This window comes from Dipodomys merriami, unplaced genomic scaffold (assembly GCF_024711535.1).
Source record: "Dipodomys merriami isolate MVZ:Mamm:240054 unplaced genomic scaffold, mDipMer1.0.p SCAF_11, whole genome shotgun sequence".
NCBI lineage: Eukaryota > Metazoa > Chordata > Mammalia > Rodentia > Heteromyidae > Dipodomys > Dipodomys merriami.
In genome coordinates, this window is record NW_027202382.1 from 32,872,925 (window position 1) to 32,945,013 (window position 72,089).

Here is a 72,089-nt window from a genome sequence, read left to right on the forward strand (position 1 = left end):
AAGTCCTCATTACGCATGTAACGGTAACCCTTCTGTACAGTATCTTTACAAATAAAATAAAAACAAATTTAAAAAAGGAAAAACTATGCATTGAACATATTAAAATCTGTCTCTCTATCATCTAATTTGTATCTATCTACCTTGTCCCTATTAATCATCTATTTTTAATCTATCTCTGTCTATCAATCATTTATCCATCTTTACACATGCTACTTTGTATCAGAGTAGAAAAGTAGAGTGGTGACAGAAGAGAAAAACAGGAATACAAGGACTATATAAATTAAAGAGGAGTCAAGTGAGGGACCTTGCATGGATCAGTGAAACCCATAAGCCATGAAATGAAAAGTATGATTAACTCAGACCTCTAAAGCAGGGGTTGGCAAACCACAGCTTTCTGGCTTACTTTGGTCTGCTGACTATTTTGTATACAACATTTTAATGGAACACAGCTACATTTGTTTGTTTGCATTTTATCTGTGGCAGCTTTTGTAATACATGGCTGAATTGAATAGTGGCTGCAGGGAAAACCTGCCAGGCAAAGCCAAAAATGTTTATTATTTGGTTATCTTTACAGAAAAAGAAAAGGCTTGCCCATTAGAGAATAGAGAAGAATGACCACGGTTTCTTCTTCTTCTTCTTTTTTAATCAACTAGCATTCTGTCAGGAAAACAGAAGCCATTCAGCATGCAGGTATAGTCTATGTACAAAGGATTTAATGTGGAAACTAAGGGCTCATCCAGCCAATGGAAGCTTTATGAAAAAAGTCTAGGAAGCTGTCCCCTAGATCTGATCCTGAAACACAGAGGTGGTCCTCAAGCATTGATCATAGCATTACTCACACTCACAAGAATCTCTGCGTAGCTCTCACCACCTCTCTCTGTGCAAAAGTGAGGGTTTGTAGTTATTAAAGGTGTTTCTGACAAGCACTATGAATCCTATGAATTCCCAGCAAGCTTTGATACAACCATAGTAGGTAATGGATTTCCCCCAAAACAGAATGTCCCACTGTCATACTCTAAACTAGAATTCCACTTCTTGCAAAAGTAGTTTGGCAGCTCCTTCATTATACAAAGCCATGCAAGAGTGCATGACCCTGAATTCAAGCCCCAGTACTAGTAAAGAACCCATATGATACCCTTGCAGTTAAAACGGAGATTGCATATCATCATTTAATACTTAAAAACAACTAGCTATTCAGTCAGAAATATATTCAAATCTTACGTCAGATCTTTCCCAAAGTATTGGGGCCAAATTTAGTACAGCTCCAGTTGCTGTAAAAAGATTAGAACTGTGTTAAAGTACCACAGATAAGTATCTCATTCCTGAGGAATCAGGAAGAAGAATCAGATCGAGCCGGTAAGAAAGGCTCTGGCCCTGTCCTCTGCACACCATTGTGTCTTTAGAGCTTCATGTGTCTTGATGACCTCTTCCTTCCTTTAGACTCATGGGTCCCTCTGATGATCCAATATGAAGGCAGTCCTAAAAACCTAATAATAGTGTCTGACTCATGATTTAATTAAGTTTCTTCATGTTGAGAGCCCTCATAGTATTACTGAATTCATCTTATATGAGTCCAAGCCCTAACATTACCTTCCTCTTTCTGTCAACCTCAGAGAATCCCTTGACATATCATGTGTTTGGATCTTCCAGTCTATAGCATGGATATACTAGTGAATGTTCTAGCAAATCCACAGAAAGGCACAAAAGTCATTCCACAGGGTATTACTCATCAATAACATGTGGGCTATGAATAAGAGTATTTGTTATGCTTACCAGAAAATTTCATTTGTCAGAACCTGGAAATTCTAATTCTTATCTTAAATAAATCAGCCAACAGCTAATTTGGGGAGAAGTAAAAAAGGTTAATGGTTACTGAGTAGTGAGCTATAATGGACATTTTCCCACAAACTGTAATTATGGCCAATGCATTTTTATGAGTTTAATAGCTTCTGATTAGCTTGCTTTCTCCCAGATTTTTTCCTATCCTATTTGCTGAGTTTATACAACTTCCTTTGCCAGCTAAATTAAATGCCTCCAACTCTGAACTAAATATGCCAGGTGCAATTCCAATGGATATATACAACCTCAGGATTTAGTTAGGGCAACTTGCGCCTGAGCTAAGTGTTTATCTGCTTTAAGATTCTAGGAAGGACCTAAACTTTCCTTGTTTCACACAATATTCTATCATCCTGTCACCTAGACATGCCATCATATCATTAGCAAAGGCCACAACTGTGTGCTGATAACCCACAATGTCAAGAGCTGATGTCTCTTTTTCCCTGCACAGCCATTTTAAGCAAATCTTTCTTTAGACTTCAGTTTCCTCATCTGTAAAATAAGGTAGTTTTCAACCTGCTTGTCTTGGAATTGTCAAGGCAGAATGAATAGGTGTTTTTCCCTTCTTTTTTCTATCAGGGAATATCTCTGTAGACCAGGCATTATTGGAATTTGAAGGATGAATAAAGAATAGTGAACCACAGGAAATGGCGAGCATAATATGGTAGGATTTTGATTTGGACATGAAACAAGTATCTTTCCCAGAGAAGGACCACAGAAGAAATTGAAGAAAAATTGGGTAACAATGGTTGAGACATGACTTTCCTGTTCTAACATAGAAAGCTTTGGATCACAAATAAATAAATAAAAATCAACAAAGAAAATAATATATAATGGAACCATAGTCTGCTTGGGTTAAAAGCCCTAAGGTTGGTGAGACTTAGAAACTTGGTTATCTTTTGTTTCAAGATGGTTAGCACTTCTTTATTCTTTTTCCTATCAACACATTGAAGTTATTTTTCTTGAGCAGATACTTCTCTTGTTCCAAGCTACTAGCTAAAATAATCCCTTTATTATGACATATGAAGTATATTCCATTGCAACCATTTATGCTGGTTATAGATACTATACAGCAATATATCCAAAGAGCACCTTTGAACACAGTGAAGAATCGTGGAACTCTGACAAATCAGAACATCAACAAGAATCACTGAGTACACACACACACACACACACACACAAACACACACACACACACACACACACACACACACACACACACACAGTTTATCTCCTTGTCAGAATCTTAATGATTGGAGCTTTTCTTCCAAAATGAATTCAATATTAGCCAAATATCCATGCACAAAGGAATTCTGATCCAAAGGAGAAGTGAGGGAGGTTCAGTTTGCACAGACTAGAGGAAATATTTTCCTGTCAGTTCTACTCAGAGGATAAGAGACTTTGGAAATATGGAACAATAATGTCCTCTGCTCAGGCACTAGTGTCTCTCAAGGGGCATGTCAGCTATGGCAGCTTCACAGATAACAGACATTGACAAGCAGGAAAGGAAAGACAAGTGAGACCCTTTGTGCTGAGGGTGGCTGTAAGCCTAGTTTGTGGACACCTGTGAAGCTGTCCAAGAATTCCCAGAGACCATTAAGAAGGGGAGAAGGGCAATCAGAGGGATGGCATGAGTCACAGTATATAAGAAGCTGAGCCACTGCAATTTGTCAAAGTGATCGGTTCTGCTTTTCTGGGTTAGGAAAGACTCTGGTTTATACATCAGTTGTTTGATGAAGGAATGAAGTCAACCCCCAAGCGCTTGTCTGTTCCTTACTCTACAGAGGCATGCTTTCCTATATCTTTTTTGATTTTGGTCAGTTGTGGGGCTTGAACTCAGGGCCTGGGCACTGACCCTTAGCTCTTTTGCTCAAGGCTAGTGTTCTACTACTGCTTCCGGTTTTTTTGGTGGTTAATTGGAGATAAGCATTTCATGGACTCTCTTGCCTGGGCTGACTTTGAACTGTGATCCTCAGACTTCAGCTTTCTAGGATTACAAGCATGTGTCACCAGTGCCCAGTGCATTCCCATACCTTACCTACTTAAGAGAAGCCATGGCTAATCATTCTTTCTCCTCACCATCATCAGACTCTTTTTCCTTTATACTGTTTCTGATTTAACTTCACATAGGTATAAGGTAGAGATACTCTAGATGGTACAGATGGAAGGTTAAGATATAGGTCAGCTGGTATGTTATTTATGAACTCTTAGGATAATAGGAAAAAGGCACCATTGGCAAGTCTTTGGCAAAGGCCTTAAGAGTAGATGTGAAGAAGGACAATCATTTTCTGTGAGATATTCACCTTTTAGGAATGGTGGGGAAGGGTCAAAGCCACTTTTCTGAGTTGCTGAAGTAAATCTTTATTTTTTCCTAAAACTCAACAGACAGCGTCTTCAGAACCTAATTTGATTTTGATTGATTTTTTGAAACTTGAAACACTTCTAAACTAATTTTCAGTATATTACTCTTGTCAACGCTTAAAGATTTTGTCAGGAGGAATTTGCTGAACAGACTCAGTAATTTTGTTTTTCATTTTGGCATATCACCCCTAAAGAGGAAGCCCAGGGAGGCGGGGGAGGACTCTGATACTACAGCAGCTGTTATTAGAATATACGTTGCAATTACTTTGCTGCTATTTTGGGGACCTGCTCAAGCACTTCATGCCTCAACCCAAAGGAACTGGAAGTCTTGAAATATGAATCACTGAGCTGTCAGCTTCTCTTGGGTCAGATCTTGAATATAGAGAGGAAACTGAAGACCCAGAAAGAAGTGTTTCACCCAAGGTCATATAGCAATTCAGCAGCACATCTGCAGAGTATTCTTTATCCCATTTTTCTCCCCAGTGTCTCAAGATACACTGAAACCAAATCTACTGTTCCTTGCTCATGGACCAAGTGGGGATGTCTTAATATATCACCTATAACTTAAATGGGACCAAAGGCTTCGAATTACAGTCGATATGCCAATCGATTGTCAGTAAAAGCTCCTCTGGAAGTCCAGCTCAGTGCTACCCTTTGCAAAATGCAGGGGCTGTGTTAACGCGAGTTTGCTTTGTACTGCCACAGTCAGCAGATCCACTGGGGGCCTTTGGAAATAACAGTGACATTACAAGATAATAACCACTGCTCACGCCGGCTTTATGCCGAGAGGGCTGTCAGAGAGTGCTTTCCTTTTATTGCTTTTTGGCCACCTAGGGTCTGTGGCATGTGGACAGATGGACAGGCTCATCTTAACAAATAAGCAATGGGGACAAACTGTGCTGGCTCAAACCTTGGTCTTGCTCAAGGCAGGGCCTTCCAAGCAAGGACCCAAGGGTGTCTGGGTTAACAACATCAGCAGATGCAAAGCACATAATTATTCAGGAGGGGAGCAGAATTGATAAAAGGCTGGCCCATTGTGTGGCCAAATAGGCTCAAGGACTTTCATCTGTTGCAAAAAGTACCTTGATACAGTGGGAGATGGCTGCCTTTAATGAGGAAAAGCTTTAGGAACAGAGGGAAGGCTGGAGAGTCTAAAGTCATGTTTGAGCTATTTAAATCTGTTTCTCCACACACAGCAGCCTACAGATGGATACTAAGAGGTTTAAATAATATGCATTTATGTACCTGTATTTATTTATTACTACATTTTCAATGCACTGTGCAGATAATAAGGTGAGCAAGGGTGAAATTGAACACCAGGGTTTTATCATTATTACTGTTATGATGATTAGTTTGCATTTTTATCCTAGGGTAAAGGATATTAGGAAAGGAATAACCAGGTTTCTTTTAAGACAAATGATAGCTTTTGAGATGGATACATTGTTACCCAGATTCATGTGGTATTAATAGATGCTTTAGTGCTCTCTCAATGTACAGCTACTATGACTGTCAGTGGAACCAGGGAGCCAGACCAGTTCTTTTGGGTACCATCAAAGCTGTGCTGAAGGGATCTGGCTGCTGCCATTTTCAAAGAATCCCAGGATGAGAATGAGAGAGAGAGTGAAGTAGAACAGATCAGAGTGAGGGGAGATGCTATTCATCCAGATGTAAGAGTCCAAGCTACATAGAAAACTGGATTATGTCCAGGGGCAGTACTTGCTCATGAAGAAGCTTACTGGCCAATACACACAGCAAGTAAGAGAGCAACTGTAGTTGGGGGTTCTGTGTTTTGGGGTTTGGGCTGTAATTACAAATTAGTCTTTGCAGTTAACTATTGTAGATATCGTAAGTCTATAAAAATACCTAATTTTAGTATATCCTAATCTCTGATGCTATATGAATTTAATTGGTTTTTTTTAGAAGGATGAACCTAAGTATGGAGATATCCAATCTCAAGAGAGAGCAAGTTTAGGGCAAGAGTCTTCTGCTAGGACCCGGGTGATGGCAGTGGACAGGAGTGAAGGACATCAGTGTCCAGTGGCAGGTGACCCTCTCTAGGGTGGTGATTCCACTTTTGGAAGCAGCCAAAGGCCATTTCTGAGTTTTTTCAGGAGATGTTGGAGGCCAGAAGCAATAAAGAAGATCAGCAAGCAGACCAGTGTCACCAGTGACACGACAGACACAAAATTAATAAAATTTAAGTCTCAAGGGGCTTTGCAGCCTAGGAAGGTGAGACAAATACAAATGAAAATTTTTAAAGAAACAGACACAAACACACTAAACCTCGGAGAAATGGTAGAAAACTATGGGGAGGTGGTGTGTGTGTGGGGGGGGGTTGTAACAGTCTTGGGAAATGAGAACTCTCTGGGGGTGAGTTCACTTCAGATGTGTCCTAAAAGAGATGGGAAAATGAACCAAATCTTACAGAATTTAGGTCACACAGAGATTCCCAGAGGATGGTCTCTGGTTCTGTAACCTCAGCTGTACCAGGCAATTATTAAGAATTGCAGCTTCTCAGGATCTACCTTGGTATTACTGATTAAATAGCTGAGGGTGTGGCCTAGTAATCCATGTTTTAACAAGTGTCTCTCCCCATTCTTTCCTCAGATGATTCTGTTGGCCTTGCCATTGGAGGCCAACCGACACAGGGAATGTGGCCTGCAGGAAGGTTATCAAAGCTCAGCCAAAGGTCTTCTTCCTGCCATCCTGCTGTGGCAGTGTCAGACATCCAGGTTCTGTGATGATCACAGTTTAATAGCAATAATAGGTCTTAGTGGTAACCACAGGCCTCCCCAAATAGTCTTCAACCATTGCATTTTTTGTTCCATCTCTTGCAAAAGCATTGGTGGAATAATTCAGCTAGACACATAAAGAGCCAAAGGAATGACTTCTATTTCTACTCTTAAACCACCAGCCTGGTCATCAAGAGATGAAATAGGGTTACCAGGAACTTCTCATGACTAATCCATGGCTCTTTTCATGGTACCTTCCTGTCTAGGTATCTTTGTCCTGTTGAGAACTATTCAGGAATTTCTTAAACTTACAGGTTTTCTGTAGCACATGGCTATCATCTTGCAAGCCCACCCTGACTACTGAGTGATGTTTGGAATGCTATATTGAGGAAGATGCTGATGCTGTTTTGGCAGTTAGTGGCCAAGTATTTGGCAATGGGTTCATGACCTCTGCTATGAGCATTAGCTGAAGAGCATCAGCTTATAGGTAGCTTATAGGTTTACACTTTGCCCTTGAAATAGGATCAAGGTCTGGTTTTGCTCCATTGTTTGGCTTGGTCCAGAGAAGTAGTAAAATGAATAGAACAACATCTTTTTAGAAGGATTATGAAGACATAGGATGATGAAAAGAGGAGGTATTTTATTCATCCGCCTTCATATAACTTCTGAAGCCATTACAGCTCATGATAATTCCAACCAAATTCTGTCAATTTGCAGAAAAAGCTACAGAAAAGAATCAATAAAAATACAGAGACTTTACCCCGACTTCATCCTAAATATACCCCATTGCCTTGAAATTCATCCCTCTAAAATGCTAGACATGTTATTTGTGATACATATTTTCATTCTGGCTTCATTTATGTATGTGTGTATAAGCAAGATCTTTGCATACTTTTGAATAACCTCAGTATTGTCCTTTGAAAGGAGAATGGAAATTCTTCCTATCCTGCTGGCTTGGCCTATCCAACTCTTTACAAAAAAGGCAAAGAAATCACAATAAATCAATGGACGATATCAAATATTTCTAAAGCATTGGTGATGGTGAATGTCTCATTGTTGTATTGTATGATAGTCATTTGCAAACAGTCTCAATTTTTAATAGTTCCCAATTGCCATTTTGTGAATTGGAGAACAGAACAAATCTTTTTCCAAATCATGTGTGAAAGAGCAATATATTTTTTTCCTATAAAGCTAGCAGCCTGCATTAGCTTTCTCTCTTGAGATTGCTAATTTCCAGGGATTTTGCTACAATTTGGAGAAAGATTTCCTTCCATGGAGATCATAGATTCCAGTCCCTGTTGGTTTCCTGGCTCTGCTTTCTGGTCATCTCCCTATGTGTAGCTATTATCATATCTGCAATCATTATTCCATTTTATTGTGATTTTAATTAGAGGACATGTGGTATCTTTTAATATTCTTCTGCACATTGAAGCTCCTGAGCACTTGTTACCAAATGATACCTCAATATAATTTAGAAGCTGTGGCTTCATAAGCAAGTCCTCCAATCTTTTGATATTAAATTTTCAAATTAATCTCTGTTGTATGCATCACTGGTGATTATCTTGGCCTAAATTATGTATCCTTCTTGACGTGGGAAAACAACAGCCATAGTATCTGTCAGTGATCTATACAGACACCCTTGTCTCTGGAAAGATGTTTGCTTTTAACTCTTTAAGGTTAGAATCAGATTTTCCCCATTTTTGTTCTTTTTTCTTTTTTTTTTGTGTTGGGCTTCTCTTGAGCTTAAGGCTTGGATGCTGTCCCTTAGCTTTTCTACTCTAGGCTGGCGCCTATCACAACAGCCTTAGCACCAATTCTGGCCTTTGGGTGGTTAGAGATAAGAGTCTCACAGACTTTTCTTCCCTGTTTGGTTTTGAACTACGATTCTCAGATCTCAGCCTCCTGAATACTTAGGCTAATGGGAGTTAGCCACAGGAGTCAACATAGGGATGTTTTGACTCCATTTTCATTTGCGGTCATAGCAGAAATTACTAAACAAGGATAAAGCTGGTCTAGGATGTCCCCTTACCCCTCTTACACCTTCCCATGGAAGAAAAATAAAAGGCCATTTATCCTTCAAAAGATGATTTAAAAATTGAATAAATGTGATAGAATAATAACTATAGTGTCAGAGAAAAAAATAAGCACATGAAGTTAATGGATAATTGCTTGTGGTGGTATTCCTCAAAGAGAGATGGTATGGTTTGTATTGTGTGTATCTCTATAGCGGGAAGAGCTCATATTCATACCCAGGGTTAGTATATATTTCATGATTCATTTGTATATCTTAAATTTCATTGTCAGAACTAACAGATGTGCTATGCTACCATACTAGTTTCTCAAAAGATAAACATCTTTTCCTCATAATTCTCTCCCTAGGTATTTACTTTTAAAAGCAACTTTCAAGGTTATTAATTTTAAATATCAACAATCAGGTAACATAAACTCTCTTGATTAGACACTGGTGGCTCACATTTGAAGTCCTTGCTACTTGGGAAGCTAAAAAATGGGAGACTCATAATTCAAGTTTAACCGAGGGAGAAAAGTACTTGAGACCTCTTCTCAGCTCCTAGCTGGACACAGTGAGAACTGTCTGTTTTCCTTGCTTAATAGGAATGTAGAATTGGAAGGATAGCAATACCAGCTGAGCTCTATGTGGAAAATTCCACAAAATTATCTCTCAAAAGAAGAAGCTGGAAGTGATGATACATGCCTAGCATCACAGCTAAGACATCTGAAACTGTCCTATTCTAGTCTAGCCATAAGTTTGGGAAGGAAACAAGATATTCTTTCAAAAGTAGCCAGTGTATCTTGCCATAATTCTAGCTACTCAGAAGGGTGAATCTTGGAGGATCAAAATTCAAAACTAGCCTGGGCAGAAAAGTCCATGGGTCTCTATCTCCAACCAAACAGCCAGACTACAGGTATAGATCATTTGCTTCAAATGATAGAGCACCAGACTTACAAACAAGCCAAGCAATCTTGAGGCCCTGAGTTCAAACCCTAGTACTAGCAAGAAAATAAATTAGCAGCCAATACATAAAAATGTTGGAGAGGTAACATTGGTAGAACAGCTGTCTCATGAACACGAGGTCTTGAATTAAAACTTAAGTCCCAATAAAAACAAAACAAAATATTAGCACGTTTATTTTAGTTTTATTTTTGGAGGTGGGTATTGAAGGAGTAAATTTTAAAAATTACATTATATACCTATGCTCCCTGTACACTGCTGTTGTGACTTCTTCCTCTTAGGAGGAACGATCGCTTGGTTTAATTTGATCCTCATGGCTCCTGGACTGAACAATCTCATTGTCATCTTTCTCCTAGCAGTTACTTTACAGTGCTCAAATGAAGCCACTTTCTCATCTGATGAGCTGACAATCTTCCAGGATGAAAGAACCAGGCAATTTTATGCTTTTTGTGGTCAGAACAATAACCATCAGAAACTCCAGAAGAGAACACAACTATCAAACAGCAGTGGAGATCTGGATGGCACACATCTCCCGACTAACATTGTTCTGAAGTTCAGGAGCAATGAGATTCTAAGAACTCATACTCAATGAATGTCCTGTTCTCCTATTTGACAGACGGGAGGAAACACATCCTTCATTCTCTGGATAGCCAAACCTAGCATGACTTATGCTTATCTCTTTCTTTGCTAAACAATGCGGAGAATAAATAAAAATAATTTAGTTGCTTCCTATAAGAAATACCTGCTCCTTGAAGATAAGACTGTGAAACAAATCAACTGCTTATATATCATGAATTGAGAATGACTTCAAGACTCTCTCCCCATTGGAACCATCAATCTAATGGTATCATGTCATAATCTCTGTACAGTTCCAACAAGTTTACATTTTGTTAGGCCCTTCTAAAATTCTGCCATTCCAGGTTCTATGTATTTAATTATATTCTTATTTTGAAACAGTAGTAATCTCATACTCTTTCCTAGCAACAACTCTAATAAACTTAGCCTGTCTTGTTCAATAGGTTTCCAAGTGTTTGGGTTATCAAGAGTTGCCTCTGAAAATAATTTTCTATAATACCAATTCTACTTCATTAAGAATTGCTTTCCTATTTCTTATCTTTTCCTTTGTTCCATACAAAATATTTATTGGATGCTAAGAACTATCCCAGACACCAAAAACAGACTGTCTTCATAGAATATATATTCTGGTAGGGAAAGAAATATTTTTTTTGGAGTTGATTCTGGTGCAGGGTGATATATAAGGATCTAGCTTTAGTTTTCTACATGTAGTTAACCAATTTTGCCAGCACCATTTACTGAAGAGGCTGTCTTTCTTCCATTCTATTGTTTTAGCTTCCTTATCGAAGATTAGATGGCTATAGGTCTGTAGGTTCATTTCTGGGTTTTCAATTCTATTCCATTGGTCCTGAGGTCTGTTCTTATGCCAATACCAAGCTGTTTTGATTACTATGGCTTTATAGTAGAGTTTGAAATTTGGTATTGATATTCCTCCAGCAGTGTTCTTTCCGTTGAGGAGCGTTTTTGCTATTCGGGGTCTTTTATTGTTCCATATGAATTTTTGGATTGCCTCCTCTATTTCCTTGAAGAATGAGGGTGGAATTTTGATAGGTATCGCGTTGAATTTGTAGATAGCCTTGGGAAGTATTGCCATTTTCACGATGTTAATCTTGCCAATCCAGGAGCATGGGAGGTTTTGCCATTTTTTAAGTTCTGTGTTGATTTCCTTTTTCAAGATTTTAAAGTTTTCATCATAGAGGTCCTTCACTTCTTTGGTTAAGTTAATTCCTAAGTATTTTATTTTTTGTGGGGCTATTACAAATGGAGTTGCTTTCCTAATTTCAGCCACACATTTCTCATTGTTGGCATATAGAAAAGCCATTGATTTTTGGGGGTTGATTTTATAACCTGCTACTTTGCCAAAGTTTTGAATCAGCTTGAGTAGTTTGGGAGTGGAGTCTATGGGATTCTTTAAATACAAGATCATGTCATCTGCAAAGAGGGAAAGTTTTATTTCTTCTTTCCCTATTTGGATCCCCTTTATGTCTGCATCTTGCCTTATTGCTGTAGCTAGGCATTCTAATACTAGATTGAAGAGAAGTGGAGAGAGTGGGCATCCTTGTCTTGTTCCTGAGTTAAGAGGAAATGGCTTTAGTTTTTCACCATTGAGTATAATGCTGGCTGTAGGTTTGTCATATACAGCCTTTATTGTATTGAGGAATGTTCCATGAATTCCTAATTTTTCCAGAACCTTCATCATAAAGGGGTGTTGGATCTTGTCAAATGCTTTTTCTGCATCTATTGAGATAACCATGTGGTTCTTATTCTTGCTCCTGTTGATGTGATGAATAATATTAATTGATTTGCGTATATTGAACCAGCTTTGCATCCCTGAAATGAATCCTGTTTGATCATGGTGTATGATTTTTTGGATGAATTGTTGAAGTCGATTGGCCAAAATTTTGTTGAGAAGTTTTGCATCAATGTTCATCAAAGAAATGGGTCTATAGTTTTCTTTCTTTGATGAGTCCCTGCCTGGTTTTGGGATGAGGGTTATGATGGCTTTATAGAATGTGTTCGGTAGTGAGCTTTCTCTTTCAATTTCATTGAAGAGTTGGAGGAGTATTGGTGTGAGCTCTGCTTTGAAGGCCTTGTAAAATTCCGCTGTAAAACCATCTGGTCCTGGACTTTTCTTAGCTGGGAGGTCTCTTATTGCTGTTTCTATTTCAATGCTTGATATGGGCCTGTTAAGCTGGTTTAACTCATCTTGGTTTAGTTTTGGCATGTCGATATTTGCTAGGAAAAGGTCCATTTCTGTCAAGTTCTCAAACTTATTAGCATAAAGTTTTGAGAAGTATTCCCTTATAATGTTCTGAATCTTGGTTGTTTCCGTGGTGATGTTTCCATTCTCATCTCTGAGTTTATTAATTTGGGTGTGCTCTCTCCTTTTTCTGATAAGGTTTGCTAAGGGTCTGTCAATTTTGTTAAGTTTTTCGAAGAACCAACTCTTTGTTTTGTTGATTCTTTCTATAGTTTTTTTGGATTCTAATTCATTTAATTCTGATTTAATTTTGATTATTTCTTTCCGTCTACTGGATTGGGGTTTATCTTGCTGCTCTTTTTCAAGGAGGTTTAGATGTGTCATTAAATTCAACTCCAAATGGATCAAAGACTTTGAACTCAAAGCAGACACTCTGAAAACATTACAGGATGGAATAGGAGAAACCCTAGGTCTCCTTGGCTCAGGTCGAAATTTTCTGAATAGAGACCCGGAAGCACAACAAATCAAAGAAAGGTTGGACAAATGGGATTGCATAAGGTTGCAGAGCTTCTGCAGGGCAAATGACATAGCTGGCAAGATCAATAGAAAGCCCACCGATTGGGAGAAGATCTTTACTAGCCATACAACGGACAAGGGTCTCATATCTAAAATATACTTGGAACTCAAAAAATTAAACCACCCAACAACAAATCCTCAAAGAAACAACTGCCCAATAAATAAGTGGGCGAAAGACTTAAAGAGAAGCTTCTCTGAAGAAGAAAGAAGGATGGCCAATAGACACATGAAGAAATGTTCAACATCCCTAGCCATAAAAGAAATGCAAATCAAAACAACATTGAGATATCACCTCACTCCAGTTAGAACAGCAAAAATCAAGAACTCTAATAACAACAGATGCTGGAGGGGATGTGGACTGAAAGGAACCTTACTTCATTGTTGGTGGGAATGTAAACTTGTTCAACCACTTTGGAAAGCAGTATGGAGGTTCCTCAAAAGACTTCACATAGATCTCCCCTATGATCCAGCAATCCCACTTTTGGGCATTTACCCAAATGTTTACAAACAAGACCACACTAAAGCTACCAGCACAACTATGTTTATTGCAGCATTATTTACCATAGCTAAGATATGGAACCAACCCAGATGCCCCTCAGTAGATGAATGGATCAAGAAAATGTGGTATATATACACAATGGAATTCTATGCCTCCATCAGAAAGAACGACATTTCCCCATTTGTTAGGAAATGGAAAGGTTTGGAAAAAATTATATTAAGTGAAGTAAGCCAGGCCCAAAGAAGCATAGGTCCCATGGTTTCCCTTATTTGCAATATCTAGTATAGGTATGAGTCAAGCGGAAAAGGCCAGATAATGTGATGTTAGGAAAATGAAACCTTAAATATGTATTTTAATGTTTTCGTTTCTTTCATGCATGTGTTTCTAATGCATTTATAAGATTATTTCTTTGTTGCTTTGTATGTCCCTCCCCCACAGTGTAACCCCCGCTTTCACTATATTTGATGTTAGTATAACATGTGGAGGAGATGGGGACAAACAAGTCGTTTAAGGATTCAGGTGGACCTGTTGCAACAATGAGAAGTACAAAATGTCATGTCAAAACCAGCTTTACAATTTCGGTGTGGGGGGGGAGGGGGGTATAATTGGGTGGGGGGAGGGGGGTAAAATTGGGTGGGGGGAGGGGGGAGGCGGGGAAGGGAAGTGAAGGGTAAACAAAGGAGGAGGCTGCAATGCTTGGTAAGAAATGTATGCATTATCCTGCCCATGTAATTGTTGCCCCTCTGTACAGTATGTTCTCAAATAAAATAAAATACAATTAAAAAAAAAAAAAAAAAAAAAAAAAAAAGAAATATTTTTTTTGGGTCCGGTCATGGGGCCTGAACTCTGGGCCTGGGCGCTGCCCCTCAGCTCTTCAGCTCAAGGCTAGCGCTCTACCACTTGAGCCACAGTGCCACTTCCGGCTCTTTTCTTTTTGCTTATGTGATTCTGAGGAATTGAACCCAGGGCCTTGAGCATGCAAGGCAAGCACTCTACCACTGAGCCACCTTCCCAGCCCAGAAATATTTTCTTAAAAGAAGGAAAAAGTGGGCTGAGAACGTGGCTCAGTGGTAGAGGGCTTGACTTGCATGCATGAGGCCCTGGGTTTGATTCCTCAGCACCACAGAAGCAGAAAAAAAATCAGGAAGTAGTGCTATGGCTCAAGTGGTAGAGCTCTAGCCTTGAGCTGAAGAGCTGAGGGACAGCGTCCAGGCCCAGAGTTCAAACCCCACGACCAGACCCCAGACCCCCCCTCCCAAAAAAAAGAAGGAAAAAGTATTTATACTATTAACAGTTGTTATAAGTATATTAAAGGAACATTCTCCCAGAGTGGATGTTTGAAGAGAATGGAATTTAGCTTGAGTGGAGGTATGTGTGTTACAGAGCAGAGACAGAATTCTTTTTTTTTAAATTTAATTTAATTTTATTTGTGAACATACTGTACAGAGGAGTTACAATTACATGGGCAGGATAATGCATACATTTCTTACCAAGCATTGCTGCCTCCTCCTTTGTTTACCCTTCACATCCCTTCCCAGCCTCCCCCCTCCCCCCCATCCCAATCCTCCAATCCTATTCCTTCCCCCCTCCCCCCCCCTCCCCCGCACAGACGTTGTAAAGCTCGTTTTGGACATGACAACTTGTACTTCTCATTGTTGCAACAGGTCCACCTGTATCCTTAAACAACTGGTTTTTCCCCATCTCCTCCACAAGTTATACTGACGTCAAATATAGTGAAAGCAGGGGTTACACTGTAGGGGAGGGACATACAAAGCAACAAAGAGATAATCTTATAAATGCGTTAGAAACACTTGCATGAAAGAAAAAAACATTAAGATACACATCTAAGGGTTCATTTTCCTGACATCACATTATCTGACCTTTTCCGCTTGACTCATACATATACTAGATATTACAAATAAGGGAAACCATGGGACCTATGTTTCTTTGGGCCTGGCTTACTTCACTTAATATAATTTTTTCCAAGTTTTTGAGACAGAATTCTTGAGCAAGAACTTTTTTTACTTATGATGAGAAGTCTAAGTAGCAGTGACAAAAGGAACTTGATTTGGTCCAAGGCCAAAGAGAAGATCAATATGGTATAATTATTCTTTCAGAGGATATGTTTGGATGTCTCAGGTTCAGTGGTACTCTGTCTTTACTAGACCTAGTATATTATATGTTAGTTCAAACTGGCTGTTTCCCTGATTCTAGCAAGGCTAAGACATGTCCATCCATCATATATCTAACACTGCAAAATTATGTCCAACATCATGTCTACTCTGGCAGTCACTTACTTTCTCTTTCTAGTTTTACTTTCTCTTACCCTACCAAACTTCTCCAACTCCCTGTGTGTGTTCTGTTTCCCTTGCTGAGTTTATTTAGGCCAACGTCTCCCCAGTCAATTTTTTATCTTATTTGGAGCCTATGGGGACTGAGGGAGCTCTGGCCTCCCTGGTATAAGCCCTTTGAAGAGAACCTTTAAAAAGATATAGTCAATGAACTCTGTCTACAGCCTAAGTAATGTAATGTATTATTGACTTGCCAGAAAAAGGTCCCCACTGCTGCTAGCACTAATGAAGGTACCTTTCCCGGTTCACAAGACTGAATGGGACTCTGGCCTTACGCAACTTACTGTTATGGAGTTTGTCCCCTAGGTAAAGTGGCTTTGTTTCATTGCATCTCAGGTTGGGAAGTGATTCCTATTCCAAGGATGTATATGAACATTTATTTGTAGTATGATTATGCTGTTTGGAATGGTAGATGCTCATGCCATTTGACAATGAGATTAAAGTTCATTCTGTAACTCCAGGTTTCCTGCTGTAAACTGTGGTGCTGACTTTTAGTTTGAGAAGGCTGGATCTCTATGTGAGACAAGTTACATTCAACCGCCCAGTGTACACAATAGACACTTAACAAGAAGCTCTGCAGAAAGGAAAAAAAAGTGCTCACATGTCAGGTACCAGCTCCAATACTTGTAGCATCCCCAACTTTACTGCAGAACCCTAACTTAAAACCAACTCTATCTGACTATGGGTTAAAGCCACAGTAGAAGATGAAGACGATCTTGACCTACTTAAGATCTTATCACAAAACACCATACACAGGATGGCTTGAAATAACAAAAAAACCTTATTTTTCATAGTTTTGCAAGCTGTGAAACCAAAGATCAAGGTATGAGAAGATCATTATCTCAGGGTCAATTCCAGCTCAATCCCAGGATCTCTGATGATGCTGTCCTATGACATCTTCACCATCATGAAAGGAATGATTCTGAAGTTTCTCTTACAGCAGCATCAATCCCATTTACAGCTGCTCCAACCCAGTTCTAATAGTTCTCCTAATTACAGGGAAGGGTTAGGAATTCAATGTATGAAATTTAGGAGATAAGACCATGGCCTTCGTCTACAATAAACACTCAGGCACTTTACCATCAACACATCCATGCAAATCAATGATGCATATGTACTCTCTGTCTGTCTGTCTGTCTGTCTGTCTGTCTGTCTGTCTGTCTGTCTGTCTCTCTCTGTCTCTCTCTGTCTCTCTGTCTCTGTCTCTGTCTCTGTCTCTGTCTCTGTCTCTGTCTCTGTCTCTGTCTGTCTGTCTCTCTCTCTCTCTCTCTCTCTCTCTCTCTCTCTCTCTCTCTCTCTCTCTCTCTCTCTCTCTCTCTCTCTCACTGTACTGGGTTTTGGACTTATTCTTCCTAAGCAGGCACTTTTGTGTTACTGAACTACCCCACTAGCCATTTTTTTGCACTGGCTATTTTGAGATAGGATCTTGCTTTTTACCTAGACCATGACCCTTCTATTTTATGTTTCTCACTACAGAAGAATGAGAGCTAGGTCCCACTGTGCCCAGTTTGTTCTGTTGTAGTCTCATCAAAGTCACTTACTCAACCCCCTCCCCCACCATCCCAGCTCAGGATGTCCTGGAACCATGATATTTCCAATCTCAGCTTCTGGCATAGCTGGATAACAGCCAGTGCCCTCTTACCCGACGATTGTTTGAGAAGGGCTACTGTAAGTCTTTTGCTGGGGCCAGCTTTAAGCCTTCATCATCTCCATCTCATCCTACTGAGTAGTGAGGTTTACAGGAGTTAACCAATGAGCTTGCCAATCCAAATGGTCTTTTACATGAATGACCTGACTAGCAGAAACAAAAGGAAAAACTCTCAGCACCATGAATAAAAATGAGATAAGGAACATAGACTTACACTGTAGTTGGGCTGAAGATGGTCCTTGAACTAGAAAGTAAGGTGTTTAATATATATTTTGAGACAGAAGACATAATCTTGGACTCACTAAAGGTGAATAAGAAAATTGGCTGAAGGTCCATTAAATGGCACAGCTTTGAACCAATCTGATGCATATTGCAAATTCAAGAAAACATGTCTATTCTCTGTAGGCTCTGGGTGGAAAAAACCCTCCAAGAATCTGTGAAATTAAAATCATAATCCTGTTTCCTTTTGGGTATAGGATTTGAATTTAAATTATCTTTATGGTGTGTCAAGTCACAAGCTTGGCTATTTCCATACAAATGACCCTCGGTCTTTGGTCCCTTTTGGGAACCCAGAAAACTCCAACACAGCTACTCTGTGTCTGCACAGGAAAATAAGCTTACTACCTCAAATAAAAAAAAATCAAAGGATATATTCCATGATGAGAGGAAGTAACAGATGTAAGAAACATCTGATGTGGATGTGCTACCATTTCAATTAATAGAATCATGTGATACAAACTATCAAACCAATGTTAAAAAATAAGGGCAGAAAAACATGCATTAAATCTTGATGAATAAAAGAAGCAAGTATAACAAATAGATGAAAAATCAATCTTAAACTAGTCTATATAAAATACTTCTCAGAATGTTTAAATGGACAGTGTAGACACAGCCAGAGAAAGAATTCTAATCTCATAAACTGAGCCTAGTTATTCTGCCTCAATTTATTCGCTGGTCCTTGCCTGAAAGTAGAGTAAGCTCAGGGGCCTAGACCAGAGTCAACACTACTCCCGGTGTTCTTCTTTACAGGATGGCTGGAAAACCAGTCACTTAACAGAACAAATTTGCCAACATTAGAATTCTTCTGTAAGTTATGTTCAGAAACAAATGCTCATCTACTAATGAACTCTGAGAGTGTAGGTCTGTCTAGATTAAGATCTGTTTGTTAGCTTGCTTTTTTTTTTTTTGGTCTAAGATTTCTCAGTTTGGAATAGAATATCAGCAAAATATTCACCTTCTTTTAACAAAAGATGTATCAGCACATCAGTAAATCCAATGATTAGAAAATAAATGCTGATTACTAAGTCTGTCAAATATCATATTTTTTGAAACCTAACCATTCCCTAAACTACCAGAAAAGCAACCAGTCTGATACTCAGCATAAGTCTAATGAAATTTAACAATCTTAAAAACTAGCATTTTAATTTTTTTACGGAGCATGAGGGTGAGCTGATTTATCTCAGTGTAAGCAGATCCCAGTCTTCAGCATGCAGTATCATGTTTTCTATGGCTATACTACACTAAATGCATTCCTGAGGATTGGAATCAATAAAGAAAGGTATAACATTGAAAACCTGAGAACTCATACTAGACTTATTAAGCCAGTTGTGAAATCCATGTGACTGTTTTGTTGGCTGTGTTTTGTTTTTTATTCAACTTTGTAACAAAGAACAGATACTAAATTCAAACCTCCCACCTACCTCCTGCTAGGTAGGGGCCACTGTTGTATTAAAACACAACTTCTGGAAACCCTTAGCTCAAAATTGACCCCAGGTCCAATGTGTCCTTCTCTAGGATCCTTTGTGACCTTCTCAGTTACAGAAGGTGTCTATTAAGTTTGGGACATTAAGAGTTCATCATTGAGAAAGAAAGACTGGGGTGAAAAAAAATTTGAAAACAACTATTTTGTTGAGACAGGTAAACAAAGGAGGAGGTAACAACTGTCAAGAAATGTATTCATTACGTTACTCATGTAACTGTAACCTCTCTGTACAGCATCTTTACAATAAAATATTTTTAAGTATATTGGGAACAAAATAAATACTCTGAAGAATACTTAAACTTCTCAATCTCAGCAATCCTTTATTTATTTATTGGAGTCTTCATTCTTGTTCTACCATGTTTCCAGGGATATTGAGAGATAAAGGAAATATCCTTAGGCTTTCTCATCTTCATTTTTGATGAGTTTATACTTAGTAGCATTAATGTTATCATAGTCCCTACATACCTTTGTTTTCCAAGACACTTGTATAGAGCTATATATAGGCTCAGGTTTCTTAGCTATGTTATTGTGAATACAGTAATTTGCTTTAATACAAAGAGAGTCATATTAAGGAGAAAAACGTTGTTTTGACAATACTAGAGTTGAACTCAGGCCCTTTGTTGACTAGGCAAATGCTCTACCATAGAACCATTTCATAACACTTTTTTGCTTTAAGTTATTTTCTGGGAGTCTCTCTCTGTCTCTCTCTCTCTCTGTCTCTCTCTCTCTGTCTCTCTGTCTCTGTCTCTGTCTCTGTCTCTGTCTCTGTCTCTGTCTCTGTCTGTCTGTCTGTCTGTCTGTCTGTCTGTCTGTCTGTCTCTCTCTCTCTCTCTCTCTCTCTCTCTCTCTCTCTCTCTCTCTCTCTCTCTCTCCCCCCCCACCTCTCTCCCTTACATGAAACCATTCCAAGACCATGATTTTCCTAGCTCGGGCCTCTCACATAACTGGGACCATAAACATGTATTTCCATTCTTGTTTTATTGATTTATATATCATTTCAGTAACTTTTCGCTAAGACTGGTCTTGAACTATAATTTTCTACATCGTTACTTCTAGCTCACAGGTGTGAGCCGCCACATTGGGCAAAAGCCAAGAGTTGAAACCATGTTCTTATTTTCCAATAACTCCGCTGTTAACCACCATAAAATATATAATTTATTTTTCTTATTATTTTACAATCACCATAATATAAAATCTGAACAAATCAAGAGTCATCAAATTACCATAACAAAATTGGGTGATAATAAGTGGTTTGAGATATATCAGATGAGTATAACTCAACTATTTTATGGGATTATATGCATAAGGACCATTTCACAAAAGGACCTAATGTTATGTATTACCCCCAATTTTTGACTGTAGGATATTTTTTTCCCACAGCATATTTTGTCACACAACTCTTATGTAGAATGCACATTGAGAACTGTTTTTGCAGACTGATTTATCACTGGAGTAAAGTTTACATTGTTATTGTAGCCAATATGTGGGTGCTCAGAGTGAAAGATGGAAGTATATGAGCCCCCTTTTAAGGTGTTATTTTCTCTAGGTTTCTTTCTATTTCCATATGCTGTGAGTTTCACTGAACACCTGGAGGAAATCCATCTTCCTGGAGCTCCAGGTCATATGGGAACAGTGAATGATGTTCACAAGTTTCCCCTCCTACAAATGTTATGCCCTCTCACAATATTTTTTTTTCTAAGAAAACTATAAGGACTTAGTTTTTCAACTAGAGAGTTATAACAAAGCCAATCAATTGACATTTTTGAGGAGATTTTTTTTTCAAACTCAACATTCAACAAAAATGTGTGAAAAGTAAAATAAGACTTGGCTTAATAATTCTTTTCAGAAAGAAAATAATGTTTTTTAAGCTTCTTACAGTGGCCAGTGATACATAACTAGTTGGCAAAAACTTGGACTACTCATACAATCTATATTCACACCTTGATTCTCTCTCTGTCTTCCTTTAATCTGTTGGCAATTACCACAATGGGGATAATCAATAATGAAATAAATGGGAGAAAGATCGAATGTACTAAAAAAAAAGTAGGTATTATCCAGCCAGTATGGAGGCAGACACCTGAACAGTGAAGGGAAGTGAGGGAGAGCTCTCTCTCTATATATATAAAATCCTAGATTGAGGAAACAGCCTGTAAAATATTCCTGGATTTTCATTCCATCTGTGGAACTGGAGGTAAGAGAGAGAATTCTATTATCCCTTTCTTTTGAAGCTTCAGAGTTCTTACAGATAGTGCTGTGCCTCCTGGAGCCTTCCATCACAAAATACATGAGTAGAAATGACCTGGAAGATTACTTACCACAGTATTTTAGACACTGTTCTATGGGGCGGCAGGAGAGATATGCAAAAACACATCTGGGAGTGAGGGCTCCAGATCCCCTTCTTTCAGTTCAAAAGCATCAGCTCTTTGTTCTTACTGGAGAATTCTTTTCTTTTATTAAGCTAGGCCTCATATTTGAAGTTCATGCCATCATATTTGTCACCTGTAAGGTCACCAGGGAAATCTTGAATTGAGGAATTCGATTTGGTTGACTCATTCAACATGGAGTCAAAGGAAGGAAGAAAGGAAGGAAGGAAGGAAGGAAGGAAGGAAGGAAGGAAGGAAGGAAGGAAGGAAGGAAGGAAGGAAGGAAGAAAGGGAGGAAGGAAGGGAGGGAGGGAGGGACGGAGGAAGGAAGGAAGGAAGGAAGGAAGGAAGGAAGGAAGGGAGGAAGGGAGGAAGGAAGGGAGGAAGGGAGGAAGGAAGGGAGGGAGGAAGGGAGGAAGGGAGGAAGGGAGGGAGGGAGGGAGGAAGGAAGGAAGGAAGGGAGGGAGGGAGGGAGGGAGGGAGGGTAAAGGAAGGCAGGCAGGTAGGCAGGCAAGCAAGTGATAAGCAGTTGTGATCTGAGTGTGGGAAATAAGGAGAAAAACTCAAGTAATTAGAAGTCAGAAAACAGAAAGATGGACACATCTCTTGTGCTTATATCCCACCCATTATTTAATTTTACTAGCAACTGCATTGGAAAGACTTACTAGAAGTTTCTATCCTTAAAAAAGAGTCATCTGAAAACCTTGAAGTTAAAGAATAAACATATGCAATGGGCAAAAATTGTTAAGTGAGAACTAGCAAAATGAATGGGAGATAATAAAGAGAGAGTCTGGCTGATGGAAGAGCAGAAAGTAAATTTATAGTAAGCATGATTAACATCCAATGAAATAGGAAGATAGAGCTTCCTTGAGACAAAACTAACAAAGAACAAGCCGGAAGTGGTGCTGTGGCTCAAGTGGTAGGACGGTAGCTTTGAGCTGAAGAGCTGAGGGCAGCGCCCAGGCTCAGAGTTCAGGCCCACCACCAGACCCAAAATAAAAACCAAAAAAACTAACAAAGAAGCCATACACCAGAAGGATCAGAAAATCTGGTTAGAAAACAGGAATAGTAGCAGGAACCACAGGTGAGAGCCAAATGAAGAGGACGGAGAGAAAAAAATTGCTGATCTGGAATATCAAACTACAAAAACTCTTAGACCATACTCAATGATAGGAAATGTAACCCTAGGTCCCCTTCAAGAAAGGACTCAGGGTCTAGCTTCAGCAACATACATATCCAACAATCTTGTTATCAGCTTCATGAGTATTCATTGAAGCAAGGTCACAGATATATAGAACCACTAGCCAATGACTGAGCATGGCTATGGTCATGTGGGAATTCTCTTACAAGAAATCCTTGTTCCAGAGCATCCTTTCAGACTGAAATGGATTATAACGTCAAAAAATATTTGATAGATTTCCTATCCACCAATTATTCTGCCACTCATTCTTTAATCCATAAATTATACTCCACGAACAAACTTTGGACTCCTAACCCCACCATGGCATTTGACCCCTCTAAAGTAATGTTGCAACAGCAACTTTCTGATGAAAGGTATGAGGAGAGGGAAAGTGTGAAAGAGAGGTGAAGAAACATGGATCCAGGATACATCAATATATGAGGAAAAAAAAATTCCAGCTCTGCACTGAGTTCCCCAACTCTTGAGAACATTTCACAAAATAAATGCAAAAAAAAAGAATTCTGTGTCCATATAAATTATAACTTGAAATTGAGAAACAGCAACATTTGCAGGCAAAGACTTAGAAAGTCGTAACAAAATGATTGATGATGATGATGATACCTTGAGTCAGATTCTTTTATAGCTATCCCAGACTGGGTTCAAATTCACTGTAGTCCATCCTGGTTTTGAACTCTTGATTCTTCTACCACAACATCCCAAATGCCAAGAATATTAGGGAAACAGCCTGGCTCAGCAAAATAACGTTCAAGCAGGGATTACAGAATCAATTTAAAGCGCAACACATAAAAAAGAACATAACTTCAGTTCATACTTATGAGAAAACTAAATGACATGCCATGTACGATACATCCATTCTTTTTATAGAGTTGATTCGAAAAAAATTCCAGTGCTAACAATCAGCTAATGGGAGTCAGAGACAAGTTCATAACAAATTTTTGCATCTTGAGTAGACAAAGGCTGCAGATACCAAGTAACCTTAGCTATTGATGGGAAATTAACAATTTAGGGAAACTCACAATGGAAACCAGTTGCAGTCTACTTTTGATATGGAGCAATTATTTTCAGCAGCCCTTCCTACAGATACTAATTCCATAAAATATAAGTCCCTTTTATAAAATGCATAAAATGTACCTAAAATCTATGAAGTGCCTTTTAATATAGAAATGACCTAGAACACATAATATAATATAAATGCTTTGCAAATGACTGGTGTATTGAACAATTCCAGAAATTATAAGAAAAAAGTCTGTATATGTTCAGTACGAGATGCAAACTTTTTCTGAATACTTTCTTTGATTATTTTGAAACTGGTGTATTAAATTGATACATGGGAAACCCACAGACACAGTTGGTAGAATGTGTTATTTTTCAAACTACAAAAGGAAAAAAAAAAGTAGAATAGAAACAAAAGCTTTATTTAACAGAAACAGGAAAGGAAGACTAAAGCAAAGAACAAAGTAGATAAACATAAAAACAGTAATAACAAAGACAGCCAGCATTATGCTACTTTCAAGTAATATTCTCTCAAAGTACAATGGAAAAACATATACCAGCATATAGAAACCAAAAGAAAGCTTTATATATGAGACAAACTGAAATTTAAGGATAAAAGTTTTATAACAGAGAAAAGAATATTTCCTGGTAATAATCCTAACAATATACCAAGAAGAATGATTTATGATTTTTTTCTCCATCTAACAATATTAAGGTATAAAGGCCAAATAAACTTTCAGTGAATTTCAAATAAATACACACTAGACTGACTATATTCTCTAATCAGAGAAATTAAATTTAGAGTTCAGATAAAATAAAGTCTATGAAATCTCAGCAATAAAGAAATCCTTCAATTAATAGTTTAACAAAGTGGATATTAGGTAACTGAAACACCTCAGGACTACAGAGGGTAGAGCCTAATGGGAGGCCGGTAGAGAGATGGAAAGAAGAATGATGAGTAACACAGTCATTATACTCAATGTACATAAGTAGAAATGGAATGAGAAACATTGAGACAGGTAGGAGTTGGCAGTGGGAGGGGAAGAATGATGAAAGGCTGATTCTGAGCAGGTTGCATTGTATACACAAACAGACGTCTTACACTGAAACTCCCTTGTACAATTATTTGAAGATAGCAATAACAACAATAATATATTAAAAAGAAAATGTCACTTCACAAAGATAGTCCTGTTACATAATAACTTTGAGAAAACAATGATTTGATTCCATTTAGGCTTTGGTGCAATTGAATCCCTGAAGGGGTTTAGTTGTGGCAATTATTTTATTTGGGTAGCCTCATACTCAAACTATACACTAAATCCAGATGCTGAAATTCCTTATCACAAAACCTAGCTGTTGGAAATTCTTGTCAGCATGTCTGTGAGTTCTATATCCATGGGTTCAAGAATGATAGATTCAGAGAAGGTATTTAGAAAAAAATTACATCCATATTGAACACATATGGAATTTTTTTCTATTTTTTGCTAGAGAAATATTCATATAAAGTATGTTGACTATAATGCATAACATATAACTAGTAAATAAACCAAATTCAATCAGGCCCCTGTGCCTGAATAGCTGGAGGTAGTATGTTGAGGAGAAATAGAAACAAAACAGAAGGTTGTTGAGAAAATTTAGGTCTGCCTTGCTTTAAAAAATGAGGAGTAAGAATAATAGGAAGAATGTTATATTTTGGAAGTATCTGGAGAGAAGTGCCAATAAACACATTGACTGTCTTTAAAAGAAGGTGGTAACTTACTTTTTAAAAGGGGATGGGGTAGGAGGAATGAATGAGAATGTTGAGGAGGTGGGAGGGAAGGGATGGTAGGGGAAAAACAAAGGAGGAGTCACCAATGCTTGATCAGAAATGTACTCATTACCTTGCTCATGTTAACTATAACCCCTCTGTACAGTATTTTCACAATAAAAACATAAAGGGATGACATTGATCAAGTTATCAACAAGCATTGTTTTCATAAACTGTTCTGCTGAATATCAACTCCTTTGTATAACTACTTAAAGAGAATTAAAATATTTTAAAAAGAGAATGCAAGAGACAAGTGTGGCCATGATAATTCCAGACGGAGGGCAAGAGATTCTAGTTGGGAAAGTTAACTATTTCCTATATATTCTAACATCATCATCACCATGCTCTCTCCTTAGATTGTTAGCTTTGAGGATCATGGACAGGCACAACAACTTGTAAAATGCTTCTAATGATTATAGTAGCAAATCTGAGGATGCAAATTACAAATATGCATGCATGCGCGCGTGCACACACAGGCACACAGAAAATAATGCTGCACAAAGACAGTAATATTAAGATTTTTTTGTAAGTGGAAGAAATGAGAATCGCTAGTATTCATACTGTCTTTTTCCTCAAGAAAAACTGTAAAAGGAACTCCATATGATTTGCATGCACGTGGATGTTCTTTGTAAAACAGAAGATTGTTGACCCAAATGTGTAGAGCAGAGAGGTGTTAAAAACAAGGCTGTAGAGAAAAAATCTATAGGGCGCTCACGGAGAGGATATGTTTTATTTTTGTTTTAATTTATTTTTAAAGATAATAAAAATAAATTTATTTTTATTGGAAGGATGACGTGCAGAGGGGTTATAGTTATGTAAATCAGGTAATGAGTACATTTCTTTTTGAACAGCGTCACCTCTTCCTTCCTTTTCTTCTAGTTTTGTTCCCTCCCAACCCTCTTACCCCACAAGTTGTAGAGTTCATTTTTCAACATAGTGTCTAATGAGTATCACTGCTGCAATTGTTCACCTTTTTCCTGCCATTTCTGTACTCTTCCTTACTTTCTCCCCAAAATGAACGAACTTACATAGAAGACAAAACTTACAAAGGTGAAAAACAGTGACAAAAGGGAATAAAACCCCACAGAAAGTACAATAACAACAACAAATCCCTCTTTTTCCATTTATTGGATTTCATTTTGATAAACATTATTTTTTATGATCAGATGCATATAGCAATTGAGTCTTTATGATCATCTCCTAAGAATATCTTCCTTTGGTCTCACTGTGTGAATGTTTAGAGCTCTGTTTAAGTTATCATGTCCAAATGTGATTTTTTTTGTCTTTTACCATGCATTGTGTTTACTTGAAGATTTATAGGCAAATTCTAATTACTACATACCATGCAACATATGTTTTTGGGTCTATCTTACTTCATTTAATATATTTTTTCCAAACCTTTCAATTTCCTAATGATTGGGTGGTATCATTCTTTCTGATAGAAGCATAAAACTCTGTTGTACATATATAGCACATTTTCTTGATCCATTTGTTCACTGAGGGGCATCTGGGTTGATACCATATCTTGGCTATGGTAAACAGTGATGCAATGAACATGGTTGTGCTGGTAGCTTTATACTTAAGGCTCAAAAATTAAATCCCCCAAAAAACAAATCTTCAAAAAACAACAACCCAATTAATAAATGTGCTAAAGATGTAAAGAGAGACGTCTCAGAAAAAGAAGTAAGAATGGCCATTAGACATATAAAGAAATGTTCAACATCTCTGGCCATAAATGAATTGCAAATTAAATAATATTGAGATTCTTCCTCACCCCAGTTAGAATGACCATTATCAAGAAAACTATCAAAAACAGATGTTGATGGGGATGTGGCCAAAAGGGAATGTTACTACACTGTTGGGAATGTAAATTTGTTCAACCACTCTGGAAAGCAGCATGGAGTTTCCTAAACATAGAGCTTCCCTATGACCCAGCAATTCCACTCCTGGGTATTTATTCAACTGATCACAAACCAACCCACACTGAGGGATGTTTTAATGAGGTATGATTGACTGGAATTTGAGAAGGTTAATACTCAAGTCTTGTTTCTTTCCTTGGTAAATCAATTATTCTTTATGTATTCAGCTTCTTTCCTTGAAGTACAAGACTTTGAATTATCTCTGAGATGTCTTGAAGTTCATTCTTCTTCCAGCATTGTTTCTTAATTAATTATATAACTTTGAGAACCCATTTGACTCCATACCATAATAATTCTGAACTTTAAGTTCCAAATGCACATATAACTGTGAGCCAGAAAATAGAGGCATTTGTTTTGGTTCCATTCTGCACCAAGAATGAATATCCTGTGAAGATGTCATGTATACTGACCACCTAATGAGTACATTAGATACTAGACATTGTTTTAAATGTTTTATATATATGTCCCTTTTAGACACCTCTGAAGACTTTTGGAGATTAGTAGCATTTTCTTCCCTTTCCAAAAATGAAGACCAAATGCTTAGTATAATCCTCAATATAGAGCAGGTCAGGAATCAAAACTAGGTCTGTCTCATCTCAAAATATACCCTTTAAATGACTTACTGTGTTAGTCTGCCAGATCAAAAATTTGGAGCAATGTAATTCCTTCAGTTGAGCTATATTTCAGCTTTTACTAAAGATAACTCAGAGATGTAGACCTTTTTCTTAGCTATTAAGCCCATATAAAATCTATGATGGTGATGTAAGTATATCAGTAAAGGTGAATAGAAAAAGAAATATGAGAGCTCTCATAGAAATGTTTATCAGACAATCCAGTTTGAAGTCCACTTTCCGGACACGTAATGAATGTATTCCTTTCTCTTAAACCAGAATGTCTATTGAAAATGATCATTAGTGCAATCATTGGCTAAATGTAAACTGTATCAAATGGACTGAAATTTATATAGATGCACACATTCAGCAATTTCATGGAAAATTGCTTCCAAAATTACACCCAGAGAAAGGACCCCCATTAATAATGCTTCTTGAGGCCAAATAAATTCCTTCAGAATCTTTTGCTTTATGTAATTAGATGTATTGGGAAGCAGCTGGCTTCGGAGAGGTAGACTGCATTAATGAAAACATAGTGGGATTCTTACAATAATGACTCTAAGATTGGTACACAGTGGATGCTTCCTAAACCAAGGAAAGATGTGTCTCCAGTGAGAATTTCACAGAAACAATAAAATCATCATACAGCACCACTGTGCTATATGCTGAATGCATCCACTTGCAAATATTCTTGTAATCTTCACAGCAACTGTGAGAGGTGGATGAAACTAACCTTTAACCATCCCTTTGTTTCAGTAATGAAAGCAAAGTCAGAATGAATGACAGATGTAGCCAAAGGCCGAGTTAGAACATAGTACAGTTGGGGGTTGATTTTTTTTTAAGTTTGAGTGGAGAGGATATGTAGTTTTTTTTTCACATTTATTGTGGATTAGGAGCAGGGTCATATTGTCTGTGTTCCTTTTCCTAAATGCTTCAAATTTTCTTATTGATGGGCTTTTGTCATGAGGACAAGGCATATGTACAAGAGTAAAAGAAATAAAAGTGAGAGAGAAAATGAACTGTCCAAGGTCAGACGTTCATTACTTAATAAATATTTCTGCTGTTGTCATGAAGTATCCTAGGGTTTAGTAAGAACATTGGTGGGTAACATAGCCCAATGAATTTTTAATTCCTCATTGCTATAATGAATACCAAGGAGTGGGAATTTCTAAAGAAACAAAGCCTATTAATTTTGTACTTCATATAGTTAACCATCCAAGCAGCATGCCTTGTGCTCTAGTGAGGGCCTTTCTGGCTAGATCATACATGGCAGATGCATTATGAAGAGATTGTACAATAGTGCAGGTGATTGCATGAAGACAGGAAGCCAGAGAAGAGTTCAAGCATGAAGTGGAGAACGGGCAGACTAGCTCTTTTCTAACAACCTGCTCTTGCCAGTACAAATCACAGCCCCACAAGATCTAAGAGCCTAATGACCTTATCAGGCCCCATCTGTTAAATATAGTGCACCTCCTTTTAGCATCGTCACACTGGACACAAAGCTTAGAGGCAGTCAAACCACATCCAGACTGGAACAGTTAGTAAATGTAGGGGTCATAATTGCAACACACATTCATTTGAACACAAATCAAGGTCTTTGTCTCCCTTACTGAATCATGGAAATTTCTACTTTCTGTTTTGCCCTTCCTTCTTTCCTCCCTCCCTCGCTTCCTTCCTTCCTTCCTTCCTTCCTTCCTTCCTTCCTTCCTTCCTTCCTTCCTTCCTCCCTCCCTCCCTCCCTCCCTCCCTCCCTCCCTTCCTTCCTCCCTCCCTCCCTCCCTTCCTTTTTTTCTTCCTTCTTTCCTCCCTCCCTCCCTTCCGTCCTTCCTTTCTTCCTTCTTTCCCTCCTTCCTTCCTCACTCCCTCGCTTCCTTTCTTCCTTCCTTCCTTCCCTTCCTCCCTCCTTTCCTTCCTCCCTCCCCCTCCCTCCCTTCCTTCCTTCTTCCTTTCTTTTCCCTCCCTCCCTCCCTCCCTCCCTTCCTCCTTCCCTTCCTTCCTTTTTCCCTTTCTTTCTTTCTTTCTTTCTTTCTTTCTCTCTTTCTTCCTTCCTCCCTTTCTTTCTTTCTTTCTTTCTTTCTTTCTTTCTTTCTTTCTTTCTTTCTTTCTTTCTTTCTTTCTTTCTTTCTTTCTTTCTCTCTTTCTTCCTTCCTCCCTTTCTTTCTTTCTTTCTTCCTTTCTTTCTTCCTTCCTTCCTTTCTTTCTTTCTTCCTTCCTTTCTTTCTTTCTTTTTCTACCTCTCTCCTTCCTTCCTCCTTCCTTCCTTCTTTCCTTCCTTCCTTCCTTCCTTCCTTCCTTCCTTCCTTCCTCTCTAATTTTCTCTTTCCTTCTTTCCTTCCATCTTTTTATCTCCTTCCTTTCTTTCATTTTCTTCTATATTTCACCTTTTTATAATCTTTAAGTAGTTGTATCGAGGGTTTCAACATGCCACTTTATGAATTCAATCTATCTTTGTGTCTTCCTTAACTAAAACCAGATTGAAAACTACAAATACATATTTACATCTGTTCGCCTGACTAAAAGACCAAATGCTGTCAAATGGCCTCATAGTGATGGGATTTTCACTTCTCTGTATGAGTTGGGATATAGAAATTGGACTGAATGCCATCCATAATTGTCACTCCTGGGTTGACAACTTCCTTCTCCTTGGGAAATAAGACTTGTGCTTTCTCCTTTTAAATTAAGTACAAGAACGTGACAACTGATTTATTATCTTTTCACGTGATAGAAAAGTGTAATAAAGATGATGTAAAAATGTGGCTATTTAGGAAAAAATCAGGCAGAATTCTGTTGTGGTTGGACTTCATGTTAATGTTAAACTTGCTTGATCAAAAAAAATTTTTGTTGTTATTGTTCTTGGGTTTTTCCTGTTGTTGGTTATTTTTCTGGTTAGACATCTCAGAAACTTAAGGTATCATTAGTAATAGAATTCAAGAAACTTCAGGGGAAAAAAAGTGTCTTGTATATTTTTGACTCATTGACTCTCCATCTCATTTCCAATCTCATCTGAAAATGTATCTTTTTCTCTCCTGACCACATTTGCTAATTGCTCCCTCTCATGGCTATTATTTAACTGGAAATATGTGATCATTTTAACAAAGGTATTTAACTTCATGGGTTTGCTGAGATGTTGTTTTTTTTAACACTGGTAGGTTGAAAATGTAGGTGGCTAGGGTTTTTAACTGGTAAGGGAACTTATGAAATAAATCCCTGTCAATCTCTTAACTAGGAGAGAATTCCTTCACTTTTTTTAAATTGTGAAAATACCATATAGCGGGGTTACAATTACATGGGCAAGGTAGTGAGTATATTTCTTATCAAGCATTGTTGCCTCCTCCTTTGTTTCCCCTTCCCATCCCTTCCCATCTCCCACTCTCCTCCCACCCCATCCTCCCCATCCCCCCACACCAAAGTTGTAAAATTCATTTTCGACATAACATCTTGTACATCTCATTGTTGCAATGGATCTACTTGTATCCCTATTTTAACTATTTGTTTTTTCCATTCCCCTCCACAAATTATACCAACATCAAATACAGTTTAAACAGAGGTTATACTGTGGGGGAGAGACATACAAAGCAACAAAGAAATATCTTATAAATATGTTAGAAACGATAGCATGAAAGAAAAAAAAATTTGAGTCCTTATCTTGGGGTTCATTTCGCTTAACATCAGAATTCCTTCATTTTAAAAAACACACACCCTCCCCAAATCCCACCCTAAAGAGATTGGATGAGCACTGGATTTACAGGTTATACTATAAAAATTAGAAAGTTTTCATGTTCTAAGTATTTAATATTCAATATTTCAACTTCTAAATATTCAAATATTTATGATGCATTGCCAAATGATACAGCATATCCTATAGCTCATTACAACCTTTCTCTACCCACTGTCAAATCATATTTCTACCACTCTATAGCTGGGTGACTCTGAATTCCACTTAAGAGTATAGAATCTTCTTTTCTTATCTTCTATATGGGGTTGATTTGCTTATTCCATGTGGTCTCCCATGATTAAATAATATGCTGTCCACAAAACTCTTGGTGTAATGCAGTTCAACAGTGTTAGCTAGACTAATTGAGTGGAGAAGCATAGAGAAATACTTGAATAACACAGAATAATAATGTTCTCGATACACTAGTGATTCTAGATCCACAGTAAGTTCCTTGGGCAACAAGGTTATTGCTGTAACCAACCCCAGAGCTAGAATTATTTCTAGTTGATAATAGGTTATCAAACTATCTATGAATCTTTCACAATATAATCACTTTGCTTTTTAGCAAGTTTTTGCACATCTACAATCTCACATGGTTCCACTAATGTTGCACATGCAAACATGATTTACCTTGAATCCTCTTTATTGAGGGGGTACTTGGAGATCCAGATGAAGGTGTGGATAATTCTTAATTCATCATTTTTTTCTCCCCACTCACAGTTAGTTAGTATGCACACCCTGAGTGTTTACCTCCAATTTTTCTTAACATACTAATGTTGCTTTTGTCATAGCCTAACTGACTGGTATTCTTCCAATGAATGGATGTAACAAGTTCCATCGTTAATCTGCCTACAGATGCTGTCATTTTCTGTCTTCTGGAACACCAAATACTTGAGGAGTCTTTATAATGAGGTAGGCACCATTGGGTCCACACACAAAGAGGTAAACCAGATTCAATATTTGTATTTGTGCATTTTCACTCCAATGGATAATCTTAGGACTAAGTTGACACCTGGTATTAGCAAGTTCCCACTAGCAGCTAAATCCATAGAGGATTCTTTAATAAGAAATTTAAAATTCTGTATTCATGTGTCTTCTCAACCTTTAAATGTCATTATTTTCTTTTAAACAATCTTCAAACTTTCTGTCATCCATATCGAAAACACAGTATTCAGTGCTCTAATCACTTTTGTCACTTAATAATACAAAGAAAATTCCATGCTTCTTTAAATCCCCAAACTTACTATTCTATCCACCAGGAATGTATTGTTAAAATACCTTTTTTGCCAACTCTCTACCAGAAGCAATTATAATGCTAATGGCTACCCTTTTAGTGATTTGCCTCTAAGGAAAGTGTTAAGTGCTCTATGTGGGTGTATTTATACCTAATCTCGCATTAGGTATCATTAGGTTTTATTTATTAGGTATTATTAGATATTACCTTAGTTAATTCTTAGAAGATCATTTTATAGAAGGGAACCTTACTACATTGTTGGTGGGAGTGTAAACTTGTTCAACCACTTTGGAAAGCAGTACGGAGGTTCCTCAAAAGACTCCACATAGAGCTCCCTTATGACCCAGCAATCCCACTTTTGGGCATTTACACAAATGATCACAAACAAGACCATACTAAAGCTACCAGCACAACAATGTTTATTGCAGCATTATTTACCATAGCTAAGATACGGAACCAACCCAGATGCCCCTCAGTAGATGAATGGATCAAGAAAATGTGGTATATATACACAATGGAATTCTATGCCTCCATAAGAAAGAATGACATTGCCCCATTTGTTAGGAAATGGAAAGACTTGGAAAAAATTATATTAAGTGAAGTAAGCCAGGCCCAAAGAAACATAGGTCCCATGGTTTCCCTTATTTGCAATAACTAGTATATGTCTGAGTCAACCAGAAAAGGTCAGATAAGTTGATGTTAGGGGAATGAACCCCAAGATAAGTATTCAAATGTTATTTTTCCTTTCATGCAATTGATGATAAAATTGAATTTCTTGAAAATTAAAAGCCCATAACCTTACACAAAGACAGCGAATGGTAGACCATCATTTCAAATCCTGTCTGATGCCCAAGTCCAGGTTTGTAACTGCTCTGCTTTGTGATAAGAGAACTCCTATTCATCTTTCAAGAACTAATCTAAGGCCCGGGCTGGTGGCTCATGCCTGTAATCCTAGGTACTCAGGAGGCTGAGGTCTGAGGATTGTGGTTCAAAGCCAGCCAAGGCAGGAAAGTCCATGAGACTCTTATCTCCAATTAAAAAAAAAAGAACTACCAGAAAACCGCAAGTGGCACCATGGCTCAAGTGGTAGAGCGCTAGCCTTGAGCTGAAGAGCTGAGGGACAGAGCCCAGGCCCAGAGTTCAAGCTCCACGACCGACGAAAAGAAGTAATCTAAGGACACCATCTTTGAAAGCATGGTTGACTTGCTTAGGCAAGCCAAATCTTCACATTGACCCTTGTATCTCTGTGTTGGACTTTTGTGCACGTGTCTTGTATACATGTTTGCATTTATTGTTTAGAGGTTGTCCTTCACTGCTGGCTTGACTTAGGTCTATTCATCCCCATTTTCCATGAGTTTACCTTGGAATCAAACCAACAATATGTTTCCAGTCTGGCTGGTGAGAGAATGCCCTGGCTTTGGCAGGTTTCCTCTTGGAAGCAAAATATGACTAGTTGAGGATTAAAGAGAATCACAAGAGATGTAGAAGGTGGTAGCTGATGAAAGTTTTGCCTATGATGCATGGGTCTTATCACATTAAAAAAATAAGCCATATCTTCCTTGGGAGTGGAAGAAAGAACAACATGGTGAAGGCAGCAAATATGTTCCAAGAACCCTGTGTACAAATATGGAAAATCAATGTGAAATCTCCTTATATTACACGTGTATCCTAACCCAAAAATTAAAAAAAACAGACTTTTACAACAAAGAAAAATTCAACCACAAAAGGAAACCTCCATGTGACTTGTGACTGGTCATTCATAGGAGGAAGTAAGCATGGGGGGGAAAAAAAGAAAAGAAAAAAAGGAAAAAGAAAAAGAGAAAATGATAAAATACTAACCAAAATTGGCTGGGAGTTCTTGCAACACAACACAAACATAACCCCTAAACTTTTCTTCTTGCCATGTACATTTTCCATCTAGTTGTTTTGACACTATACCAGTGCTCCAGTTACAGGTCAGCACTAAGTTCACCTGGGTTTAATTGGAAAGTACATGGACTTGTTTCACAAATGCTCTAGGGAAAAGCTGACCAAGAGACTTGTATTGCCAATTTGAAACCTAGCTATATGAGAATTTAAAACATAAACAAAACTCTCCATCACAATTCTTAGCAATGTGCCTTCTTCCCCTTTCCATGGATGGATATGATAATATTTTAGGTTAAGAAAAAAAATGTGTAAAGGCAATACTGATAATGACCTAAAAGGCCAGTTTAGGATTGCTGTGGCACACACATGACTCATCAGTAGCAGATTGCTTATTCATGGGTTCAATTCTCCTCTTCCCTCTTATTTATAACCCAAGTTGACAAGCTATCTTGGTTTTGCAAGCACAGATTCCGTGTTTTGGGAACATGTTTGTTTCAAGGAAACAGTTCAGCTAAACAATAACAACAACAATCCAGCTTGATTTTTCCATCTTGTTTGCCAATAGGTCATAAGCTGTGACTCAGCACCGATTAGGGAAGTAAATAAATAATAATTCCACTTCAAATCTTTCTCCAATACCACATGCCAAAATTTGCAATCATGCTTAAAAGCATAAAGGAGACAAATATCCAATTCAGAAACCCACCTCTTTACTGCTATGTTACTAGTAGTATAACATTAGTTTGTGTGATAAGCAGACCCTGGTGATTCAACGTACCAATTTATATGTCCTTGTCTCAACTTCTCCTGTAATGTTGGTATTTAGGACCAGTAGAAAAGCTTGTCCAAGCAATAGGACATTACCCCTCATTCTGACAATGCAGCTCTGCCTCTTCATCTCTTAAGTTACACACTCTCTCAGAATCTAGCTACTAGTCTCTAAGGAGAGAGATTCTAAGATAAGATCAGCCTCCCTCAAACAATGAAGAGATTTAATTTCTAAGTTTATTATGTGATTCCACTCTGTCAGGAGACATCATGCCTGAGCATCATCTTATTTTAGGGAGCAATAGGACAGTGCTGGGGTTTGAGCTCAGGGCTTCAAGCTTACTAGGTAGATGCTCTACTGCTTGAGCCATACCTCCAGCACTTTTATTCTGTTTAGCTATTTTTTCAGATAAGGTTGAATATCTTTACTCAAGGCTGGCCTCTGACTATGACATACTCTTACCTTGATTCCTGAATGACTGCTATCATGTACTACTATGCACTAGAGGACCTACCTTGTTAGTGGAATTAGGATCTTACTACTTTCCCCTCTCCCCAAGGCTTTCCTCAAACCACAATTCCCATGGATTACACATTCATATATGGAAGAATTACAAGCATAAGCTGCCACACCCAGCTCCTGAGTACTGTTCTGTATATAAATCTATGAAAATATCTACTTTGTTAAGTTGCTCCCAAATTACTAATGATCCCTAAGAAATTATTGGAGTGTTTGTTGTTTTAGGCTATTAATATTTATAGTTTGTTACAATGGAGCAATAAATAACCAAGAATCAATAAAATAACCAATATATAAACAACTAGTATAATAATTAATCACTTTCCTCCAAAATAAATTGAGGATAGCTATAGTGACCACTTTAGCATTATCAAGACCAAGGGCATAATGCATAAAGCAGTAAGCATGATATTTGACACGTGTAACTGCATGAGTACATGTTGTTTTTAATGCTTTTGGTGCTAACATTATTGTTGGTTTTATCTTACTTTAAACTTGACCTTTTATGATTCCTTCACATTAGGCTATGGTGGCGGTTCAAATCTTTAGGGATTTAGGTAATATTTATATTGGACCCAAACTATATCATCTGAAAAATGTATAGAGCTGGCAATCTGAATACCACTGTAGGAGAGGCTATGTGTCCTTGGATTCTAACAATCCCATACCTGGACTTTGATAAGACTGATATGTTTCTGGTCAGGATGTGGTCCATAGCTTTTACATCCAAGGACATATCCAAAATTTGATTCAGAGGGTAGTGAGTAGCATCAGGTCATGTAAGTCCACCAAGGCCTAAGGGCTGGAGAATATTAAAGGTTGAGAATGAAACTCTGTTGCCTGCCTGCTTGCATGGATAATTAACCAGTTGGTGATGGAGAGCTATTGGAAACTTACAAGAATCATGGATACCTTCCCAGGATTTGATGGTGCAAACAAATTGAATGGCATTTAACTTATCTAATCGTTAATGAAATGCAGTATAAATTGTAGAGTGCTAATTCTTCCCCTTCAGCAAGAAAGTGGCCGTTTTGAATAGGATTATTTGCATGTGAATAATAAAAATTGGGGCTTAAAGAGGTTTTCTAGATGAGTTCAGCTTTCTGCTTTCACAAATGAGGAAATGGTTTTGGAAAGATTGTTAGTATATAGATAACTAATTGTGCCAAAGACTATTTGTTACTTTCCCTAGTTGATACAGATAGGAAGATAGAAGAAAGTGGTGTGTGTGTGTGTGTGTGTGTGTGTGTGTGTGTGTGTGTGTGTGTGTGTGTGTGTGTGTGTGTGTGTGTGTGTGTGTGTGTGTGTGTGTGTGTGTGTGTGTGTGTTTGTGTTTTGGTTTCCTAAAAGGCATAATATAGTGTAGCATGGCCTGTAATTTCAGCACATGGGATCTGACAAAGAAGGATTATATACTTGAGGTCAACCTTCTGCTAAATAATGAGATACTGAATGTATCATAAAAAGAGTGTGAGAGAGAAACTTTGAATATGGACATGGAAATCACACAGAACATCATCAAATTCCTCTCCCAGTATGATTTTGAAAGAGCTTATATGCACTAAATAACTTAGTGATTTTCTCTTAGTTTCAGTTTTCTCATTTGTAAAATACTAGGTTTTTGTTTTTTTGGTCATAGGGTATTATGATGATTCAGATTATGGAGGGCACATAGAATGTGCTACACAATTGTACTGTCTAACATTATTTAATATGTATCCTCACAAAATTATAAGAGGATTTATTCCTACACTAGACAGAAACAAACTGTGCATAAATTGAGGATTTTCCTGTGAATTATGAGCTTTAAGATGCTTTAAAAACTTCTAGTGAATCTAGTCAGTCGGCAAGATATCAAAACTCAAGACATTTCCTACAACAAATATCTCCTTCCTCAGGAAGCTTTGTGCTTCCTGAGGGCTAGACTTACTTGATTGTTTTTTTGCAGGTTGGTTTAATGCAGTAAAAGATAGTAAGGCCAGAGGCTTCTTAGGAGGAGAGTATATCTACCAGAAGAGATCAGAGGACATTTCTCCCACATAATTAATAACAAGTACCATAGTATTATTGTGGATACTTGATCTTTTGTATTATGAGTCTGACCTTCTTTACTTCTCTCTTTGCCCTTTGATAATAAGGTTTTCTCCTATTAGCATTGTCCCATTCACACTCCTGCCCTTTGGGTAAAATAACTAAAACTTGTGTCATAATAGATTATGAAGACCAGGTAGGGGTGAAGCAATAGGAAATGTCACAGAAGGCTGGCAGAACACAGAATAGGGTCCTGACTGATGTTCTGGAGGGAAAATAGAGGGAAATGGAAATGAGAGCTGTATCATGGGAATATGTAACACACAAAGATATATGAAGTCTCGATTTGAAATCAAAGAAATTTGTCCAGAATACCTTTCTGACGGTGACTCTAAAACTGGGAAGAAAACAAAGTATAATGGCCCAATAACATTATGGAACAGGAACATTTAATCAAATGGTCCAAGTCAAGACCAGTTCTTAACTGTCATGAACTTATTGCTTTATCAAGCAGTTTATCTTGGGGAAAAGATACATGTTGTCATTGTTGAGGATGCAATATATACAAGGGATAATATTCACATAGTCTAATTATTCACCAGAGAAGAAAGATACATTGCACATTTAGTCTCCCATTGAAGGGATTAAATATAAAGCTCAAAGTATTTGACATGTCCGGCTCTAAAATTAGTTAATAGTGGACATAAGACTTAGACCTTTGACCAATCTGTGGATAACTAAAACACTTGGTTCCAGTCAATGCATCAGTGAAGTACAGGATTGATATCCTAGAAAGGTAAGAAATGGGAATAAAGTAACTCATATTTAATTATCTGCTTGCAGTGCCAGTGAGGATAATTTGAGAATGAGGGTGGTAACTTGACAAGGCAATCCTTAAACACAAAAGGGAATCCCAATGTTTTGGTACTTTCTCTTGCATTGGAATATTCATATTGTCCCTTTTCACTATGAACCTGGAGAATTGTTTTCAAGTATTTTCTCTTTGGAGAACAAATGGACTATATTCACATAAGTAGAATCAAGTATATCATAGTACATTTTTTTAAAACTCAGAGCCAGAGAAGTAAAGAAATTCAGAATAAGTTTAATCCAAAATTATACCAAGAGAGTTTAACTTTGCTCTTACTGGAAAAACTGTGAAAAAACATTGTTAGTTCCAGAAAAGCCTGAGTTTGAGCCCCAACTCTACCTTTAATTGGCAATGTAGATTGAGATTGATGATCTTTAGCATGTGGAACATATTTGCTTTACTGAACATCATAAAGTTATTATGGTAAAAGAGGTATGGGTCTGTTATGCAGAGGAACTGTGTGTATGTGGCAGGTGACAACTTTCCATTAGTATCACTGGCCAAAGTCATCACCTGTCTAGTACTGGATGACATCCAAGGAAAGGGACATCAAGACTTCACTCAACAGTGAGTCAAGAGAACAGGAACACTGTGACCAACAGTGAAGTGAGATTCACAGCATCTGAATTGTCTCTAATTTCTTCAATGCACTGGTAATGTGAATCTCTGTAATTATTATTTCACCTCTCTTAGCCTAAATTTCCTCTCCTTTTAAATGGAGGCTGTAGTCTAAAATCTAGAAGGAAAGTTCTTAACCTTGGCTACAAATTAGATTCTCCTGGGGTGATTTTAAAAGCCGAATGCCCAGGAGGCACCCTCAATTAATTAAAGCAAAGACTCTAAGAATCAGAATAGGCATTGGTATTTATGAAACTCTCCAGGTGACTTCAAAAATGTAACTACATTTGCAGAACTATTGATCATTCTAGATGGTTTTAAAGTTTGGTCTCTTCTATGTCTAGCATTCCAGTATTTTGAGATGACCTCATGTGACCTCTAAGTGGATCCATCTTTAATTCCTTGCAGACTTAGGAGATGCCATTGAAAATTATTTTATTCATCCCCTAGGACTACAGCCCGTGTAGTTTCAACTGAAATGTATTGTCTATCTCACTGTTCTGGGGGCTAGAAGTCTGAGATTAAGGTGCTAATAATGATTATTCCTGAAGTAGCAGGGCAGAATCTGTTTCAAATGTTTCTCCATGGTATTTGGTATTCTGCCTTGTTATCTTTGGCATTTCTTGTCTTGTAACAAACAGCGTTAGCCTGATTTCTTTGTTTTTTTGTTTTGTTTTTGGGTCCGGTTGTGGGGCCTGAACTCTGGGCCTGGGTTCTGTCCCTCAGCTCTTCAGCTCAAGGCTAGCACTCTACCAGCCACAGCACCACTTCCAACTTTTTTCTTTTTACTTATGTGGACCTGAGGAATCGAACCCAGGGCCTCAGGCATGCAAGGCAAGCGCTCTACCACTGAGCCACCTTCCCAGCCCCGTTAGCCTGAGTTCTACCTTCATCATTATATAACAGTCTCCTCTGGAGTGAGTATCTGTGTCCAAATGTCCTGTATTCATAGGGAAACCAGCCATATTGTATTAAAGCCCCACCCTATTCCAGAAGAACCATATTTTAGTCAAATTTCAACATAATATTATTAGCTGAAGTACTAGGGGTGAGGACTTCTGTGTGTGAACTCTTTCAGGGTGGATAGAAATATAATTTATAATAATGATGACACCTACATTCAGGAATTAGCCATGAGGAAGGGCATGATTTACAAATCATTCTGTGTGTCAGGGTAGCTCCTGAAGTCCCCTCCATAACTACAGTCTATCAAAGAATGACTCGCTCTCACAAATAACATAGCAGCTTTTGCCTTGTCTCAGGTGTTTCCAACCCCACAAACCAAGTGTTTTACGATTCTATGCTCCCTGTATGTCCTCAGATACCCTCCAACAATTGCCTTCCAACAGAGAAGACCTTGGCTCTTTCATTTGCCAGAGAAAGCATTTCCAACAAAGAATCTCATCCTTCCTGCCAACAACTCCTACTTATTAAAATGCAGCTCAGGATGTCTCACTCTGGCTGTTACATTATCTTTCCTCGTTAGAGACTCCTCCAGGGTCTGAGACATCCCTGCGCTGACTGTATAATTACAAAGTCAATTTCTAAACAGACATTTGCAAATAAGTCAATTTAAATACTAAGATTTGCAAACAATAATTAAGCAGTAGCTTCTTTTTTTAATATCTCTATATATAATTAATGCCTGTGGGCTTTTCATTTTACCTTACAACTGGGTAGTTTGCAATTGTTTGTTGAGCTAAAGCGTTCTCTGAAAGCAAATCAAAGCACGGGGGAGATCTTGGAAGAGATTGAAGAAAGGATTTTTTCCCCTTTTTCCTCCTTTATCCCTGATTCATCTGATTGGCTGTGTTTTTTATCAACTGGGAATGGGGTAGAGGAGGGAGACTGAAATGCAATCATTTTCTGCACTCAAAACAACAACAAAATAACAAGAAAGCCTGCTGTTCCAGGGATAGACGCATTAATATAGCTTCTTAAATCATATATACAGATAATGAGTATTCTTGACGAAAGCCACAGACCATGCCTATGCTAGCATCATCTATACAGCACTACTTCTCTGTAATTTAGCTGTGATGTTGCTTTCTTCCTGGTTTTAAAGTATCTATAGTGGATCTGTGCAACTGGTAGGATAATATTCTGACCCGGGCATTCATGATCCTTTACAAATTGCCCTGATCCTGTATATCAATACTTTTTTTTAAAACTAGGAAACATACCATACAAAGAGTGTTGACAAACAAGACATAATCTATTCCAGGATCAGTTGGGCACATAAACTCTGAAAAAGTAATTTCAAAGATGATTCATGATCCATAAGGGAAAGTAGGAAGGATGCTACTTCTCCATCCTGGTATGAAGACTTAACAATATTCTTTTGAAAAAAATGACAGTTTCTTGAGTCGGAATTGCAAAGAGGAGAATACATTAGTGGTAAAATCTGAGGAGGAAGGCACTTCCATGTAGGCAGGCAATCTTGTTAGGATAAAGATGAGAAAATCTCTTTGAGAAACAAAAAGTAGTTCTGAGCACATGCCTAAAGAGGAGAGAAGGTGATGAGGTTTGGGTCTAGATAAAGAAATATGAACTATGTTTTTGAAGACCTTGTAGACTATATGGTTGATGTTGTCTCTGATGTGTCCTCAACCAAACCACAAAACCATGCTATTTTTTATTAATAAGATTTTTTATTGTGAAAATACCATACAGAGGGGTTACAATGACATGAGCAAAGTAATGAGTACATTTCTTATCAAGCATTGTTGCCTCCTCCTTTGTTTCCCCTTATCTAGAAACTCTTGAGTTATATGTCCAAACATTACCCTGTTGAGGTATTTCCTCACTGTATTCTCATTATAGCTAGATACCTCACCCTCAAGACCCAGTGAAGATATTATAAGCATTGTGTGATGCTTTGAGTGCCACTAGTTTTGTTTAAAGACTACCTGAATTATCCCCAAATCAATGTTTTCAAAACATTTGGGTCCAACTCTACTTTAATATTGAGACTATCCCTATTTATTCTAAGAACGTCCATGGTTTCCAAGTATGTTTCACCAGGTTCTTATAAATAGGTTATTAAGCATCCTCACCAATGTGACATAGGAAACTTAAAGACTTTCACAAAGGGAGAGTCCTTCCACATACCATGGCCAGAGTTGGGAAGTCCTAGAGCATATTCTTTTTATCTGTCCCATTCCTATTCAGTCCACAGGCAAAAGGCTTTAGTACAGTTTCCCTTCATTCAGAGGGAAGAAAATGAGGTCAGTATTTCCCAGACTCCAGTTTTCATGAAGGGCCAGGATGCCAAAAACCCTTATCAAACTGCAAACATTCTCAAGCACAGAAAACCTATGGACACTATGGATCCGGATTTTCCTATCACCCTTAGAGATAAATGTTTGTCCTTCCCATGTCGACTGTTGTAAAGAAAGGTCCAATTCAGGTCCAGTCGGTAGATTCTATTCCACTAAAAATCAGGTCAACTGTGGGAAAGTAAGGAAGGGTTCATTGTTATGATCAAGGTCTCCTTCTTGAGTTGTGCAATATTTCAGGTTCAAAGCAGTTTGCACCACTTAACAAGTGTCCTCCAGTGGGGCACATTATTTCCTACTGTAGATCACTATCAGGTTATGACTGAATTTCACCATCCCCTCTAATGAGGACTTTATGTCCTTAGAGAATGTGTTTCAAAAACGATAGTATTGATTCCATCTGGTTTCCTCTGTGGGTTTCATGTCAACTCTGGGAGACTGATGTCGTTGGGAAAGATTTCATAGATTTGGACATAAAGTTCCTGCAATGACCTAATTTTCCAGTGTGCAAATGGGATATCAGTACTCTCCCCTATTCTGACTCTCATGTCCACTCATTTTGGCACATGGATGAAGTTCTAGAGGCAACTGGGACATTGAGAGACTGGTTTGATTAAGTTTACTAAACAGTTTTATCTTCTTCTTATCTAACCTTAGCTGCATATTTGAAAACTTCCATAAACAAATGAGCAAAGAAACCACTGAACATTAAATTAATTGACTGAAGTGATCTGATGTCTAGCTCCATGATCAGTGGTCCAGGTAATCAATCATTGAAGACTAAATCATATTTCAAGAGACTGACCACTCAAGATCTTTAAACTGGGGATCCAGTGCCTACAATAGGAGGCAGATGGACAGGCTGGAGAATAAACCTTGGTGATGTCTATCAGTCATCAAAAGACATAGCTCAATCTAGTAAGAAAAGAAGAACTGACTGCTTCCTCTCTGGAAACATCTGTCCTGTGTGAGCACTGATTTCTCAGAGAACCTCATTGGAATATAACCCGAATCCTTCTCTCCCCACTCATCGAGTCACTTTTGCTTATTTCTTTCTATCTTCCTTCTCTTTTCTTTTGTCAGTTCCACAGTGTTACAAAAGCAAAAACATAACTCTAGAGGAGGGCACTGATTGATCACATCTGTAACCCTAGCTCTACATGAGCTTGAGATCTGAGAATCATCATTTGAAATCAGACCAGGCAGGAAAGTATATGTGACTCTTATCTCCAATTAAACACCCATAAAGCCAAAACTGGAGCTATACATCAGTGATAAAGAACTAACATTGAGCCAAAAGCTCTGGGACAGTGCCCAGGACATGACTTCAAAGCCCTAAGACTGGTACAAAAACCAAAACAAGAACCAACACACAAAAATCAAGAACAAAAAAGCCCTCCAGAATGAGGACCATAACACAGGTAGAAATATGGTGGTTGTGTTTAATATACACCATAGAAAGACTCACTTTAATTATACACAACTCTTGCTCTGTATGTTTACTTAGCTAATTAGATTCAAAAGGATCATATTTCATTTCCAGTACTAATATTCCAACATTGTGCTTTATTGTTCCCTCTTTCTTACTTGCCTCTTTATATCAACTTTTGAAATGGAACATGATCATTTCAGTCCCTTTTATGCCTACTTTTGTCCCTGCTTCAAAGATCCAACCAAATCAGAAAGCAGTATGGATTACTGGGATTTGTTTCTTTTAAATCATCTTCCCTATCAGATATGGACTTCATTTTTCCTGCCCATTCAAATTCCTGTTAATTTTGTTCATCCATCTCATATTTCTCTCATATTGTGAAGTTTTCCTAGCCCTCTTTGAGCTTTAAAACCAACGATAACATTTGAAATAACATCTAAAATATTAAACTGAAAACATTTAAATATCACTTTAGGTAGTATATCATTGTCACAACATCTGAGGGTATGTATATTAATTATCAGATGCAAGACAGAATAACATTTTTCTCCTTTTCTCTTGTCAAGATGCCTAGCTAAATATTCAGCATACAAGTGCCAGTGACTTCGGATAAATTTAAGGAATATTACAAAGTTTTAAACTCTGTATCATCTACTTTAACTCCAGCATGCTATTTACAAAAATCTAACATTCAAGAACAGCTTGCAGTGAGTTAATACCTCAATGCTCTTCATTTTCATATCGTTTGTTACTTGTTTTATTGCCACATTCCTAAGTATGTCCCAGATTCCCCCAAATATTGTTGCTTAATCCATTGCATTTGCATTTTTCTACAGCTTAAATGAGATGTATACCATCAACATACAATAGACAATTCTTAAATGAATGTGTGAGTTAATTAGTCTCTACAGGCTTCTTAAAGAAAGTCATAATGATATAGTAGGAGTTTTCATCTTAAAACAGGAAGGTCTACCCTCATTTTTCTCTTTGTCCCTCATTACTTAATTCCACTACCCCATTTTTCTGACTCCAAGTCTCCTCATCCAAATAACAGAGTATAAATATCCTCATTCATTAAAAAAAAGTAGAGAATTTAGATGAGGTAGTATTTACAGGTTTGATTTGGATGAGTATAGGACAATTAAGTATGACTCTTTTACTATTTTTATTAAATGATAGAGTTAAAAACATGAAGGTCAGTAAAAGAAGAATCATCATACTTTTGTTTCCTTAGACTGTAATCAGTAGGCAAGAAGCCTTCATCAATACTGGTGGTAATTATTGTAAATATTTTTCTCTCTCCTACCTTGTTGGTGCATGAGACCTATAACTTTAAATCCTTTTGCTATTCAGTACAGAAAAATGGCAAAGCAGCTCTGGCTGTGATGTATTTCTACCAAGGCTAACTTAGACTTATCAACATTCTGTTAAATTATGAATCTATTACTTAATGGTGTCAATGCTTTTATATGGAATAGCAAAAGAGAAGGGCAAAGTGGTTGCAGTTGGTAAAGAACAATAAAACACAACGAAGGTGCAGTTGAGATCATGATTAACTATAGGAATCTTTGAAAAGAGTGTAGGGATGCTGATGAAGCTAAAACCTATGTTTGTGTTTGGCCACATTGGAGACCATGACAAATTATAGAACCTTGGCCTTGAGCCTTGATATAAACTAACTCTAAATAAATCATAAGTCTAAGTACAGGCTGGTAAGGAGGGAAGAATACCAATTCAAGTTAGGTGGTCCCTAGCAGACAGTGGTGGCCAGGATTGATTGCGGGATGTGAAATGGTGAGGAATCGCTGAAGGAGGACCATGACCAGTTTTCAGGAATGAACTGAATTCTCTTCTAGCTTTGGCCAATTCCTGACCAACCTGTTAGATCTCAGTAGCATGAGAGATCATTGCTGAATTAGCTACAAGTCAGGGCATTTTGCTGCCTCCTAAATTTTCTCAAAGTGATTTTTTAATCGTGAAAGATGCTAAGTCACAGATGTGCAGCCTGTTTTCATGATTTCTTCTCTTGGAAGAACACTGAAGTCAGCCTTCCTTTTTTTAAACTTTATTTCAACATAACTATGCTTACAGAAATACACTCATATCTGCTAATAGAATACAATTTAAGCTTAATTTATCCTACCCAATTTCAACCAAAAAGGTGGTACATAGTTTACAATTTTATTATTTTTTTTTAACATTGTTACCCCCTCCATTGTTTACAATTTTAAAACAATTTTGTTTTTTAAAAATCTAAAACAATTATATCAAGGATCTTCCATAAAATGCTGCTAAAGAAAGCAGTGTGAATCTTGAGAAATATAACTTTGGTTTGCTTCAGAAAAGCAGCAAGTATTGCACTATAAAAGTTGATAAAATTGGTGCAACCAAACATGGTTGTACTTTTACAATGACAGTTTACCAAGTTCAGTAACTACTGGCTGTGGGAGGGAGCCTATGTACACATAAGCAACTGTAAGACCTATCTGATTTAGTTAATATTACAGGTATATTGTAAATCTACACAAATTAAGATTCAGATCATTTCTCAAATCCGAATTAATACAATCAGCTAGCTTACATTATCTGCCGAGGTGGACAAGAATACTATAGAAAATAGCTCTTAAGTTTTACTGACTTAGTCAACAAAAAAATATCAAATTTCTTTCTCAGCTATCAGTCTAGAAGTAATAGCTTACTAAAGGCAGGGTATTCTTTCCATTGTCAACATTCAATGGGGTGATGTAAGTTGAGGTCAACTTGAGTTTCAATTTGTATCAGAACTTATAAAAAGCCCCAAGGTTAATGAACACATAACTGAAGAAATGACTCCAAAAAGTAAAATAGTCCATCTTGGAAGATACCCAGCCATAGTTATAAGAAGCCTTATCAGACAAACTTAGCCCTTTAGGAATTACTTCATTTTTTTTTTAAAGTAGCTTCCTTTGGGCTTGGAAGGTGACTCAGTGGTAAAGTGCTTGCCTTGCATGCATGAAGCCTTGGGTTTGATTCCTCAGCACCACAAAAGCTGTAAGTGGCGCTGTGGCTCAAGTGGTAGAGCACTAGCCTTGAGCTGAAGAGCTGAGGGACAGTGCCCAGGCCCAGAGTTCAGGCCCCATGACCGACCAAAGAAACAAACAACTAAAAAAATTGAAGTAGCCCCCAAATAAGAAACAGTTCTGAAAATAAAATGTGGAAACATATACCTTAAAATATCTTGAAAGACAATATAAACATAGTTCAAAATAATTAAGAGATTAATTTCCATAAGGATTAAGTTTATCATCTATTCTAGCATTCTAAGTTTATTGCTAGTTAACATATATCAATATGCAAAATAACATATTCTTGTTCTTTTCCTTTATCAAAATGGAGAAGTTTCCTTTCTTCCATGCCTCAAAGATGTTGGCATTATAAAAGGCTCCACGGTGAACTCTGTAGAACATGGAAAACCACTTCCTCAGGGAGAAGATCAATAAGATGAATATATTGTTAATATGTAATGGTAGACTTCTGACCCACTTTGTGTTCCCTTAGAAGAAGCAATGAGATCGAAATGTCAATTTGATTTCATCTCAGCTGTGTCAGAAAGATCTGATAAAAATATGTTGGCAAGTATATAGGGAAAGAGAAATGCTCACACAATGTTGGTGGAAATGTCAATCACTACATCCATGGCAGAAAACAGTATGGCGGATCTTCAGAAAACTAGAAATAGTTTCTATTATCATATGCTCATAGAAATCATGTGATCCAAAGGAATTACAATTAGTATGCTGAAGAGGAATTCTACCTATATGGTAGTTATAGCACTATTAATCATAGCCAACATATGCAATCAAACTAAGCATTCATCCATGGAAAACTGGATGAAGAAAATGTGTCACATATACACAGTGGACTATTATTCACAAATTAAAAGAATGTAATTCTGACATGTGCACCAACATGGATGGATTTGAAGAATATTATGCCGGGCACAGACAGAAAATTACTATGTGTTCACACTTAGCTGTGGCAACTAAAAGTTGCTTTCCTAGGAGAGAGAAATAACATCTGAGCTCAGGAAAGGCATGGGGAAATGAAGAGAAAGAAAGAAAGATTAATTGGTACAGGGTGATAATTAGATAGGAGTAATAACATCTAATGTTCTGTAGAAAAGCATGATAAGCTGTCAACAATTAATTGAATGTTTCAAAATAGCTAGTAGTGAGGGTTTTGAATATTCTGTAACTATATAAATGTTTGAGATGACATGTCATTTACCCTGATATAATCATTACATATTGTGTGCCTATATCAACATACTACTCTGAGCCATGCAAATATGTACAATTACCATCTGTCAATTAAAAATGAAAAAAACGATTTTCAAAAGAAAAAGCAATGAGTAAAGTATATAATGGAGAATTAAAATATTCTAATTCTTCTCTTAGGATTAGAAGAGCATGTGAGAGTACTGAGAACAAGGTAAGCATCTTTGGTCTCTGTGGGTCTGGACAAATAGTTTTAGCAGTTTCAGAGATCAAGAAGGAGGTATGCAGCAATTGTTGGCATGTCAAAATTGTCTTTTTAATATCATCTGGGCATTTACCCAAATGATCACAAACAAGGACATACTAAAGCTACCAGCACAACCGTGTTTATTGCAGCATTATTCACCATAGCTAAAATATGGAACCAACTCAGATGTCCCTTAGTAGATGAATGGATCAAGAAAAAAAATATATGAATGATATGCCTCCATCAGAAATAATGACCACCTCATTTGCTGGAAATGAAAAGACTTGGAAAAAATTATATTAAGTGAAGTAAGCCAGACCCAAAGAAACATAGGTGCCATGCTTTTCTTTATTTGCAATAAGTAGTATACATCTAGGATAATCTTATCAGACAAGCAGGAAAGGTAAAAAGCCATATATGCATATGAACATATAAAATGATACTAATAGAAACGAACCCCAAGGTATGGACACAAGAGTTTTTTTCTTTGTTGCTGTTGTTTTTAATGTACTATGTGACATATTTTGTTTCTTTTGTATTTTCTTCTCCCTATGGTATAACTCCTGTATTTAATTCTGGTGCCCTGCATCCTGTATATACATTTTTCTTATTTGGGAGGGGGGAAGGGAAATAACAAAATGCTGAAACAAGGATACAGGTTGACCCATTGTAACAATGAGATATACAAGACACTATGTTGAAAATGAACTTTACAAATTTAGGAGAGGAAGGGGAGGAACTGGGGAGGTGGGGAGGGAAGGGATAGTAGGGGAAAAGCAAAGGATGAGGTAACAATGCTCAATAGGAAATGTGCTTATTACCTTACTCATGTAACTGTAACCCCTCTGTACAATATATTTACAATAAAAAATATTAAAAATTTGACTGTCAATATGATGTATTATGCATGGCCCTCAAACAAGATATACATTTCTTTTCAATATTTTTGAAAGTTCCTTCAAAATATATAACATTTGAGTAAAATGATGTAACCAAATATTATTTGGTGTATTCTGAAAGAAACATCTTACCTGAGATTTGAGAGAGAAAGTAAAGTACTCAGCTTCAAGACAGATCAAATACTCATTTTGCAAGCAAGGGAGGAATTTATCTTTGCCGTGATGGAAATCAATGAACCTGTCTATGCTTTTGGGAAAGATGCTGAATCAATATGAGCAGTAATGGTGTTTGAGAGGTGCTCTTGAATGGTCCTCAAATATCTTCATATGCTATAGCCCTGTTAATGCCACTGGGTCTAGCGGGCTAAGGTGGCCACACTTTGAAGACAGCACAATGTCCTTTGGGCAATGAAGTTTAAAGATGGATGCTCTCTGAGCCTACAGAACATTTCTATTGAGCAATGGAGGCAAGCATATACTTGTATATGCAAAATACTTATTGAGGGACAAATGTTTATGCAGGGCAAAAGGATGTCTAAAGAAGACAAAGAGGGGGCCTGATGGACATCAGTAAAGAAGGACAAGAAGGGGGCTGGGAAGGTGGCTCAGTGGTAGAGTGATTGCCTTGAATACATGAGGCCCTGGGTTCGATTCCTCAGCACTGCCTAAGCAGAGAAAGCCAGAAGTGGCATTGTGGCTCAAGTGGTTGAGAGCTAGCCTTGAGCTGAAGAGCTGAGGGACAGCGCCCAGGCTCACAGTTCAGGCCCCACGACAGACTAAAGAAAGAAAAAAGAAAAGAAGGACAAGAGGGATAAATATAAATACAGTCAGAACAGGGTCAGATTACATTTTAAACAGGTTATACAAAGAAATGGAGTCACCTGATTGGAGGAGTCCTGTATTCCCGGTATTGAGTAGCATTATACTTTCACTGTGCTCAAATCACTGGCCAGGAGCATTCCATGTAAATTGTGACTTCAGAGATGATGGAGCTCCATGTAATCCATTTGTCACAAATGGTCTGCCATCCCTCTTTTCAGCAGGAGAATTGAGAACTGAATGATATGACTACCACAGTGAGTTTCAGGTGAAGTAAGTTAACTGTTATAAACTTATCCCCATGTTTGATACCATGAAGAGTTATAAAACTTGATGGTAAGGGGGAACTCATGAATGGTAGATGGGGATTAACTCAAGGCAGAAGCTTTTACCTGGACCAATTTTATTTTAGATAGAATCCCAAAAGAATTATTTAATCTGTGGATCTGATAGCATAGAAACTTCATGTGAATTGAATTCTACTAATTAGCCATACCATCGTACAATCTACCAATAAGTCTCACTTTGTGAGTAGTCCACTCTATGTGATTCACCTCAATTTTTAAAAAGATGATTAAGAATGTCACAATTTTACTTACATTTTGTTTGTATATTACTTTTGTTTTCATTTCTTCTTGTTTTATTATCTTCAAGTGGCTGTACAAAGACGTAGTCAATCAACAAAGCAGTTTTTGAACACAATGTAGCTGAATCACCCTTTTTAAAATTTTCACTCATCCCTCCCTGCTCACTCCTTCACCCACTGTTTTTAATTTTGTAGGCTATACATTGAACTCTTGATTACATTCTTCCCCCATCTCTTCTTCATTCATTCCCCCTGAGCCCATCCCACTTTTTCAAGTAACTGTTTCCAGGTGTTCATTGTGTCAAACATCTCCCTTGAATCTAACCATATTTCAGTTAATGCAATCGTATATACTTGTATACCATCCATATATTTCCTTATATGCTTAGAAATGAATCCCAGCTTCCACCTATGAGGGAAAACATGTAACCTTTGTGTCTCTGGGCCTGACTTCATTTAACATAATTTTCCAGATTCTCCCATTTCTTTATAAATGAGACAATGTAATTCTTTCTAATGGATGAGTAACATTCTCTTATGTGACATAGGTTCACCACATTTCTTGATACATTCTTCCAGAATGCCATAATTTTAAATTTTGTTCTGGGTGTTTGATAGGGCCACAGAACAGTGTGACTTTTGTTGTTAATCTGGAAGGGCTGGCAGCCTGTGTCAGAATTCATTTTTTATTAAGTGATGTGTTAAAGTTATGATCCTTGTGTCAAAACATCTGTGACTACTATTTTTCCAAGAACACAACAATATACAAGGAAAACAACAGTAGTGACATGTGAAGAAGAAAATGAACACATGAATCTCTGAGTTGTGAATACCACTTGCAGTTAATGAAGCATTGGAGGAAAGAGGAGAGATGCTATTAATTGAATGAATCAACCAGGCTCAGGATTTATGTGTGCACTTTTGTGATGTGTTTCAGTGAGGACAGCCTGGCTGAATCTCTTAGAAAGAGAAGGAAGATGGGGATGATAGTATTTAGTTGATGGTCTTGCACTGACAGGGAAGGGACTTAGCAGCTGCATTGTTTCCCAGGCTAGAGGGAATACTGTAGCTGGTAATTGGGCATCAGGTGTTGGAAAGAGGCTTGGAGGATCAGAAACTCCTAGAACAGGTCAGTGCAGTAACAATTTATAGCTAAGAGTTGAAAAACCTCTGCAGATTTCCCCAACAGAATTTTTGCTATTAATGAAGCTAATTAGAGAAAGGAAAAAGGGTAAGCTGGGAGGGTGACCATCCCATCTCCCTGGGAACAAATCAAAGGCAAGCTTCAGCCTGAATTCCCAGATAAGATGTGAGTGTATGAAGGTTAAGGTTATGCTATTTTTTTTTTTTACAGAATCCCCACAACCATGACATGTGATCCAGATAAGACATTTTTTTGTGTTTTACCTTGTATCAGGTGGTTCTCCAGATGGAGTCAGAAGCTGTATATCCTGTTCATTGCAGTGAAAAAATTGGTCTTGCAAGAAATATTACCTGGCATACAATAGAGTCAAGATTAGAAGGGAAAAGCTCAAGAACAAAACTAAGTTAAACAGGAATGCTGATCCTCCTCAGAGTGGGAAAGTAATCCATTGTCACTGTGGGATAGCACTCTAGCCAGACATTCTGTACTTCCTGTTTCTCAGAATGATTGATACCAAGATTGGAATGTAATTAAAAGTGAAAATGACAGGTCTGTAATCCTAGCTACTCAGGAGGCTGAGATCTGAGGATCGCAGTTCAAAGCCAGCCCAGGCAGGAATGTCCATGAGACTATTATCTCCAACAAACCACCAGAAAACCAGAAGTGGCGCTGAGGCTCAAGTGATGGAGCACTAGCCTTGAGCTGAAGAGCTGAGGGACAGCACCCAGGCCCAGAGTTCAAGCCCCCCCCCCGCAAAAAAAACAATTGAAAATGAACATGGTTCCTATGCTGGGCTTCTCCAAGTTATTTTTCCTGAAGCTATCTGTAAAGTTTTCACAGAGGTTCAATCACAAAACATTAATACTATGCTGAGTCCAGGAATGGTGCTTTTGTCTTTATTTCAAGTTCCTTGAGAGACTACAGGTCAGAGGATTGGGATAGAAGGTCTACTTGGACAAAATGTTACTGAGATAGCATCTCAACTAAGAATTCAGGCTTGGTGGCACACACCTGGCATCCTAGTGATGTAGTAGACAGTAGATAGGAAGATTGTGGTCTGAGGTTAGTCTTGGCCAAATATGTGAGTCCTTAACTGAAAACTACCTGAAAGTACACAAAAGGATTGAGGCGTGACTTATGTTGTACAATGTCTGTCTTTGCCAAAAGCTCAAGACCCATGGTTGAAATCCCAGTATTGCAGACACCTTCGTTTGAAGTATAAGTAAAGTACATGCATAAAACTCTTTGAAAGGGTTTGTCTTTTTTCTTGGTTTTATGCTTGACATCTCTTTTTGTTTTTTTGGAAACAAAGATTGAAATGGCATTCTTAATTTTTCAAGTTATTTGTGCACATGAAATTAGCTTTGTCTGAATGTGACACTACTTGGAGCAGACCTAGACTTTTTGTACTTTCTCTTGGTTATGCTGGTATTTTTTGAAAGTGAGAATTACATTAAAATATGAATGATCAAAATTCCATTATTTGGTAAATGTTCATTCAAAAACCAAGGGCAGGTCAAAATATAAATTAAAAAATAATTTAGCTGCATAAAACCTCAGAAACGGGACTGGAACATAAATCCTAGGGTTAACTGGTATTTGAAATTAAAGTCTCAGGATTGGAAAAGTCATTCTAGAACCATGAAGTTTAACCTCTCAGCCAATGAGAATTCATTTTTGCAATACTCATGAAAGATAGGTCCCTGTCTTTGTTTGTTTTTGAGATGCAGAAATCTCAACGACCAGGCAAGCCAATTCTGTGTTTGGATAGTTCTTGCTATTGTAATGTTTCTTGTATTTAACCTAAAACTGTTGTTTGTGAATCACAATTATTGATCATTTGCTCTTACCTCTGGGTAATGTAGAACCTAACTGAGAAGAGGGGCCTGTCATTTACTAGATGTGAACTTAGGTCAAATTCTTCACAGGAATAAGAATCAGTTTATGCCCAATATACTGCATTGAAGATGTACAAAACAGTATGAGCCTGAAAATGATAGAAGGCTATGTGACTGTTTCTAATGAAAACATTACCGGAAAGTCTAGGTCCCTGAAAGTTCCCAGGTTATCCCCTTGTTATGATTTCCTTTTTGTCAATGCCTAAATAGCAAGAGACACATCAGTCTCGTTGACAGTTTTATGATTATAATCCAAAGTATCATTTACAAATACCAAAAAAATCTAAATCCATGCATACAACATGATTTTGTTACTTTCACAAGATTTTAATCTTGTCCATGTTCAAAAATATATTATTATCAAGTGGGAGAACAGCAGATTGTTTGATCAAAGTAAGCAGAGTAGGATGCTCAGCTCTTTCAGCCACGCTGCTCAAATAAGACTATTGCAGCAGTTCTTTGGATTTTACTGACTGGACCTAGTCCTTTGAGTTTCTCCTCAAAGTTCTGTTGTTTGAATCTCTATCTGAGCTTTTATCATGGTACAGTCAAACTTTTTCCTTGTATGGCTGAGCATGGAGAGAAGAATTTATTTGTTCTTTCCTGTATCCAGTGGATTTCCTGATAGTTTCTGAAACCTGGCATCTTTCTTGTTGTTGGAATGAAACCACTTACCAAAACAGTTTACAGTCTTCAAGAACGCCATGAATATATTTGGGAGATAATAGGACTTGAACAAGCAAAGCACAGATTTAAAAGACAGATTTTGAAGAAAAAAAAGACAAATTTGGGGATTAGACAATCTTTCGTCTAATCTATCATTGCTTTGAATTAGCTGCTTTATTTGACTCTTCTGAGTTGTATATTATCATCTACAAAATAAGGAAAGCATTTATCACAGTGGGTAATTTGGTCAAGGGGAATCTAATAGTCTAAATACATATGAAACATTTTAGTTCTGTTTTATGTGATAAAAGTTTAGTAAATATTGATAGTAAGAACAATAATTTTAAAAAGGTTATTATAGCAATAATAATTATTAGTGTCATCATCAGTTCAAAATATCTCAAGGGACCAGTGTAAGAAGAGGAGTCATAAAGAAAATGGAGGCAGAAGTAGACAAAGGCCAGGTTATCAAGGGCTTCGTGGAGCCTCAGGGGGCAATGCAGGATTATTAGACTTTTATAATATGGAGTCTTAAACAGGAGAAAAACAACTTAGCCTTCCACTTCTGAAAGATTGCTTGCCCTGGGGGTGGCATTTTAAGTGCCTGCAAGCTCGGTATTGGTCAGTTCTCATGACCCACAAGTGTCCCCTATCTTGATATGTCATGAAAAATTTAAAATGAGGACAGTTCAGTCAACAGTGTCTGTGAAATTAATGAACCCCTTTGCCTTCAACACCTGGTAATTATATCTTTCAATTAAACCAACTCTCTAGCTGTCTATGATCTTATAAATTAACTCAGAGCCTTACATCTTTCTAAGCAGCCAGTCCTTCTCAGGCTTCAACCCTGAGAAGCCAGAGATAAAGAGTGAAGTCAAATAAAATAAAAGAAAGAGCTCATTTAACTTTGTTTCTGATTCTCACACAGAAAAAGCCTTAGACTCTTCTCCTTGAGCTTGGCCATTAGATCCAAAGCCATGTAGGTTTTGTGACACATATATAATGGTCAGTTTAGTTTTTGTTTGAGAATATCCTGTGAGTTCCATGAAAGAAGAATTATTCTACTAAGATTCACTGTCATATATGTATATATATGAATATAATATATATATGATTCAATATTTAACAGTAAGTAAAGCTGATACAAGAAGTTGAACTTCTCCTACTTATCCATAGAAAACTAGTTTTAACAAAGATATTGAGAACATGTAGCGGGGAAAGGAAAAATCATTTCAATAAATGATGTGGAAAATATTGAATATTTGTATGCAAAATAGAACTAGATTCCTGTCTCTCACATTATAAACATAATGCTTCCAGAAATGGATTTAAGATTTAAATGGAGGCCCTAAAATTATGAAACTCCTAGAAGAAAATAGAGAAAATGGTCCAGATTGATAATGTGGCTAATTATTCTTTTTGTATAATACCCCAGAAACACAGGAAACATAAGCAAAACTGAATAAATGGAATTCTACCAAATAAAAAACTACCAAACAGCAAAGGAAAAGTTAGGAGAGACAGTCTATGGGATGAGGTGCAAACAAATTATGCATTGCATAAAGGATTAATATCTCTAATATAGTATCTCAAGAAATCAACAGCAGTAATAATAATAATACAATTAAGAATAAGTGATAGATCTAATTAGACATTTCTCAAAGGAATATTTACAAATGGCCAACAGCCATATAAGTTAACCCAAAATTACTCATCATTAGGAGGAGCGCTGGTGGCTCACGCCTATAATCCTAGCTACTCAGGAGGCTGAGATCTGAGGGTAGTGGTTCAAAGCCAGCCCGGGCAGGAAAGTCCGTGAGATTCTTATCTCCAATAAAACACTTAAAAACCAGAAGTGGCACTGTGGCTCAAGAGGTAGAGTGCTTGACTTGAGCTGAAGAGCACAGGGACAGTGTGCAAGCCCAGAGTTCAAGTCCCATGACCGACCAAAAAAAATTACTCATCATTAGGGAAATGAAATTCAAAAATCATTTTAAGATATCACCACCTTCCAGCTCAAATGGCTGTTATTAAAAAGACAAGAGAGCTGGACAAGTTTGCTCACACCTGTAATCCTAGTTGTTTGGGAGAATGAGATTAGGAGGATTATGATTCATGGCCATTACATGGAAAATATTTGTGAGACCCTATCCCAATCAACAGTTGTACATAGTAAGCAAGCATGTTACCTCAGGTCAAGCTGGGAAAAAACATTACCCTCTCCTAACCAAAAGGGCTGGGGACGTTGCTTAAGTGATAGAGTGTCAGCCTAGCAAGTGTCAAGCATTGAATTCAAACCATAGTAGTTAAAGTGATCTAGCAACTCCATTATTGAGTATTCATCCGAAGGGAATAATACTAGCATGTCAGATATCTGCACTACGGTTTTTTTTAAATCACTGCACTATTCACTATTCACAAAAGCTAAAAGATAGAATCAACTTAAATATTAGTTAAGTAATGATTGGATAAGGAAAAAGCAGACATAGGCACATTGGGATACTATTTACCCATTAAGAAAGATGAAATTTTGTGCGTCATTTGTGACAACATGCATTTCACTTGCCAAAGATATGTTAAGTCAATAGGCAGAGAATGACAAATACAGCATAACTTCATTCATAAATGGAGTCACTAGTTGGTAATACAATGGTAGTTACAAGAATATCAAAAGAGTGGTAGAAAGAGAAAGGATATATTGTGGGTAAGAAGCTAAACAAGTAAGAGAAACACAATCTGGTGTCTTCTTGCACGGTAGGATAAATATTGAAAACCGTACTGTGTGGTCTATTTCAAATAATCTAAAAGAAAGTATTTTTAGGTTTTGAATCCCATGACACCTATTCAATCTTAACAATTATTTAAGGAGATGGATACACTTACTCTAATTTGAATATTTCACAACATATATGTGTATGTAATCACATATAAAACTACATATATAAAAAGTACTTATATAAAGTACATATAATGTACTTTTTTATGGGTTAGTGTAAAAAATATTTCAATTTAAGAATTGGTGCTCTGAGACATGGGTTATTTTCTGTCATGAGAATAAAAGCCAAACTGTGTTTTACAAACAAATGTTTGTTCTGTTTCCTTCCAGCATGAACAATGTTTTCCATATACTTCTACCCCCATCATGGACAACATTTCCTGTGGTCCAGTAGAACTCAGCAACTCAGGACTGAAATCTCTGAAACTGTGATCCAAAATAAATAATTCTTCTTTTAGAATGTTTCTATTCAATACATTGTTATAATAATGAATTCAGGTAATTGGTACCAGAAGAGTGGAGTTATTGCTGTGACTGAATCTAACCATGTGGTTTCCAAACTTTTGGAACTGATGTGCTAAGAGTAATTTGGAAAAGGTCAGTGAAGCAGGGTAGAGAAATCCCAGAATCCTTAGTAGAAGATTTTGAAGGGAACTCAAAAGACCCTAATACAGATTGCAAAGACTTTGTTTATAAAGACTCATTTGGGAACAGAGATTTCTTGGGAAATGGACTAGAAGATATCCATGCTAGAGCTCTGGCAAAAACCAAAACCAAACCAAACCAAACCAACCAAACAAACAAACATAAAATAGAACAAAACAAGGAAACCAAACCAACCAACAAAAACAAACAAAAAACCCCAGCAAAACCTTGTCAACATTTTGTCTGTCTTGAGACTTTGTGGGAGACTGAATTTAAAGATGACAAACTACAAAAAGGATCACACACTAAATAATCTGGAGAGGAAATTTCAGGGGGGTCAAGCATTCTGGTTATGGCATATTTATTGCTCATGTGTTTTTTACCTTGATAAATAACAGAAATGACCGAGAAATTTTCAGTTCAGTCAGAAAATCCTGTGCAAAGATAGGGGTTAAGAAAGGGATAGTTTCAGATGTGGTTGACTCCATCAATCAGAAGCTAAGTACTTTTAAATACACAGTAGGAACAATGCCTGGATTGCATCTCAGGAACTGCCTAGACTCCAATCACTGCAATTCCATTGAAACCTAAGAGTAAATTCAATTAAATACACAACCTAAAATTAAGATCAGGGAAATAGTGGTGTGGAGAAATGTAGGAGAGAGGGTTGAAAGGTGTGACATTGAATAAGATGTGGTTTATTTATAAGCTGCTATGGTGAATGGCAACCCCTTTATACAACTACTTGAAGATAATAAGAATATTCTAATAAATAAGAGAAGTTGAGCATTTCTTCATGTATTTTTCATCATTCTTATTTCCTTTTCAAGGAATTTTCTCTAAGTATTTAGCCCAATTATTAATGGGCAGTGGATTCTTTGAGGATTTAGTTTTGGGGGATTTAATTTTTTTGTTTGCATATATATATGCCATATATATATTTTATTATTATTGTGAAAATACCAAACAGAAGAGTTACAATTACATGGGCAGGATAATGAGTACATTTCTTTTTTTTTTATTGTGAAAATACTGTACAGGGGGTTACAATTACATGGGCAAGATAATGAGTACATTTCTTTTTTTCCATTTTATTTTATTTTATTTTGTGAACATACTGTACAGAGGGGTTACAATTGCATGGGCAGGATAATGCATACATTTCTTATCAAGCATTGCAGCCTCCTCCTTTGTTTACCCTTCACATCCCTTCCCAGCCTTCCCCCCAACCTCCCACCCAATCCTCCCCCCTTCCTACCCTCCCTCCCCCCCCCCACCAACGTTGTAAAGCTCGTTTTCAACATGACAACTTGTACTTCTCATTGTTGCAACAGGTCCACCTGTATCCTTAAATGACTTGTTTTTCCCCATCACCTCCACAAGTTATACTGACATCAAATATAGTGAAAGCAGGGGTTATACTGTGGGGGAGGGACATACAAAGCAACAAAGAAATAATCTTATAAATGCGTTAGAAACAAATGCATGAAAGAGAAAAACATTAAAATACATATCTAAGGGTTCATTTTCCTAGCATCACATTATCCGATCTTTTCTGCTTGACTCATACATATACTAGATATTGCAAATAAGGGAAACCATGGGACCTATGTTTCTTTGGGCCTGGCTTACTTCACTTAATATAATTTTTTCCAAGTTTTTCCATTTCCTAACAAATGGGGCAATGTCATTCTTTCTGATGGAGGCATAGAATTCCATTGTGTATATAAACCACATTTTCTTGATCCATTCATCTACTGAGGGGCATCTGGGTTGGTTCCATATCTTAGCTATGGTAAATAATGCTGCAATAAACATGGTTGTGCTGGTAGCTTTAGTGTGGTCTTGTTTGTAAATATTTGGGTAAATGCCCAAAAGTGGAATTGCTGGGTCATAGGGGAGCTCTATGTGAAGTCTTTTAAGGAACCTCCATACTGCTTTCCAAAGTGGTTGAACAAGTTTACATTCCCACCAACAATGAAGTAAGATGCCCTTCTGTCCACATCCTCTCCAGCATCTGTTGTTGTTAGAGTTCTTCATTTTTGCCATTCTAACTGGAGTGAGGTGGTATCTCAATGTTGTTTTGATTTGCATTTCTTTTATGGCTAGGGATGTTGAGCATTTCTTCAAGTGTCTATTGGCCATCCTTCTTTCTTCTTCAGAGAAGTTTCTCTTTAAGTCTTTAGCCCACTTATTTATTGGGCAGTTGTTTCTTTGAGGATTTGTTATTGGGGGATTTAATTTTCTGAGTTCCAAGTATATTTTAGATATGAGACCCTTGTCTGTTGTATGGCTAGTGAAGATCTTCTCCCAATCCGTGGGCTTTCTATTGATCTTGCTAGCTATGTCCTTTGCCATGCAGAAGCTCTGCAACTTCATGCAATCCCATTTGTCCAACCTTTCTTTGATTTGTTGTGTTTCCGGGTCTCTATTCAGAAAATTTCGGCCTGAGCCAAGGAGACCTAGGGTTTCTCCTATTCCATCCTGTAATGTTTTCAGAGTGTCTGCTTTGACTTCGAGGTCTTTGATCCATTTGGAGTTGACTCTGGTGCAGGGTGATATATAAGGATCTAGCTTTAGTTTTCTACAAGTAGTTAACCAATTTTGCCAGCACCATTTACTGAAGAGGCTGTCTTTCTTCCATTCTATTGTTTTAGCTCCCTTATCGAAGATTAGATGGCTATAGGTCTGTGGATTCATTACTGGGTTGGGGATTTAATTTTTGAGTTCTAAGTATATTTTAGATACGAGGCCTTTGTCTGCTGTATGGTTAGCAAAGATCTTCTCCCAATATGTGGGTTTTTTATTTTTCTTACTGGCTATGTCCTTTGCCATGCAGAAGCTCTGTGGTTTAATGCAATCCCATTTGTCCAACCTTTCTTTTATTTGTTATGTTTCTGGGTCTTTATTAAAAAAATTTCAACCTGTCCCAAGGAGCTCTAGTGTTTCTCCTATTCCTTCCTGTGATGTTTTCAGGGCATCTACTTTTACCTCGAGGTCTTTGATCCATTTGGAATTGGTTCTTGTGCAAGGGTATATATTAGGACCTATCTTTAGTTTTCTACAGGTGTTTAACCATTTTTCCAGTACCATTTGTTGAAGAGGCTATCTTCCTTCCATCCTATTTTTCTTGGCTCCCTTACCAAAGACTAGATAGGTCTAAGGGTTCATTTCTGGGTCTTCATTTTTATTCCTTTGGTTCTTGTATCAGCTCCAAGCTGTTTTTATTACTCTAGTTTTGTAATAGAGCTTGAAGTTTGGAATTGATATTCCTTCAGCACTGTTCTTTCTGCTAAAGTTTATTTTTGTTATTGGGATATTTCATTATTCCATATGATTTTTTAAATTGCTTCCTCTATTTCATTAAATGCTTAACATCTCTGGCCATAAAAGAAATGCAAATCTAAACAACATTGAGATTCCACCTCTCCCAGGTAGAATGGTAATTATCAAGAAATCTAATAACTATAGATGCTGGAGAGGATGTGACCAAAAGGGAATACTACCACACTGTTGGTGGAAGTGTAAACTTGTTCAACCACTCTGAAAAGCTGTATGGAGGTTCCTCAAAAGACTCTACATAGAGCTCCCCTAAGACCCAGCAATCCCATTATTGGGCATGTACCCAAATAACCACAAACAAGGCCATACTAAAGCTATGAGCATGATCATGTTTATTGTAGCATTGTTTATCACAGCTTAGATATGGAACCAACCCTGATACACCTCAATAGATAAATGGGTCAAGGAAATGTGGTTTATATATGCAAGGTATTTCTATGCTTCCATCAGAAAGAATAACACCACCCCATTTGTAAGAATAGGGAAAGACTTGGAAAAAAATCATATTAAGTGAAGCCAGACCCAAAGAAACATAGGCCCCATTTGTAATAATTAGTATATGTCTAGGATAGTCCTAGCAGATGAGCAGAATCTCTTAATAGTGATGTACATGTGACCATATAAGATGATTCTATGTGAAATGAACTCCAAGACATGGAAAAGAGATTTTTTTTGTTGCTGTTGTTTTTTAATGTACTATGTGATTTCCTTTAACTTTTGTGGGGTTTTTTTCATATGGTTTATACCCTGTTGTCACTATACTTGATTTTGGTATTGTATATACACTAATCTGAATTAGGGAAGGAAAGGGGAACAACAAATTGGTGAGACAAAGGACAAAGGGTGAACCAATGCAACAGCCATACTCACACAATACATTGGAAATGAACTGTATACATTGAGGAGGGAGTAGGGGGAGGGAAAGTAGGAGAAAAATGAGGGAGGTGGTAACAAGCTCCACAAGTAATGTGCTCACTACCTTACATACATAACTATAAAGACGCTGTACATCACCTTGACAGTAAAATTACATTAAAAACCTAATCAAAATCTTTTAAAAAGAAGAAAAGAAAAAACAATAAAAAAAGAGAAAGAGTTAATTCATTTGAAAGACTTTCCCTGGAGAAAACCTCCTATGCACCTCCTTCACACAAAGGTACCAAGGAACTTTGTTCCCCAAGATTGGTTTCACTGGGCTCTGCCAATAAGGAACTCAGAGACAAATATGGCTAGGGTCCAATGGGACCCAGTTACTACTCGACCTGACTACAAGCAGATCTGTATGTGATCCATGTGATGCTGGTTTTGCAAGCATGGGAAATGAAAGAGTTGCAGAGTCTGGGATTGCTACCCAGATTTCAAAGGCACTCCTGTGAGGCCAGGGAATGTGTGACAAGTTCCTAGTTCCCACAAGCAGCTTCTAAGCACCAAAGCATAAAGCTGTAAGGATAAAGTCTCCGTTACTCTGGAGGTTCCCAAGGAATATAAAACGTCTGCTAAGGAAAAGGGCAGACAGCAAGTGGAGTATCCTAACAGAATGGTCATGTAGGCGGCTACTCTGTGAAGTTCTATTTGTAAAAGGGAAACATCCAAAGGAATAAAAATCTTTTCGTTGTGTTTAATGAAAACAAAGTTAATTTGCATGTAGGTCACATTTGCTTTCAGTAATTTTTAAGATCCAAATATGTAGAAAGAATCAACATGAGGATAAAGGAAGTATGGGAAAATATAGACATTTTCCCTGCTTCTGTAGGCATCAGACAATTACATCAAGAATTGGAATTTACTCTGAGATCTGAAGGGTCTTTAGAACTAAAGAAAAGGTGTTAAGAGGAGAATAACATTTTGGACAGGGAGAATATGACAAGTCAGTTGAAGTGAGAGTTTAGCAGAGCTACAACATGGAGTAAGATGGAGAAGTAAAGATAAAAGGTCAGAAGGTAAGTGTCTTGCAGTGATATTTAGCAAAGAATGAGTATGAAGCTAAGGAGTTTGCCTTTTTCCTTGAAGCCATGGAGTTTTGTTGTGCTTTTTGTATTATTGGTATATTTGCAATGTTAGGAAGTGGTATATGAAAATTCTTGCAAAAGTCCATGAAAGACATGGATAGAGGAGATGGAAAGATGTACAAGGGTTTCTAGAATAGAGAGGAGGTGATTGAATCGGTGTGAGTGGTAAGGAGAGAAAATTTCAAGATGCTGACTTGCTTTTAGCTTGCATTACTAAGTAGTTGCAGCCCCACTTTCTCTAGCTGGTCTCTGTCTCAGAAAAATATTATAAAGAGCCCTAGTTTTTGACCTCTTGCATTTTTCTGCCAATTTAGGCCTGGAACTCAACAAATTATTTATTGGCCATTATAAACTTCTTAGAGCTGAGTGTAAAAGTCCAGACCTACGGCATATTCTACTTGTGTTAGACTAAATATAATAGAAAAGCATAACAAATGATGTGAGTAGATGGAAAGAATGATAAAGCCACAATCTTCTTTAAATAAAAGGCTTTGAAAGTAAACATATTTGGCTTAAATCTTAGCTCTCTCACTTTGTAATTCTCACCTTGTATTTATCAAAAGTCTCTCAGTCTTAGTTTTCGTATCTGTAAAGGAGTTAAGAAGACTCAATATATTGTTCCATATCTATCCCAATTTACCTTCAAAAATTATATTTGTGAATTATAGTAACCATACTGGTTTGGTTATAGCTTTTTATTGAACTTTTTCTGAGTTCATTGTATGTAACAAATTGACTAAATTATTATTTATTCTATACTAAGCACCACACTAAATGCTCTGTGGGCATCCAACTCTACTGATGGTTACAATGTTTAGTTTATATATAACCAGTCACCATCAATCTCTCATTTTTACAGATGAAAAAACTATTACTCTGAGATGAATTATGTAAGATCATAAAATCTAAAACTGGTATTAAAAACCATAGCTTTGTGACTCCTTAACCATATATATACTTCAGAAAGCATTATTTTTCAATATCTTTAAAAATAATTTCAGATCTTTTCTCTAATTTAAAATTTTCATTAATGGTTCAATATCCTCACCCTAAATAATAGTTTGATTGGGTTATGTTGAGTATATCTTGTATAAATTAGAGGAGACGGCTGTATGACAATATTCATTTCTTTTCTTTTTTCCTGTAAAAAGGCAGAAGCTGTATTTATTTGAGGCTACTTACCTTAGAGGACACATGGTGTGTGCAGACACAGGTTTCAAAAGCAGATGGGATGTGTTTGGTAGTATATGTATGAATTAGCTCTGGGAATAACTTCTGTTCATGGTATAAAGGAAAAGAGGAGATAGAATAAATTATAGTTGGGCACTCAGCCCTTTCAAAATGGTACTTTTCTTCATGCTTTTCCTACTGCGTACGTGTGTGTTTGCATGTGTGTGTGTGTGTGTGTGTGTGTGTGTGTGTGTGTGTGTGTGTGTGTGTGTGTGTGTGAGTATGTACTGTTGGGGAATATAGAGTGTGACTCCATGCATGTTGAAAATGAATACATGCATGTACACACATACATACATAGATTTCTATCTATATGTTGCTTTTATTAGAATATATTAATTGTTAAAAGTTTAACTGGTATTTCCACATATACATATAATACATGTGAAAAATTTATCCCCTCTCTTATTACTTTAATCCCTATTCTCTTCTTCTTTTCTTAATTTTAACAGTATATAGGAATTTCATTATCTTATTTTCAAAACAGATACACATATATACAGATGTATATGTGTCTATAATGCACTTTGAACATATTCACCTTACTTTCCTCTCCTTCTTCTATCTCCACATATGTCTAAAAATCTAGTTATTACTCCAGGTAAGTCAAAATTATTTTACCATACTATTTGAGGACTAGGGCTAATAACCAAATTAAAGTAGCAATCCCATCTGAACTCATGTGGTAAATGTAAGATCTTGAAAAATCCACTTAATATTTTAGGTCTAATATTTGTTTTCTATAAAACAAAGTCATTTGGGAAAATTATGATAACAGGAGTCTGTATACCTAATACTACATTACACTGAAGAATCAAACTATGCTTACATATCTAAATCTCTAAAATTCTCTGGTTCTACAGCCCACAAACAACATTCCAGACTATATAGCCTTTGAACATCAAAAGAATCAATGAGCAGACTATAGGAATTTGAGCTATAAAAATGCTCCTGATTCTTCAGGATTTCCCTAATTACATCCTAAAGTTGATTCTGATTCCCTGCTTCTTAAATAAGATTTGGACCTATGACCTATTTTTGAACAATAGTTTGCCATTGATTGGGTATAAATCCCATAGCCCACTAAGATTTTGTATGCTTCAGCTATTTCTCTGTTGGAAATATGGCATTTTGCTAGGAAACAAGGTAAGATATGAAGGCTGAAGGATAAGGTACCACATGGAACCAAGTTAAATTATAATAACCAAAGATATCCAGAATGAACCAGCTCTGAGACATCCATGGTTACATGAATAAACTCCCCTGAACATGGATGAAATTGTTCGCCCACAGAACTGTGGCATAAATAATGATTTGTTGTTGAAAACTCCAAATATGCAATGTTTTGTTATGCAAAAATAGCTAACAGATACATGCAAATTTATCCTTGACATTTCTTTTTGTATAATTTCACTCATAGTTCAAGAATAATTCCTACTTTGGCGGGGCGGGGGGGGAGTGGGGAGGGGTAGTTATGGAGTTGGGAGGGAAGGGATGGTAGGAGAAAAACAAAGGGGGAGGCAACAATGATTCATAGAAAATGTACTCATTACCTGGCTCATAAACTGTAATCCCTCTGTATAGTACTTTTACAATGAAAAATGAACAAAAAAGATGTATTGTACTCATATTCTGACTTCCTCTGTACAAAGGAAAAAGAAAAAAAAAAGAATAATTTTAGATTCAACTTTTCCAATAGATTCTACAAGGGCAATCTAAGCTACAGTGAAAACATTCATTTATTCATTGAGTAAGTATTTAGTTCTTTACTTGTTTTCTTCTTTAGTGCCAGTAGACTTGTCATTCCTTCATTACACCCAATATTAGTGCCCAGAAGAAATTATCTGTTAATATCTTACCACATTAGGCCATTCCACATGCCATGAACATCTAGAAGATTGAAATCCACACATCTCAGTTTTCTTTATCAGTCTTTAGGTTTTTCCAATTGGGAGATACCTGTGAGATGATTAGAAAGTAAAAGTAAGAAGAAATGAATCATAACCGTGCACACTATGGGCCTTTGCCATAGAGGAATTTCGAGATGTATTTCTATGTGATTAGTCATCCTCTTTTTGTGATAAAGTCACGAGAAACATTGTTATTTTTATTTTTTATTTTATTGTAAAGACACTGTACAGTGGGGTTACAGTTACATGAATAAGGCGATGAGTACATTACTTGTCGATCATATTGTTACCCCTTCGCTTCCTTGTTATTTTCCCCCTTCCTTGTTATTGTCCCCCTATCCTTCCCTCCTCCTCTTCCCCCTTTCCTCCTGCTCCTGCAAAGTTATAAAGTTCGGGAAACTCTTCTTTCTGTATGTCTCACACTAAAAACTGATCAGGGTTTCTTGAGACTAAAGGCCAACTGGTGTGTGTGTGTGAAGGTGAGCATTCTGAACCTAAAACATTCAGGTTTTCTCTTTCTTGTGTCCCTCACACCTCTCCTACTTTTTGATATCACCACACATCTGTCCCTAGTTTTTTATGGTTATGCTGGCTTCTGCTCAGGAAAACAAATCTTGCATTTCCATACCTATAGATGAGCACGGACCTCCAGATTCCAGGATGGAGCTTTTCCCTACAATCTCTGAGTCTGACAAGAATCTTTGACTTTTTTAGTTTGCCCACAGGTGATGACTTCAAGCTCTTTATGTCTGAATTTTGAAACCAGACATCTTTCCTCATGGTGGTTTAACATTCCATTTCATAAAAAGGGACTTCAATAGTTTTAAGAAATTGCTGTGTTGGGTTTGAGCGTTTTTCTGGATTTGAGTTCCTTTTTGTTCTTGTTGCTAAGGGCCACGGGTGGCATGTCACGTTGATGATATTTGACACTGGAAGTGTACCACAAGTGAATACTTATCTTTTGTACCTGGAATTGTGTGCAGAACTCTCTGGTATTCTCAGGGATTTTCACCTGCACTTGATAAATTTATGTTCCATGAATAAAATGAAGCCACAGAAGAAAAGGATATGTTATTAATGTGAAATGCTTTGGTGGACTATAAAATCATTGACATAAAAATATTTCCATGGGGTATTGACTGAAATACTAGCAATGGATACAAATAGTTACACTGTTTGAGCATTTGCTAAGTGAAGTCACCATGGAAGACTTGTAATGCATTAAGCCCATTAATATTAAATAACACCTATAACCCATTCTACCACACTTCTATACTTAAGAACATTTCATGTCTGTAAAACTGCTTGGTCTTTTACAGCCAGGTAATAACAAAGCCAGACTTTGACCCCAATTCGGACTGCCTTACAAATTCTGCCCTTAACCATAACCCTGAAGAATAGTGTTTCTGCTACCAGTTGTTCCTAACAAATGTGTGATAATAAGCAATTAAAAGGACATTATTTCAAAGAGCTGAAGTCTTGATGTTCAGAAAAATAGATTAGAATCATGGCAAATCATGTAACAGTTCTGTGAATTTGGACAATAACCTTCATCTTGCAGAATCTCAAGATGATTTTGTCTGAAGAAACAAGGAAAATAATCTGCCTCATGTTATTATAGTTTAATGTGATTTCATGCATTTAATTAATAGTAGATTTCTTACCTTTTATTTCTTACAGTGGCTTTGAGAAAATGCAAATCAGTAATGCCTTTTAAAATTTCCTTCTTACACATTTTGTTTCCTTATTTGTTTTCTCTGTTTAGTCTTGTTAAACAAAAATTACACGAGGCCATTGTTCAGACTGAGCCTTCTGCACTAGTTCCCAACGGACTGGAACAAACTAAAATGGAGTCACACATGCTCACCATCTGAAACCTTAAGGAAGCAGACAGATTCCAAAACAAATCAGTTTTAACAGAAAACAGAAAACTCCAGTTCACCTGAGATGATGTATTAGGGAAGGCTTCTTTTTGATCCTTTACAGAAAAAAGTTACCTAATGTGAACCAATCAGGTCTTTGTACTATTCCTTGTTATTTTCATTGTTCATACCCTATAAACTAGCTTCTCTGCCATTGTCCACTAGGATAGGTAAGTTCTATTTTGTAGAGTTACTGCATCCTCCATTCCATGAATCTTAAATTAAAGCCAATTCAATGATAATTAATGTGTTGTAACTGGCTCTGGACAGTCTCCTGGGACTGGTGCTCCAGGAGGCACCAAATTTTGGGCTGGTTAACAGAATGAAATTAAATGAAGTTTATTAATGTTGAAGCTGTTTTATGCTGATGAGTTCACCAGATAATCCAGATTTAGCCTACTGGATGCCAAGGACCACCAATCTGTTTTCAAGCAAGGAAAAGATCTTGCAATAACATGTTATGATTGATAAAATAAGTAGATTAAAGCAATTTAAGATAATGTTTAAGAATATGCTTAGAGTTTTTCATCTACTTGAGAAGCAGAGTTTAGGAAGATCAGAGTTTCAGGTCAGCTTGGGCAAAAGTTAATGAGACCTTGCTTGGTTCAGCAAACAAGCTGATCATTGTGTTTCATGCCTATAATTGCAGCTAGGCAGAAGGCAGAGAGTGGAGGATTATTTTACTAGACTGGCCTGAGGCAAAAGTAGGAGACCCTATGTGAAGAATTCACTTAAAACAGTCACAAGTTAGAGCATATGTGGAAGACTTTAATATCACCAACAATAGGATGAGACTAGGATTTGAACTCTGGGCCTCATATATTTTAAGCAAGTACTCTATCACGTGAGCTACATCCTAGCTTTTTGTTTGTTTGTTTTAGATAAAAATCTCACTTATCCAGCATTTTTGAATGTTGTACTCACTACCTTACAAATGTAACTATAATCCCTCTAAACAGCCCCTTGACAATACAATCAAATTAAGAAAAAAAGAATGAAGCCTAAAACATAGTTTCACTTAATATTGCTGGCCTCAAACTTCTAATCCTTCAATCCTTTTGCCTCTGCTGCTTAAGTAGTTGGAGTGATATATGTGTGTCAGCATACCTGAACAAGAATATAAACTCTTGAATAAGATAAATACATAGCCACAAATCAATATTCTGGTTTTCATCTTTGCAATGCTAGGATTGAAAACAACCATTTACAGTAGCATATATTTGTATATGCATATAATTAATTGAATAAATCTCAAGTCAATCTTTTATAAAATAACAAAGTAAGCCTCAGTACACAGCAGCAGAAAAGGGAGAAAATGATTTGCATGATTGTAGCTATTGGTAGGTTGCTAGGTATTTTGGTGAACTCTCCCTTTATTATTGTTTTTCTCATTAGCATTGTCAAGACTGTGAGGAACTCAAATAGGTGGTTTCATTGATGCTAGTTTTGGTAATGAACAACTCAAAAACTTTTAATAGCTTAACCCAACAGAAGTACTTTCTCACTCTGTTGGAAATGAACTATACAGCTTGGCAGGGAAGGAGGGGGGAAAAGTGGGAGAAAATGAGGGAGGAGGTGAAATTGTTAGAAAAACAACAAAAAATATACTCATTACCTGATTTATGCAACTGTAACACCACTGTATATCACCTTTACAATAATTTTTTAAAGAGTATGTGGTGCTCGTACTATTGTGCTGGTTCCGGTGGCAGCTTTAAATAGGAATTGCTGATTCAGAGCCTTTCAGGCAGCAAGATTGATGTAGAAGGTGCCATTCTTTGCCCTTATGGGTACCTGGCATCAGAGACTGACACGAACATTTTCATGAAACAGACCCTGGGAAAGAAGATTACACACAACACTTTTACCGACAAGCCTTAGTAAGCCAGCATCTAATCACATGGTCCCAGTTAGCCAAGGGACAAGTCAGAAAAGGTGATTTTGCCATATATCTAAAAGGAAAATGAAATAGGTTTGGTAAATTCAGGCAGTCTCTACCTGGGGAACCAAATGAGAATGTGCTTGTAATAGCACTTGGGCCTCATGCCAGCCAAGTAATAAATCCTCAATAAATGGTTATGAGTAGATATCACTGGTGTTTTAATTTGTTACAATATAATGCACTTTTACTGAATTTAGTAATTACAGAATGGAGTATTTTGTTCTGTGTCAACCCATTTGAATATTAGAATAGTCATGCCTATTAGATTTGCATTACACTTTATTGTTTATGAAGCAGTTATGTAGAGACAAGGTTCCATTTCATTTCCATTTTTTCTTTCAGTATCAAATGCAACAGGTCGGTAATATTCCTATTTTAGCACAATTACACACATACACATACACACACACACACAAAGTAGTAGGTTGGCAAAGGCATTACAGATAATAAATGATAAGGACTGAAGTCAGATCTAAATCTTTGTGCACTGAGATCAAGGTTCATCTCTGTGGACCACAATGCATAAACCACTACAACATTTTTATTGTAACATGTTAAATGATTGGCTAAGATTCCGTCTATATATTACATCCATTTTTCAAGTAAAATGTAACTTCTTAGCTACTCAGGAGGCTAAAGTCTGAGGGTTGTGGCTCAAAGCTAGCCCAGGGAAGAAACTATGTGAGAATCTTAATTGCAAAACCACCAAAAATAGGATCTGGAGCTTTGACTCAAGTGCTAGATTGTCAGCCATGAGTATAAAAACTAGGGATAGAATTCAAGACCTGAGTTCAAAACCCAGAGCCAGGACACACACACACACACACACACACACACACACACACACACACACACACACACACACACACACACACACACACACACACACACACACACCGACCTCTAGCTACAAATTAATAATTATCTCAAGCTACATGTTAATAATTATCTATCATGTTCTAAGAGTAACTTGTACAGAATTTTCCTGATAGTATCCATATGTATTCTCCTTCCCCTCACTAAACCTAAGAAACATAAAGAAAAATCTCTATTATT

The 72,089-nt window shown here is 37.2% G+C and overlaps 1 long non-coding RNA gene across 1 annotated transcript; it reads right to left on the reverse strand.

The window, feature by feature from the left end:
- Positions 1-15,428: 15,428 nt before the first annotated feature.
- LOC138816389 (uncharacterized) lies at positions 15,429-51,105 on the reverse strand. The gene is made up of 3 exons (XR_011368659.1): positions 51,026-51,105; positions 21,828-22,011; positions 15,429-15,502 (listed from the first exon to the last, which is right to left on the reverse strand). It is a non-coding gene; the product is annotated as an uncharacterized lncRNA (long non-coding RNA).
- Between the last annotated feature and the right edge of the window lie 20,984 nt (positions 51,106-72,089).